We start from the raw sequence: 72,089 nt of genomic DNA, 5'->3' as shown, positions 1-72,089 counted from the left end.
CATGGCAGTCTTGCATGCTCACTACAGGAGATCGCTATCATGAATTCAAAATGAGTGAATGCCTCGTAAAGAACAAGTGATATCTACAGTGAAGTGAAGCATCAAAGGGGGTCTAGACTCCAGACAGTCAAGGGTTGCGTGGACATTTTTTTATTTCGGTCAATTCCCCCTGTATGAAGTGTAATGACAGGAGCTCAGTGACTAACAGTGGTATGGGAGGAAGTAGAGGAGCGTTCTTAAGGCAGGGGATGCAGCCAGTGTTGATGAGGACTAGAGGAAACAGACAACAACCTGTAAGCACTAACCGGCATCTGTAGACGGACAGCAGACTGACTAATTACAGGCTGCACAGGAAAGAGAGAGAGGGGGACAGAGAGAGAGAAGACGGACAGAGAGAGAAAGGGGGTAAAGAGAGAAATGAAAAGAGGGAATAGAGAAAGAAAGAGGCTACTTTACTACTTCCTGCAGGCAGACAGCTGAAGCTGAGAAGATGCTCCTCTCTCCTTTTAATTAGGCCCAATTACAAGGCTGGCCCGCCAGGCCTCATAACACGCTAAGCACCAGCCCCCTTGTGTATGTTTGTGGCTCTGAACCAACTGCTTATTATGGTGCTGGAGTGTTGAGCAACCCAAGGGCCTAGGCTCCAAGAGGGCTTCATGGTTGTCTTTGTGGCTTTCATGAGAACTGAAAGCATGAAAACGGCAAAGAAAAGAACCCTGTTCTCAGCAGTAAACCTCACTGGTTCTCACAGTCAGTCAGCTAGCAAGGGACAACCTCTATTTGTATTTGTATTTGTATTTATTATGGATCCCAATTAGCTGCTGCCAACGCTACTCTTCCTGAGGTCCAGCAAAATTAAGACAGTTATTACAATACATTACAATACATTCATAACAGATTTCACAATGTGCCCTCAGGCCCCTACTCCACTACCACATATCTACAACACAAAATCCATGTTTATGTGTGTGTATAGTGCGTATGTTATCATGTTTGTGTATGCATGTGTCTGTGTCTATGTTTGTGTTGCTTCACAGGCCCCGTCGATCCATAAGGTGTATTTTTTCTGTTTTTTAAATGTAATTTTACTGCTTGCATCAGTTACTTGATGTGAAATAGAGTTCCATGTAGTCATGGCTCTATTTAATACTGTGCGCCTCCCATAGTCTGTTCTGGACTTGGGGACTGCGAAGAGACCTCTGGTGACATATCTTGTGGGGTATGCATGGGTGTCCGAGCTGTGTGCCAGTAGTTCAAACATACAGCTCGGTGCATTCAACATGTCAATACCTCTCACAAATACAAGTAGTGATGAAGTCAATCTCTCCTCCACTTTGAGCCAGGAGAGATTGACATGCATGTCATTAATGTTAGCTCTCTGTGTACTCTTAAGGGCCAGCCGTGCTGCCCTGTTCTGAGCCAATTGCAATTTTCCCAAGTCCCTCTTTGTGGCACCTGACCACTTGACTGAACAGTAATCCAGGTGCGACAAAACTACGGCCTGTAGGACCTGCCTTGTTGATAGTGCTTTTAAGAAGGCAGAGCAGTGCTTTATTATGGACAGACTTCTCCCCATCTTAGCTACTGTTGTATCAATATGTTTTGACCATGACAGTTTACAATTCAGGGTTACTCCAAGCAGTATTTTGTTGAGCTGTAGGGTTTAGTGAATGATTTGTCCCAAATACATTGCTTTTAGTTTTTGAAATATTTAGGACTAACTTATTCCTTGCCACCCATTCTGAAACTAACTGTAGCTTTTTGTTAAGTGTTGCAGTCATTTCAGTCGCTGTAGTAGCTGACGTCTATTGTGTTGAGTCATCCGCATACATAGACACACTCGCTTTGCTCAAAGCATGTCTTTTGTAAAGATTGAAAAAAGTAAGGGGCCTAGACAGCTGCCCTGGGGAATTCCTGATTCTACCTGGATTATGTTGGAGAGGCTTCCATTAAAGAACACCTTATGTGTTCTGTTAGACAGGTAACTCTTTAGCCACAGTATAGCAGGGGGTGTAAAGCCATAACGCATATGTTTTTCCAGCAGCAGACTGATCGATAATGTCAAAAGCCATACTGAAGTTCAACAAAATACCCCCATAATCTTTTTATCATCAATTTCTCTCAGCCAATCATCAGTCATTTGTGTAAGTGCTGTGCTTGTTGAATGTCCTTCCCTATAAGCATGCTGAAAGTATGTTGTCAATTTGTTTACTGTAACTTGTATCTAGTCAAACACAATTTTTTCCCAAAACTTTACTAAGGGTTGGTAACAGGCTGATTGGTTGGCTATTTGAGCCAGGCTTTACTATTCTTAAGTAGCAGAATTACTTTTGCTTCCCTCTAGGCCCGAGGGCACACACTTTCTAGTAGGCTTAAATTTAAGATGTAGCAATCTCGTCCTCTATAATCCTCAGTACTTTTCAATCCAAGGTGTCAGACCCCGGTGGCTTGTCATTGTCGATAGACAACAATAATTCTTTCACCTCTTCCACCCTCACTTTATGGAATTCAAAATTATAATGCTTGTCTTTTATAATTTGGTCAGATACACTTGGATGTGTAGTGTCATACCTAAGTTTGCTAATCTTGCCAATTAAAAAAATACATTTACATTTAAGTCATTTAGCAGACGCTCTTATCCAGAGCGACTTAAAAATTGGAAAGTTCATACATATTCATCCTGGTCCCCCCGTGGGAATTGAACCCTGGTCCCCCCGTGGGAATTGAACCCACAACCCTGGCGTTGCAAGCGCCATGCTCTACCAACTGAGCCACACGGGACCGTAATTAAAGTATTTGGCAATATCAGTCAGTTTTGTGATGAATGAGCCATCTGATTCAATGAATGATGGCTTTTTTCAAAAGATTTCATTTAAGGTGCTCCAAAGCTTTTTACTATACTTTTTTTATGTAATTTATCTTTGTTTCATAGTGTAGTTTCTTCTTCTTTTTATTCAGTTTAGTCACATAATTTCTCCATTTGCAATACGTTTGCCAATTGGTTGTGCAGACAGACTTATTTACCATTCCCTTTGCCTCATCCCTCTCAACCATACCATTTTTCAATACCTCATCAATCCACAGGGATTTAACAGTTTTTAGAGTCATTTTCTTAATGGGTGCATGCTTATTAGTAACTGGGATAAGCAATTTCATAAATGTGTCAAGTGCAGCATCTGTTTACTCCTCATTACACCCCATGGACGGACAAACATTCTTTACATCAACAACATAGGAATCACTACAAAACTTATTATATGACCTCTTATACACTATATTAGGCCCATCCTTTGGAACTTTGGTTTTCCTAGATATGGCTACTATATTGTGATCACTACATCCGATGGATCTGGATCCTGCTTTCAAGCTAATTTCTGCAGCAATAATCAATACATGTTGACCAATAATCAATACATGTTGATGATGGTTGACTGATAACCTAAACCAGGTTGCAGGCACTGGTTACAGTTTAAAGCTTTTTCTTGAGTGGGCAGCTTGATGAAAGCCAGTCAATATTTAAATCACCCAGAAAATATACCTCTCTGTTGATATCACATACATTGTCAAGCATTTCACACATGTTATCCAGATACTGACTGTTAGCACTTGGTTGTCTATAGCAGCTTCACGAATGGGCTTTAGGTGAGGCAGATGACCTTGTAGCCATATTATTTCAACAGTATTTATTTAAGCTTTACAGGAATGTTGTCATGTCTGCTCCCGCTCTTCCCCCCCCTGGCGCTTGAGGGCGCCAGGCTGCACTGCATCACGCACTCCTGCCATCTATTACGCACACCTGCCTTCCCTCATCACGCGCATCAGCGATATTGGACTCACCTGGACTCAGTCATCACCTGTTTATTTCCTCCCCTATATTGTCAGTTCCCAGCTCTGTTCCCTGCTGCTGCACTGATTGTTTTTTGTTTGTGTTATTAGTTTGCCTACGCTGTTCCTGTCTCGTTCCATGTCCGTTCGACTCCCCATACCTGCTTCGTCTCTCCAGCGTCATTCCATGTGACAAATCTGGTTCTGATAATAACAGCAACGACTCCACCATTGGCATTTCTGTATTTTCTGTAAATGTTATAACCTTGTATTGCTACCACTGTATCATCTAAGTGTTTCAGAGATCAGTCAGAATATGGATGCAGTTTTCTTCTCCTTCCATTTATAACAGGATATGTAGGCATATCACATTACATATCATATCACATATCACATATCACATTACACATAACCATTCCACAATAGTGAAGTGAGAGCTCATGGTTCATGGTTCCCCAAACTACACTCCATACTTCCTCCAGAACACCCTTCCCTCTTCACCCCACTAGCCCAGTGTGGTGGACCCACAAAAGCAAACAAACAAGGGGAAAAAATCACACCCACACACAAACATTTACACTAACAAACTACAAAAGGACATAAACATAAATGACATAGAAGAAAAGACAAAACAACAACAATAAATACATTAACTCAACAAAACAAAAAACTAGAATCGTCATATGACGGCCAATCAGAGCAAGTTTGACTTCAACCTTTTTGTTGTCTATGTAGTCAGACCCATCCCTCTTGAGTCTTCATGTATATCATTTGGTCCCACTTGTCAGTTAAATCTTTAGACCTCCCATTTCCCTTTGCAATCAACCCTTCTAGTGTATAATAGTGGTTGACAGTTATTTTGAACGAATCCAATACTAACATATTTGTTTTTTGAGTTTTAAAAATGAAAACCTTCCCCAGCATAATCAAGAGATCGTATACCGTGTTACATCTGTACCTTACATCACCCATATAACTGTTTGTGGATTTGTGTAAAACAGGGAGTTACCATACTTGTACTTTTGTCCAAAAGTGAACCACTATGGGGTAATGCCAGAACATATGTAACACATGTCTTAGAGGCTTTATATAAGGATGCATGGAGGACGATTAGAAGCTTGAGAGAATGACCAAAATGCCTGATTATGTTATGGCTCTTGATGGGTTCATTTCTCTCACTCCCAACACTCACATGGTGTACACACTCTCTCTCACACACACACACGCATGCACACGCACACACACACACACACACACACAGACACTCTCTCTGCTGATGTAACAGTAGTATGTGTGACCTGTCATCTGTGATGGATGTGTCCCCCTGCAGCAGGAACATGTTGTACTTTCAGATCACGTTATGCTGTTCACTCTACTTTGTTATTCACAAACTCCTCTTGCTGGTGTTCCTATTTTGTTTTATATTGTCATAATAGTCTATTAACTGTGTTGTGTTTGTGTTCATGCGTACTACAATGATTCATTGATAAACCCCAGTTCACAAAAGAAAAATGTCCACACCAGTAGATGCTATGACTGGCTCAGCTCTTAGTAACAGTTCTGGGATCAGAGGACTGGTTTGGCCTCAGCTCATACAGCAGCCCCATGCCTAATCTGCTCCCAGTCCCCCTGAATACAAGCCACAGTATATGGAAAGCATTGATCATCTTACTAACACTCAAGGCTAGTAGGGAAAGTAGATGCTTTGGTATAGGCAGACTTATGTCTGCCACTCATCATTGTTCTATGCTATTCAGTCTTTTTCTCAACAAGATGGCGCCGATGGACATGGTAGCTCTGTTTCTTGCTCCTATCCAATTTTGCAGTATATATATATATATATAAAGTTGAAGTCGGAAGTTTACATACACTTATATTGGAGTCATTAAAACTCGTTTTTCAACCACTCCACAAATGTCTTGTTAACAAACTATAGTTTTGGCAAGTCGGTTAGGACGTTTACTTTGTGCATGACACAAGTCATTTTTCCAACAATTGTTTACAGAGATTATTTCACATATAATTCACTGTATCACAATTCCAGTGGGTCAGAAGTTTACATACACTAAGTTCACTGTGCCTTTAAACAGCTTGGAAAATTCCAGAAAATGATGTCGTGGCTTTAGAAGCTTCTGATAGGCTAATTGACATCAGTTGAGTCAGTTGGAGGTGTACCTGTGGATGTATTTCAAGGCCTACCTTCAAACTCTGTGCCTCATTGCTTGACATCATGGGAAAATCAAAAGAAATCAGCCAAGACCTCAAAAAAAGAAATTTGACCTTGGGAGCAATTTCCAAATGCCTGAAGGTACCACGTTCATCTGTACAAACAATATTACGGAAGTATAAACACCATGGGACCACACAGCTGTCATACCTCTCAGGAAGGAGACACTTTCTGTCTCCTAGAGATGAACGTACTTTGTGCAAAAAGTGCAAATCAATCCCAGAACAACAGCAAAGGACCTTGTAAAGATGCTGGAGGAAACAGGTACAAAAGTATCTATATCCACAGTAAAAACGAGTCCTGTATCGACATAACCAGAAAGGCCGCTCAGCAAGGAAGAAGCCACTGCTCCAAAACCTCCATAAAAACGGCAAACTACCGTTTGCAACTGCACATGGGGACGAAGATCGTACTTTTTGGAGAAATGTCCTCTGGTCTGATGAAACAAAAATACAACTGTTTGCCCATAATGACCATTGTTATGTTTGGAGGAAAAAGGGGGAGGCATGTGAGTCGAAGAACACCATCCCAACCGTGAAGCATGGGGGTGGCAGCATCATGTTGTGGGGGTGCTTTGCTGCAGGATGGACTGGTATACTTCACAAAATAGATGGCGTCATGACGAAATTATGTGGATATATTGAAGTAACATCTCAAGACATCAGTCAGGAAGTTAAAGCTTGGTCGCAAATGGGTCATCCAAATGGACAATGACCCCAAGCATACTTCCAAAGTTGTGGCAAAATGGCTTAAGGACAACATATTCAAGGTATTGGAGTGGCCATCACAAAGCCCTGACTGCAATCCTACAGAACATTTGTGGGCAGAACTGAAAAAGTATGTGTGAGCAAGGAGGCCTACAAACCTGACTCAGTTACACCAGCTCTGTCAGGAGAAATGGGCCAAAATTCATCCAACTTATTGTGGGAAGCTTGTGGAAGGCTACCTGAAACGTTTGACCCACGTTTAACAATTTAAAGGCAATGCTACCAAATACTAATTGAGTGTATTCTGACCCACTGGGAATGTGATGAAAGAAATAAAAGCTGAAATAAATCATTCTCTCTACTATTATTCCGACATTTAACATTCTTAAAATTAAGTGGTGATCCTAATTGACCTAAAACAGGGAATTTCTACTTGGATTAAATGTCAGGAATTGTGAAAAACTGAGTTTAAATGTATTTGGCTAAGGTGTATGTAAACTTCTGACTTCAGCTGTATATATATGCAGTACCAGTCAAAAGTTTGGACACACCTACTCATTCAAGGGTTTTTCTTTATTTGACTATTTTCTACATTGTAGAATAATAGTGAAGACGTCAAAACTATGAAATACCACATATGGAATCATGTAGTAACCAAAAAAGTGTTAAACAAATCCAAATAGATTTTAGATTTTAGATTCTTCAAAGTAGCCACCATTTGCCTTGATGACTGCTTTGCACACTCGTGGCATTCTCTCAACTAGCTTTCTGAGGTAGTCACCTGGAATACTTTTCCAACAGTCTTGAAGGTGTTCTCACATATGATGAGCACTTGTTGACTGCTTTGCCTTCACTCTGCGGTCTAACTCATCCCAAACCATCTCAATTGGGTTGAGGTCGGGTGATTCTGGAGGCCAGGTCATCTGATGCAGCACTCCATCACTCTCCTTCTTGGTCAAATAGCCCTTACACAGCCTGGAGGTGTGTTTTTGGGTCACTATGTATACAAAAGTATGTGGACACCCCTTCAAATGAATGGATTTGGCCATGCAATCTCCGTAGACAAACATTGGCTGTAGAATGGCCTTACTGAAGAGCTCAGTGACTTTCAACGTGGCACCGTCGTAGGATGCCACCTTTCCAACAAGTCAGTTCTTCAAATTGCTGCCCTGCTAGAGCTGCCTCAGTCAACTGTAAGTGATGTTATTGTGAAGTGGAAACGTTAAGGAGGAACAACGGCTCAGCCACGGAGTGGTAGGCCACACAAGCTCACAGAACCGGACCGCCGAGTGCTGAAGCACGTAGCACGTAAATATCGTCTTTCCTCGGTTGCAACACTCACTACCGAGTTTCAAACTGCCTCTGGATGCAACGTCAGCACAAGAACTGTTCGTTGGGAGCTTCATGAAATGGGTTTCCATGGCCAAGCAGCCGCACACAAGCCTGCGCAATGCCAAGCGTCAGATGTAGTGGTGTCAAGCTCGCCGCCATTGGACTCTGGAGCAGTGAAAATGGGTTTGGCGGATACCAGGAGAACGCTACTTGTCCGAATGCATACTCAACTGTGAAGTTTGGTGGAATAATGGTCTGGAGCTGTTTTCCATGGTTCGGGCTAGGCCTCTTAGTTCCAGTGAACGGAAATCTTAACGCTACAGCATACAAGGACATTCTAGATGATTCTGTGCTTTCAACTTTGTGGCAAGTTTGGGGAAGGCCCTTTCCTGTTTCAGCATGGCAAAGCCCCGTGCACAAAGCGAGGTCGATATAGAAATGGTTTATCGAGAATGGTGTGGAAGAACTTGACTGGCTTGCACAGAGCCCTGACCTCAACCCCAACGAACATATTTGGGATGAATTGGAACACCAACTGCTAGCCAGGCCTAATTGCCCAACATCATCGCCCGACCTCACTAATGCTCTTGTGGTTGAATGGATCAAGACCCCGCAGCAATGTTCCAACATCTAGTGGAAAGCCTTCCCAGATAAGTGGAGGCTTATGTAGCAGCAAAGGGGGGACCAACACCATATTAATGCTCGTGATTTTGGAATGAGATGTTTGACAAGCAGGTGTCCACATACTTTTGGACATGTTGTGTATGTATTGTTTTTTATTGCTGGGTATTACTGCACTGTTGGAGCTAAAAACACAAGCATTTCGCTGCACCTGCGATAACATCTGGAAATATGTGTACGTGACTAATAAACATTGATTTGATTTGATTTAAATGTTACATGGGAAGTTGCATTGACAAGGGCAACAGACTGTCTGTCCCCTTAGGTATTGCAGATACTGTACATATAGTGTGACCACGGCATTTCTAGAATGGAAACCTCTAAGCCTCTACAATGTCTTTTAGTCCTTTACTCTGATGTGGAGTGCATACTCTTGGCATGACGTATAGGCATCTGGTTGGCATGGTTTAAATGGAAATGGTTTAGCCCCTCTCTGGCATTGAGGGTTGGAGAGAACGTGTACCGGGCAGGGCATCTCTTTGGCATAAGGTCTCGGGGCATGGCATAGCATGCACCCTGCTGTCGCCAAGTGTTGCTCATGGTGGGTGTGGGTACATGGTGAAGTATGGGTTTACTTGGAGGGGAAGGGTGGCATCTGTGTGGCATTGAGTGACTGGTTGACATCGTCACAGAGAGGTCATGCCATTCTGTCACTCCCTTACGTACTGTGGTCACTTGCTCCATACTGTAACTTCATAGTGTCCTTAGTGACATTACAAATACAAAATACATCATCCAAAAACACTGATCTAACTAGCTCATGTGTTTTCCACCCATTTCTGCTCACTGCTATGTAGCTGCTTGTAGGCCTAGGAAGTCTTGCCCTTGTGACTGGCAGTGGACACACACGGTCTAGCTTTCACCGTCAGAAGTGGACAAAATGCATTGTAGATAATGCCTCCACACCTCTGTACTCAGTTGTGCCCCCTCCACTCCTCCATCCCTTTACCTCTACACCCCTCTCCCCTGCACCCCTTCGCCTCTCTCCCCTGCCCCCCTCCACTTCTCTCCCCACCCCACCTCTCCCTGCCGCGCCTGGCTCTATCCAGCTGTGGGCTGGAGTTAGCATTAGCGGTTAGCGTCAGGATGGAGGGCATTGAGGGAGCTGTCAGTGACAAAGCACACTACAAAGCACCCTGTGATATTAAATCACCTCATCTCCAGCTCATTGGCCAGGGGAAAGAATGCCGGAGGCATCAGAGCTCGTGATTTATGTCCCAGCGCAGCATAAAACAGATGAATGGTTTACAATAAGAGGGACGTTGTTAAAGTCCACAGGGAAGGAGAGAGAGAGAGAGGCAGAGAGAGAGAGAGAAAGGGAAGGAATGAAGAAGAGAGGGAGGGAGGGAGGGAGAGAAAGGGAAGTGAAGGAGAGAGGGAGGGAGGGAGGGAGGGAGGGAGGGAGGGAGGGAGGGAGGGAGGGAGGGAGGGAGGGAGGGAGGGAGGGAGGGAGGGAGGGAGGGAGGGAAGGAAGGAAGGAATGAAGTGAAGGAATGAAGTGAAGGGAGGTAGGGAGGGAGGGAAAGAGAGAGGGAGAGAGAGAGAAAAAGCAGGTCAGAAGAAGTGTGGAGGGCTTTTAGGGTTGTTGCTTGAGAGATGACTCAGGCAGAATATGTTCTACTTTTTAACAATTGTCTTACCAATTGATGATCTTTGACAAAGTTTAAGCACAGGAATTTGACCAAAATATAAGGTCGGTAGAAAAAAGCAAACTGTTTGAAATGGGTATTTAAAATCCCCAACTTGTTTTATTATCTATGAAATGTAATTTGATGAATGTTCTTAGTTCAAGCCACTAATCTCAAAGCTGTCCTCTGATGCTATGTGTGTGAGAGAGGCTATTCTCTTCCCTCCCACTGTACACAGACGTCAATTCAACGTCTATTCCACGTTGGTTCAACATCATTTCATTGAAATTATGTGGAAACAATGTGATTCAACCAGTGTCTGCCCAGTGGGCTGTTTCTAACAAACAATGAGAAATGACTCCCCCCATATTGTGGAAACCAACAGACCAGGAAACTCACACCAAACATTAATGGTGTGCTGACGTCAGTCGCCTGTCCTTTTGGTGACCAAACTTCAAGCCCCCGCACTTTTAGTCGTCTCTCTCTCTCTCTCTCTCTCTCTCTCTCTCTCTCTCTCTCTCTCTCTCTCTCTCTCTCTCTCTCTCTCTCTCTCACACTCTCACTCTCTCTCTCTCTCTCTCTCTCTCTCTCTCACACTCTCTCACACTCTCTCACACTCTCTCATACACACACACAGCAGAATGAGCTCATCTCATCGGCATCTTATCATCTTAGATGAGCATGCCATTGTTTTGATAGGAACTGGTCTATTTCTAGAGGTCAGATCCATAAATGGATGTTTTCAGACACATTCAAAGAATTGCTCAAATATTTTACAAAGAATGTCACATTGGAAAATAACTTAACCTCTGCAAGTGGAAATTACTTTGGTGAACTTTTGAGTCTTTAAGCCCAGAGGAACACCGGTGCCACTACTTACACCTTGAGCAGACAGCTAAAAAGCAACAGAATACATACCACACTGTTATATGAACAATCCTCTTTATCACAATCTTAAGTCCTTTTGACTTTTCAGTGTTGAGCAGGAAGTTTTCTATATTACAGCAATTTTTCTCTACACAATAGTATCAAATGGACAGAATGTGTGAATACTGCATTATCCCAGTCGTGTTGTTCCAGTTGATGCTGCTCAGGTAGTAGAATAGAGAGGCCTGTATTGTGGGACAAAACTTATTTTCTTTCCTGATAGAGAAAAGGGAGAGCTGTTTCCCTCCTCCTCCTTTGTGACTGACTGTCAGTGGCCCACCAGTAAGCCGAGGCGCGCTCCTCTGCTTTTCTTTCTTCCCTCTGTTTCTCATTCTCAGTTGCTGAACTTTGTGTAACTGCACGTCCTGAACGTTTGACCTCACACACACACTCCTGCCCCTGTCTGCTAACGAGAGAAAAACAATGAGGATGGAGAGGGCCTATAGTGTTCCTCCAGCCTGCGCTGTGGGGCCTTTTGATGCTGAAGCCAGGAGCCAGCTGGGCGGGTGAGAGGAGAAACTGAACTGGACACTGACTGGAGGAGAACCTGGGGCACTGACATGACGTTACCCCACACCCTGCAACCCCACCCTGGGTTAGAATCAGGAGCCACGTGCCACAGGAGCGTGGAGGGCCAGAGGGCGGCTGTTGGTTTTGGCGGGCGAAGGCGCTGCTGTGGGCTGAGATGAGATCCATCCAGGGATATGAGCGAGGCCATGGTCCAGGGGTGGTGTAGTGCTGAAACTCTCCACCTCTCTCCCTTCCCATGCAGGGAGATTTGCACAGCTGCCTGTGAGAGAGAAGAATCTCTCCCCTGTGTTAACATACCAGCGTGCTCCTGTGAAGCCCTCTCCAACACACATAGATGAAGAAAGACACTGGGAGTCAGTCAGAGGCACTCTGCCCACTAGGCAGCCCAGAACAAATAAAGTTCAAGGGCCTGGACTTCTCTTTTATTGTATTTATTTAATTCAGCTCACATAAATGTTATTTATATGAATAAGGAATGTGAGATGTGTGTTAAGTTCCAGCTATTACTCTTTTCCCCCCTTCAACAATTGTCCTTCTTTTCTCCGCTTTAGAGGAGTGTGCGGGGTGGGGTGTAGCTGGCGCGGTGTTTGCCAAGGGTGTGTGACTTATATTTGGTGCCTGAGGATCAATCATATCTGTAATTAGGTCTGCAGTGCGCTTCGAGTGTATTTTCTGCATGTGGACAGGTAATCAGATCCAACACATGAATCGAGTGGAAATTTCCTGGCTTTTGGAAATGAGCGGTATCTGGGAAATGATTTGTCATCAAGACTGCAGCTGCACTTTCTGCTTAAACTGGAAGCCGCTTTCGCTCTCTTTCTCTCGCCTCTTTACTCTTGTTCTCTTTCTGCCTCGCTCTCTTTCTCTCTCCTCTTTACTCTTGTTCTCTTTCTGCATCGCTCTCTTTCTCTCTCCTCTTTACTCTTGTTCTCTTTCTGCCTCGCTCTCTTTCTCTCTCCTCTTTACTCTTGTTCTCTTTCTGCCTCGCTCTCTTTCTCTCTCCTCTTTACTCTTGTTCTCTTTCTGCCTCGCTCTCTTTCTCTCTCCTCTTTACTCTTGTTCTCTTTCTGCCTCGCTCTCTTTCTCTCGCCTCTTTACTCTTGTTCTCTTTCTGCCTCGCTCTCTTTCTCTCTCCTCTTTACTCTTGTTCTCTTTCTGCCTCGCTCTCTTTCTCTCTCCTCTTTACTCTTGTTCTCTTTCTGCCTCGCTCTCTTTCTCTCTCCTCTTTACTCTTGTTCTCTTTCTGCCTCGCTCTCTTTCTCTCTCCTCTTTACTCTTGTTCTCTTTCTGCCTCGCTCTCTTTCTCTCTCCTCTTTACTCTTGTTCTCTTTCTGCCTCGCTCTCTTTCTCTCTCCTCTTTACTCTTGTTCTCTTTCTGCCTCGCTCTCTTTCTCTCTCCTCTTTACTCTTATTCTCTTTCTGCCTCGCTCTCTTTCTCTCTCCTCTTTACTCTTGTTCTCTTTCTGCCTCGCTCTCTTCTGTTCTGTTGCCCTCGACGTCTGTCTTTTGCACTCTTTCTCTTTCCGTATGACTGTTTCTCTTCTTTCGTTCTCTCTCCTTCTCCCTCTGTCTGTTTCACTCTCTCTTTCCCTCCCTCTCTCTGCTGCTTCGCCCACCAGCTCGCTCCAGATGTGCAGAGAGAGACAGAGGAGGAAAGTGAAAGACCACCTGTCTGCTGCATGTGTTTCAAAAGCCAGCCACAACCCAGCCTCTGGCCCTCAATGATGCCTTCCCAAGCTGCAGCCAGACAGAGGCTGGAGGGTTGAGAGAGAGGGGAGAAGGAGAGGCCCCAAGGGGACCAGAACAGCACACTCCTGCTGCCTTCAGCCTCTTGGGGCCCTGGTCTGTCTGTCTGCCTACAACAAGCCTCAATGACAGATATTTAACACTGTCTTCTTTATGGGCCAAAGGGATGAGGGCTAAATGTGATACACAGGCCTCTTAACATGCACATAAAGTCAGCATATCGCTCAGGTTGTGAAAGCAGTACATTAATATGTTAGTCATTTAGCAGACACGCTGATCCACAGCAACGGAAAGTAGTGAGTGCACGCGTTTGTAAATGTTTTCACACTGGCCCCGGTGAGAATCAAACCCACAACCCTAACGTTGCAAGCGCCAAGCTCTACCAACTGAGCCTCATGGGACCAAACTCTACGCTCTACTCCACAGACCTAGCTGTGCACGGAAATACTATAGGCATTTTATTCAAGTGCCTGGTTGGTGAACTTAGCACACTGATCTCCAAAAATAGTGTATATCCAATATATTTAGTCTGAAATGAATTCAATGTGATACCCAGGGGTCCTATAGGGCCATGAGGGCACCCCGACTGACTGACACAGTGCATGAAAGTGCATTGTAATAACATCACTGATGTTTATTGACAGCTGGGAAATCATGTTGGGAAAATCCCCCAATGAAATACAGAGAGAACGGTTCCCAACAAACACAAGGATGCTGTTATTTGCTGTTAGTTCATGTTTTCCATTAACTATACTGTAATCCTTTGCCAAACGGCCCCAGGCGCTTAGCATAATGCTAGCCCATAAACTTGAAGGATGAAGAAAGGTTTCTGTTTTTCATTTGACGTCTTTCTTAGTGTTGAAAAATGTATTAAATGATCAGAATTGTGAAATAAGTTCTCCTAGCACCTTTTGCTGTACAACTTCATGTACTTCTACTTACTTCCCATTGTGTGTGGTACAGGTGTAGTAGTTATACCTGTGGTAATTCCCTACTAAATAATTGACATAGACTTGTGATACTGTATCATAATTACTCCTGAGGTACTTAGGCTGTTTCTCACTCTCCCTCCTGTCTCCACTAAGGGCTGCTACCTCGGTCTTGCTGCTTTGTGACTTCATGAGTCCTAGGCTGGGCCTGTATTCACAAAGCGTCTCAGTGGGAGTGTCCAGGTAATCTTAAAGGTCAAACTGATCCTAGATCAGCACTCCTGCTCTAAGACTCATTGTGAATACGGCCCTGGCGTTGCCATGACAAAGCTGGGGTCAGAAGGGCAGCCTTCTGTCTGTTTTTGTTTGGATTATATTTTCTCCGGAAAGCCGATCCTGTGTTCCTTCCTGAAGTGTTCGTTTGCACCCCCCCCACCCCCCACCCCCCACCCCCCACCTTGTTTTTATTTTATTTTCAGAATTAATAGCCATTTTTAGTAACGTCTTATTTTGACAAGAGTTTTCACCCCAGGGTTATAAATATAGTGGAAGGAGGCACATTCTGCAGACAAGACAGACATGGGGATAGACAGACAGGCAGACGGACAGGTGGACTGGCAGACAGACAGACAGGCAGAGAAGCAGACAGACAGACATGCAGGTGGATAGGCTGACAGAGAGTCAGGCAGGTGGACATCCTTTCCCACCAGAGGCTGACTAGTGATCCTACTGGGATATTGGCCCTGACAGCCTGTCTCTTTATTAGCATTATAACTACATTACTGTGGAGGCCCTGTGTTTTCACGTCTGGCCTCATTGGCCATTGTCTGAAGAAGGAGAGTAGGAGAAGAGGAGTGTAGAGGAGGTCATTTCACAGTCCTTATTGCTCTCTTTGAATCAGCAGCCAGGCTAAGGCACGGTTAAGTTTAACCCCACACAGGAGTACTGATTCACATGCTGGAAGCACAGATTAATTCTGCAGGTGCTAGCACTTTTGAGTTGATACACATACAGTGCATTCGTAAAGTATTCAGACCCCTTGACTTTTTCCACATTTTGTTACGTTACAGCCTTATTCTAAAATGGATTAAATAGTTTTTTCCCCTCATGAATCTACACACAATACCCCATAATGACAAAGCAAAAACAGTTTTTTAGAAATGTTTGCAAATGTATAATAAATAAAAAAATGGAAATATCACATTTACATAAGTATTCAGACCCTTTACTCAGCACTTTGTTGAAGCACCTTTGGGGAGTGTTGCTGGACAGCTATTTTCAGGTCTCTCCAGAGATGTTCGATCGGGTTCCAGTCCAGGCTCTGTCTGGGCCACTCAAGGACATTCAGAGACTTGTCCAGAAGCCACTCCTGCGTTATCTTGGCTGTGTGCTTAGGGTCATTGTCCTGTTGGAAGGTGGACCTTCGCCCCAGTCTGAGGTCCTGAGCGCTCTGGAGTAGGTTTTCATCAAGGATCTCACTGTACTTAGCTCCGTTCATCTTGTCGTGACTTGACATTAACATTAATTTGAAGACTGTTATTTCTCTAATTAACTAACTATGTTTAATTGTCACCCGATTAAATTAATCATGTAACAATTAACTCTTTAGGATCTGGTGCACCACGAGAGCGGTTCTTTAAAGAGTTACCATCTTCCAAATTAAACTCTAAAGGTATTTACCTATCACATCTATAAACAGTCAACTTATTAATCATAACTTCGTGTCATATCATCATTCTAAACAGTTGTACCAATTGTGCTATTATGTGTTTTTTTTTTGTGTTATTTGTAACTTATTTTGTACATAATGTTTCTGCCACCGTATCTTACGGCATAAAAGAGCTTCTGGATATCAGGACAGCGATAATCACCTCGGATTAGACAAAGATTTTTTCTTCAACAAGCAGGACGCACAGGATGTACTCCGAACACCTGACAAGGCCAACATCCCAGTTATTAGCAAGAGGAAGAGACACAGGTACAGAGGACACAGGGCGGGGTGCCTCGTAAGAATCCGCAGAAGGTGAGTGTAAAATCTGGCGTTACCGTCAATATTACTCGCCAACGTGCGATCATTGGACAATAAATTAGACGAGGTACAATCATGAATATCCTACCAACGGGACATCAAAAACTGTAACATCTTATGTTTCACGGAATCGTGGCTGAATGATGACATGGATATTCAGCTATCGGGATTTACGCTGCACTGGCAAGATAGAACAGCACACTCCGGAATACGAGGGGGGGGGGGGGGGGGGGGGGGGGTCTGTGCATATTTGTAAACAACAGCTGGTGCACGAAATCTAAGGAACTCTAGATTTTGCTCGCCTGAAGTAGAGTATCTTATGATAAACTGCAGACCACACTATTTGTCAAGACAGTTCTCATCGATACTTTTCATGGCTGTTTATTTACCACCACAGACAGATGCTGGCACTCAGACCGCACTCAGTCAACTGTATAAGGAAATACGCTAACAGGAAACCGCTCACACAGAGGCGGCGCTCCTTTTGGCCGGAGACTTCAATGCAGGGAAACTTAAATCAGTTTTACCTAATTTCTATCAACATGTTAAATGTGCAACCAGAGGGAAAAAATTCTAGATCACCTGTACTCCACACACACACGTACAAAACTCTCCCTCGCCCTCCATTGGGTAAATCTGACCACAATTATATCCTCCTGATTCCTGCTTACAAGCAAAAAAATAAATAAGGAAGCACCAGTGACACGGTCTCTAAAAAGTGTTCAGATGAAGCAGATGCTAAACTACAGGACTTTTGCTATCACAGACTGGAACGTGTTTCGGGATTCTTCCGATGGCATTGAGGAGTACACCACATCAGTCACTGGCTTTGTCAGTAAGTGCAACGAGGAAGTCGTCCCCACAGTGACTGTACGAACATATCCCAACCAGAAGCCATGGATTACAGGCAACATTCGCACTGAGCTAAATGGTAGAGCTGCCGCTTTCAAGGTACGGGACTCTAACCCGGAAGCTTATAAGAAATCCTTCTATGCCCTCCGATGAACCATCAAATAGGCAAAGCGTCAATACAGGGCTAAGATTGAATCGTACTACACTGGCTCCGACACTCGTCTTATGTGTGTGGCAGGGCTTGCAAACTATTACAGACTACAAAGGGAAGCACAGCCGTGAGCTGCCCAGTGACACGAGCCTACCAGACAAGCTATATCACTTCTATGCTCGCTTCGAGGCAAGCAACACTGAGGCATGCATGAGAGCATCAGCTGTTCTGGACGACAGTGTGATCACGCTCTCCGTAGCCAACGTGAGTAAGACCTTTAAACAGGTCAACATTCAGGCTGTGGGGCTAGACGGATTACCAGGGTGTTTGCTCCGGGCATGTGCTGACCAACTGGCAGGTGTCTTCACTGACATTTTCAACATGTCCCTGATTGAGTGTGTAATACCAACATGTTTCAAGCAGACTCCCATAGTCCCTGTGCCCAAGAACACTAAGGCAACTGGCCTAAATGACTACAGACCTGTAGCACTCACGTCCGTAGCCATGAAGTGCTTGAAAGGCTGGTAATGGCTCACATAAACACCATTATCCCAGAAACCCTAGACCCACTCCAATTTGCATACCGCCCAAACAGATCCACAGATGATGCAATCTCTATTGCGCTCCACACTGCCCTTTCCCCACCTGGACAAACGGAACACCTACGTGAGAATGCTATTCATTGACCACAGCTCAGCGTTCAACACATAGTACCCTCAAAGCTCATCACTAAGCTAATGATCCTGGGACTAAACACCTCCCTCTGCAACTGGATCCTGGACTTCCTGACGGGCCGCCACCAGGTGGTGAGGGTAGGTAGCAACACATCTCCAATGCTGATCCTCAACACTGGAGCCCTTCAGCGGTGCGTGCTCATTCTCCTCCTGTACTTCCTGTACTCCCTGTTCACCCACGACTGCGTGGCCAGGCATGACTCCAACACCATCATTAAGTTTGCAGACAACACAACAGTGGTAGGTAGGCCTGATCGCCAACAATGACGAGACAGCCTATAGGGAGGAGGTCAGAGACCTGGCCAGGTGGTGCCGGAATAACAACCTATCCCTCAACGTAACCAAGTTTAAGGAGATGATTGTGGACTACAGGAAAAGGAGGACCGAGCACGCCCCCATTCTCATCAACGGGGCTGTAGTGGAGCAGTTTGAGAGCTTCAAGTTCCTTGGTGTCCACTTCACCAACAAACTAGAATGGTCCAAACACACCAAGACAGTCGTGAAGAGGGCACGACAAAGCCTATTCCAGGAAACTAAAAAGATTTGGCATGGGTCCTCAGATCCTCAAAGGTTCTACAGCTGAACCATCGAGAGCATCCTGACTGGTACGGCAACTGCTCGGCCTCTGACCACAAGGCACTACAGAGGGTAGTGCGTATGGCCCAGTACATCACTGGGGCTAAGCTGCCTGCCAACCAGGATCTCTATACCAGGCGGTGTCTAAGGAAGGCCCTAAAAATTGTCAAAGACCCCAGCCACCCCACTGATAGACTGTTCTCTCTACTACCGCATGGCAAGCGGTACCCGAGTGCCAAGTCTAGGACCAAAAGGCTTCTCAGCCGTTTTTACCCCCAAGCCATAAGACTCCTGAACAGGTAATCAAATGGCTACCCGGACTATTTGCATTGTGTGCGCCCCCCAACCCCACTTTTACGCTGCTGCTACTCGCTGTTTATCATATATGCATAGTCACTTTAACTATACATTCATGTACATACTACCTCAATTAGCCCGACTAACCGGTGCCTCCGCACAGTGGCTACCCGGACTATCTGCATTGTGTCCCGTCACCCACCACCAGCCAACCCCTCTTTTATGCTACTGCTGCTCTCTGTTTATCATATATGCATAGTCACTTTAACCAAACCTACATGTACATACTACCTCAATCAGCCCGACTAACCGGTGCCTGTATATAGCCTCGCTACTGTTGTAGCCTCGCTACTGTATATAGCCTCGCTACTGTTATTTGTCTTTTTTACTGTTTTTTTTATTTCTTTACTCATCTATTCTTCACCTAATACCTTTTTTTTTACTTGAAAATAGCACTGTTGGTTAGAGCCTGTAAGTAAGTATTTCACTGTAAGGTCTATTACACCTGTTGTATTCGGCGCACGTGACAAATAAACTTGATTTGATTTGATTTGTAACCTCCTTGCATCTGCAAAAACCAGAGCCTTACTTATGATTCAGTACTACACAAATTGGTTTCATTATTTATTTACTAGCTAATGAAATGGTAACACAGATAAACATACCCACTTAATACATTAAAAACAGGTCCCTAGCGGACTAACACCAATATGGCTGCTTGTTACAAAAGACATGGAGAGGGCAATAGAGAGGGACAGAGACACTTAACGTTGATACATTTAGAAACTACTCTCACGTATAGTACTCTTATAGTTTCCACACGAACCGCTGCCCACTTGGAGTAAGAAATCTTGAATGTATTTACGTGAAATTCCTCAGTTCGCCATGTCTCTCTCGGAGCCGGCCGCCTTGGAAAGGGGGTTGGGCCTTTTTGCGGTACGCTTGTAAGGCTCTGATTGTCCAAAGGGGTTCCAACAAGTGTTCTACTGTTGTTCTCCTCTGCAGTCGTCCGGTATCCGGTGACTTGTCGTGTAGTCCTGAACAGAACTACAGAGTTTAATTAATTCTTAACCCATCATTTCATACAGTTTGTTCAAAAGGACAGTTACGTCAGGCTGACATGCTCACTGACCTCACTCAAGGGCGTGACTTGTCACTGTGCAAAGTTTATGTAAAACAATTATCTCGTATGGTTCCTAAAATCATGTCCCTCTCTTAACAAAAACACTTTCATAATTTGTCATATTTCATGCACAACGCAACGTAGAGGATGGAAACTTCGTATGTGTAGTGTGTATACTTTCCAAGCTACAGTATTTCCTTCATAACATTTTTAATGACATCACAAAATAACAAACAAAACAACGTTAGGTTTCTTTAGATCGCCTCTGACCATTCCCCATGTTCTATGTTAGTAATATTGTTCCAGTAGTTGCTTTGGAACGTGTTAGAGTTTCTGCGGGAAAACGTATTCTTCAAACAAAGCACAGTCCTTGGGTGAATTTAGCAAGGGAAACCTGAATCTTCTCCATTTGATTTACAACAGGGCCTGAGTTGTTAACCCCCACCAGTTCTCTCCTCCCCCCTCTGCAGGTGAGAGGGGGTGAGGGGGTCTGTTTGAAGTCATTCATTGCAAACCTGATCTGACCTATTTGGATCCTCACAGGACAGTCATGACAATCTTTCCCTCGATCCTGACTAGTCTCCCTGCCGCTGAAAAAACATCCCCACAGCATGATGCTGCTACTACCATGCTTCACCGTAGGGATTGTGTCAGATTTTCTCCAGAGGCTTGGTATTCAGGCCAAAGAGTTCGATCTTGGTTTCATCAGACCAGAGAATTTTGTTTCTCATGGTCTGAGAGTCCTTTAGGTGCTTTTGGCAAACTCCAAGTGGGCTGTCATGTGCCTGTTACTGAGGAGTGGCTTCCGTCTGGCCCCTCTACCATAAAGGCCTGATTGGTGGGGTGCTTCAGAGATGGTTGTCCTTCTGGAAGGTTCTCCCATCACCACAGAGGAACTCTGGAGCTCTGTCAGAGTGACCATCGGGTTTTTGGTCACCTCCCTGATCAAGGCCCTTCTCCCCCGATTGCTCTGTTTGGCAGGGTGACCAGCTCTATGAAGAGTCTTGCTGGTTCCAAACTTCTTCCATTTAAGAATGATGGAGGCCACTGTGTTCTTAGATTTAGGTTGGGCTTTGGTTCTCTTGTTTCAAGTACAGCTGTTTTGTTGTAGTAAAACAGCATTGGTGTGTCATGGCCTCACTAAGAAAGCTCAGTTGTGTTGTAGTCAGTTGTGTGACAGTGTACACAGCTGTTGAGGCTACAGTCAGACCAGGATGGGAGAACCATCCTCAGTGAATTTCCTTAAAAAATAAATATATTTTTTAAATATTTAAAAACAACATTGCTGTGTTAGACATGTCTGCAGTGCAGTGAGTGGTTTACCATGGCATTGTGTACTACACACAGTTATCGAGTTATAAAAATGTTTTTACCATAAACAACAAGCACTAATGGGCATAATGAAACATAATTATGAGCAGGGTTGGGGTCAATTTCCTTCAGTGAAGGCTCCTCCTCAGAGGAAGAGGAGGACCATCCTCCTCAGTGAATTTAATAGAAATACAAATAGTGAAACACTTAAAAAGTTATCCTTTTTGGATAAAACTATGCTAAATATAATCACATGACACCAAATAATTGATTAAAACACATTATTTTGTAAAGAATGTCTACAGTAGCCTCCACAGCACTCTGTAGGGTAGCACCACGGTGTAGCCGGAGGACAGCTAGCTTCTGTCCTCCTCTGTGTACATTGACTTCAATACAAAACCTAGGAGGCTGATGGTTCTCACCCCCTTCGATAGACTTACACAGTAAATATGACAACTTCCAGAGGATGTCCTCCAACCTATCAGCTCTTGCAGCATGAACTGACATGTTGTCCACTCAATCAAAGGATCAGAGAATTAATCTAGTACTGAAAGCATAAGCTACAGCTAGCTAGCACTGCAGTGCATAAAATGTGTTGAATAGTTGACTCAAAGAGAGAGAAAGACAATAGTTGAACAGTTTCGAACAAATTCATTCCTTCCAAAATGAAGGAGAAGCAAGAGAGAAACAGAGAGAGAGATTGTCATTTTTTTCACTTTTAGTTTCACTTTCTTCGCTAGCAAATGCAGCTATGTTAGCTAGCTGGCTATGACTATCCAACACAACACTGGAACTCTTCCAAGTCAAAATAAGCTTCTGGTTTCACTAGTTTATTGCCACCGGGGCCCGCAGGTGTAACTGCTTACTGACTGTACACTAACTTTACTGTATGATTGTAGCGAGTTTAGTAACGTGTTAGTTCTATTATCTATGCTGACTATGACGTTACTTTAGCAAATATGGTGACAACGATGTAGGCTGTGTATAGCGGTTTGGCTTGGAAAGGTTTTTTCGCCTGGTCACATATAGCTGATGTGTTGTGAAGTCCACAAGCGAAAGGAAGAGGTGAGAGGAAGTAGAGCGCATGCGAGAAGGAATAAAACGTGGCTGCTATGAAAGTGAACTGTGTTTACGTGTGGTCAGGGATGTATTCATTCCGCTGATTCTGTTGAAAAACATTTCTTAAGCGGAAGCAAACGGAACAAAATAGGGATAAACATACCTGAATTTGTCCAATAGAATCTCTCGTTTGCAACTGTTGGACTAATGATTACACCCTACATCAGCTAGATGTAGGCAAGAGTGTGCAAGGCGGTATTGAATGTCACCTCAATTTTGTCTCTCGACCTGTGTAGCAACCCCATGATGGGTTTAGGGAAAATGTTAGTATCATGTAGTAGCCTAAACCTATCGCTGTTACATTGAACTGGGTGAATGGAATGTGAATGACAGTCATCCAATATGCTGTAATAGAAATAAGGCCATGCTCATGAAAAAAAATCTTCCTCCCTCGTCTATATGTTCACTATCATTACACTTAAACACACTTATTAAAAGTGTACTTCAATGTCATATGCTATAATTGTAATTTAGTATATCCATTCAAAATACACTTGGATTGTTTTTAAATTGCAAATTTTTTTTAGATAAGAGGCAATCCATAATTTAGATTAAGATATGAATGAGCGAGCTAGGATGGACGTATTCAATATAACTGTGTTTTCAGCACTTTTGACAGAATTCAGAGCATGGACCATTCTTACAGTATTCTCCCTCTACACCAAGTCAGAACCATATGATAAATAAAGGGGGTATATAAGCAGACAATGAAAGCTCTTACAATATTCAATGATTGCATTTCTCAAAAACAGGCTATAGGCTACATGTGCACCACCAAGTCAATACAGTAGGCTAAGTTATGAGGGGGAAAGGGACCAAATTATTAGTGTGAGGCACTAACAGCTTACAACACAATATACACTTAGTATTACTTCCTTAGCTACAGTATACATATCTCCCTGGCATATTACATCATATATGCAGCAGCATACAAGACATTTTTGGACTTACCTTGTTGTGCTGTGCTCACTTGAAAAAGGTGGTGTGGCAGTCCTTGTGGGCAAATTTTGTCAGGAAACTTTGTCATCCAAGTCTGGCATTTTATGAATTTATGGTGCTTTCAAGACAACTGGGAACTCGTAAAAAAAACAATGTTGAATCATGACGTCAGTGATCTTCAGGTCAGAGCTCTGGAAAGAGACCTGTGTTCCCGACTTGGAATTCTGAGTTGGATGACCGTTCAAAACGTATTTTCCCAGTCGTTAAGAGTTAAGCAGTTTTATTGAACTCATACTGAAGTCTGTGAATTCCCAGTTCTGAGTTTCCAGTTGCTTTGAACGCAGCAGATGTCATGCTGGACTGACAGCATGGCCAATGTATTCAAACTTTTCTGGCCCATGTGAATGTTTATCCTTTTAAGCTTGGAAAAGAGACCCTTAAACCCAGACTAGGACCACACACCCACTCCACTGAATAGCAGGCTAGTGATTGCTTTGCAAAGCTTGCAGTTAGCCACTGATTCCTTCCAAACCACTCATTGTTGAATTTGCGATTTCCAACTTGTTGTGTAATGTTTATGTCCAATGTCCAATGAGCACCGATTCGTTTTATCTGTAATTTCTCTTCATATGACGAGAATTGAAAATGATTTGCCAGTAGATTGTCGACTTGATTCATGATGATGGCTGCTTGTCTAGCTTGCTAGCTAAGAATTTGAAAGTATGATCAGTTCAGTCAAAGCTATGGTAGATATAACATGATTTGACGTAATTTTATCTGTGGCCAATGATCTTGAGCCTTCTTGGATGGGCACTTCTAATGTAAATCTATGGCAGCACCCAAGGGACTTGAATTTTCAAGCTCTCCCCGTAGATTTTGCGGTGACGTAGTGTCCCCATGAGTGACAGAACACTGAGCCACTAGAGAACTTTACCAACCCCTACGCTCCGTATTTTCCGATGGCTGCCCCACCACCACAGAAAGCACTGAGCTAGGCTGAAACACCTGCATTTTGGAGCTGCCTTACTCAAGAAAACAAAAAAGAGGCCATGTTTGTATACGGCTTTATTAACTCAATATTTGTTTTTACATTGTTTGTAAGCTGATATGTGACACGTATAATTTTTTTTTAGCTAAACAGGTGGGACTCAAAAGAGCCCCACCTACCCTGAATGATGGGTCGCCACTGCGTATGGGGGTGTAGTGAGATACCCAATGGGCTAGATGATTCTCTTTTCATCTTAAAAAAACTTATATTGGAAATCAAACAATCCGCTGTCATTAACACAATGGAAAAATATAAAGATGTATTATTGAAATATTGTAAATATCATGGGCGACCGAGAAAAACAAATTGATCAAATTTAAGGCCAAGTGTCAAACAATAATGCAGGCACTACAGATGGGGGTCTGAGCATGAGGGTCTGGGCAGATGAGACGTAGTCATTGTGTGCATCTGTAAGTTGTTGTTCGTATGTATACGATTGTATATGGAGTGGAAAAAATACAAAATAAATTATTCAAAATAAAATTATATTTAAGTATACTTTCAAAAAAACATTTGCATATTACCTTGCTTCCTTTTCTGCAGCTGAAGTTTTTATTTAGAATATTATGTTTTTCCTCATATTTCTCTTATTCAAATGTTTTGATGTTAATTTTCCAACTGGGTAATGTTGTACTTTTTTTTTTTTAATGTTAATTTATCACCGTAATGTGAATAACTAAAAAGTGATGCAAACTGGTGCAAAGTTATCGAATATGTTACTTGTAAATTGCTGCTCCAGCCTCAACTGTTTTGTAAATAGCCTGGTGTAACATTGGCTGAGATGATGCCTTGGCTTATCAAGGTAACCTTTAAATGGCTCAAAACAATAGCCAATGTGATAATTGAGTAGGTCTATTTGTAAAAGTATACTTGAAGCATATAAATACGCTTTATTTGTAAATAAAATACAGAGATTCTAATTCAAATACCATTTAACTGCTCATGCTAGTATACTAATAATACAATGATGTTGATTGGTCAACTACATCAAACGTTCATTAACACTGAATTAGAATGTTTGTATACAGTACTTCTAATTCATGAGAAATATAAAGAAAATGTACTTAAGGTATATTTGTTTAGCTCTTTATCCAATATACTTAAAATACTGAAGGACAAAAAAGTGTCCCAGTTTAGATCATTTGAAATGCATTTAATATACTTCAATGCTAATAAAATTGAAATGAAATGCATAAAAAAATATAGAATTTAGATCATTTTAAATATACTAAAGTATATCATGGACATACTTCTATTTAATTCAATGTATTAATGGAATATGATTTACGTATATACAGTACCAGTCCAAAGTTTGGACACACCTACTCATTCCAGGGTTTTTCTTTATTGATATTATTTCCACATTGTAGAATAATAGTGAAGAGGTCAGAACTTTTGACAATAAGGTTCTATCTTCCTGACCACAATCTGTCCTGTTAAAGCACAGAGCCCTGGTCAAAATTAGTGCACTATATAAGGAATATGGTTTCCATTTGGGATGCAGACTATGTGTAGCTGCGTTCTTAAGAAATCATGCAACAATGTCTCCCTGCCCTTGTCTGAAACGTGCCTGGAGTCATCATGTCTCACTTGCTCAATCCAAGGTTGAATAAATGATTAACACTCACGATGTGGCAACCTGTGGATGATTAGTTTCCTCTTACTTCATACAAATTTTCCTAATTACCAATAAGTATTTTTATAACTTTATAGTTTACTCACTGAGCCCAAGGAGAGCCCAGAAAATATAATTAAACTATAATATAATGTAACTTGTGAGGTGTGGAAACACTTTGTTGCTTTTATGAATTTTGTCTTGCTGCTTTTTGTTCTATGTTGCTCTGCCTGTATGCTACGTCTTGCTTGTCCTATGTTGCTATGTCTGTATGCTATGTCTTGTTCTATGTTGCTATTGTCTATATTGTAATTGTTTTTAATAACCTGCCCAGGGACTGCGGTTGAAAATTAGCCGGCTGGCTAAAACCGGCACTTTTACTGAAACGTTGATTAATGTGCACTGTCCCTGTAAAAATAAAATAAACTCAAACTCAAATAGATTTTTATTTACACCAGATTTACAGAGGGTTGTGAATATAATTTACAGTCATTCCAATCTGTTTTAAAACACTCTTTGTTTCTCATCATCTCTCAACAGACCAGGAGACGTTCCACATGATAATAAATATGAGGCAATGTTATTATACACAACTCTTATAAAACTATACAGGAACCTGTTAATAGAAAATACATACAACTAATCTTCAACCACGGCAAAATAATAAAATATATACTAGTAGTGGAGAGTCTCTCTCTCTCTCTCTCTCTCTCTCTCTCTCTGTCTCTCTCTCTCGCTCTCTCTCGCTCTCTATCTCTGTCTCTCTCCCTTTCTTTCTTTCTTTCTTTCTTTCTTTCTTTCTTTCTTTCTTTCTTTCTTTCTTTCTTTCTTTCTTTCTTTCTTTCTTTTAGTAACCCTGGCTGCCATCAGAGAGGAACCATCTCATTCAGTGAGACAGTGGCATAGTGTGCCAATGTCATGTTAAAAATAGAAAGGCCTAATTCAGTACGGAGGAACTTTAAAAGAGCTACCTGCAGTAATTTCCTGAGTGGGCCTGGCCCCCGCCCTTTAAATCAACAGGCTGCCTAAATGAGGACTGTGATCTTTCCTGACTGCTTCCTTGCAGGGGGACGTGGGGGGATGCAGGGAGAGAGGCATGGGGCTGTGTTTGATGGGTGCAGGCCGCCCGCTCCCCTTTTTACTACAGGCAAAAAATATCAGCCTGACTCTGGCGCTCTGGCTCTCTCTGTCCTCCCAGCCCAGCCCTGCTCACACACATACTGCACTTCCACCTGTTGCTCCCCCGATAACGGTGTGGGACAGGTACCACTCTATCTCCCCCTGGGCTGGACCCTCAGCTGTCGGGCTGGGCTGAGGGGACAAAGAGAGCCAGAGGGCCAGAGTCAGGCTGATATTTTGAGTGTATGTGTGCGTGCACATGTGTGTGTGTTGCTACAGCCTGTGCCCTGTGAAAGCCCAGTATCACACAGTCTGTGTCCACAGCTAAATACAGAGCTGAATTCTCTCATTCATGCTTTAGAAACTATAACAGTCCACAGAGTTTAATACATCTTTAGTGTGATGAATTCTTGGCCCTTTGGCATTAAGGGAGCTGTTGTTGGTGTGCAGGCTCTATGTGAGTACAGTATTTGCCATTCAGAACAGCAGCTAAGTGACTAAGGCTCTATTTTTGCATGTGTGTTTTTTTTCTTCTCCAACCCGCTTTTACCATCATACGGACAAGAGGCAATTGGCCTTTTCCAATGACGGGCCGCAGACTGAGTAGGTACTGTGAGGTCGATTGTGCCCGGGCAGCTGTGCATCTCTCTCTCTCGTTCTCTCTACCCCCCCCCCCTCTCTCTCTCTCCCCCCCTCTCTCGCTCTCCCTCCCTCCCTCTCTCCCCCTCTCTCCTGTATCTCAGTGTATGAGAGAAAGAGAGGCCTCTGAGATGGAACTAGTTACTGATGTTCTGATTAAATACCTTCCTGTTTGTGTCTGAAGGATCTGATGATGATTAGCATCTAGGGAATGCTGGGGGTGAACGCACAGACCAGACAACAAAAACAGAGCCCAGACTGATTAGACAAATACCTGGGATGCCGAACAGAACAGTCACTTTTATTGAAAGAAAAAAAACATTGTATATTTTCATGTTGATATTACTGCGGTGCCGGTGGGCTTGGAGGCACAGAATGTTACTGGCCAGCGTAGCCAAGTGGCTGGAATAGTTTCATTTAGCCTTATCAAGAGCTTGTTTTGACTACAGTAGCTGCCATGGTGGTTGTTGGTCTTGCGGGAAGAATGTTGGGTTGTGATAGAGGTGACAGAGTTAGAAATAACATCTTGGACTTATAATATAGTAAATAGACATTTTAATATTTCACCTTAGAGCCTTGTTAAAGTTGTGTAACAAATTGGTCTGTCATTCAGTTCTGCAAAAATGTTTTTTTTGGGAGGTGGGGTTGTGACGAAGGGGAGTCCAAAGTCATGTTCGTTCCCCAGTCAAATCTAAGTGCATTCCGCCAAGCTCTAGACCAACACACAGACTAGCCAAACAGACGACTTCAGACTACTGTCACCGTCCAACCAGACGACTTCAGCATCTGTCACACTGTCGCTAGCCAACTAGACGACTCCATCATATATAATTACCTTCCTCTTTCCCTTCACCATCTGAGACGCCACCATCACCCGATGGAAGCCAAACAAACGTCTCTACAAAAGCAATACTCCAAACGTAAATGTTTTTCTCATGTCTGCGTCTTCAATGAAGGACAAAAGCCACAATAACAAAAACAGAGAGTGAGTGGGAGACACGGACTATATTTGGAAACAGACGAGGGGACGACATAGCTCTCTCTCTCTTTCTGTCTATCTCTCTCTCTTTCTGCTCTCTCTCTCTCTCTCTCTCTCTGAGCCAGCTGTTCCTGGGAGGCCATATAGCATAAAACTGGCTTTATCTGATTTAATGCTGCTTATGGGGGTCTCCAGTGGTGATGGGGGGCTGGATCAGCTGGCATGCTGGCTGGCCTTGTCACTGACCCGAGCGCCAGGCAGGGCCACAGTCTGGGCACTGCTTTGCCTGGAGTCACTGGGAGACAGCTGATGGTCAGGCACACGTTTTGACCCAGACCCAGACCCCACTCTGTCTGGAGGGTCCACTTCACCACGGTGCACCGTCCCCCATTCCTTCAACCCCAAACAACTGGCTCTCTCTCTGACTCTGTTTACATTGCACTGACTGGCTCTGACTGGATTGTTTACTTCACTGTGTTTGTCTTGTGATTCGCTTCAGATCAGTCAGGGTTTGGGTGTTGGTTGGACCACCGGCCAGGCAGGCGTTATCTGTGCCTGATATCATGTCTGACAAGAGGCTGCCTTTGTTGCTAATGACACCCAAACAGATGTAGGAGTTAGTATCTCATTAACCTTTGACCTGTAGCTAAGTGATGCCATTTATTTCATGAGATTTAACATAATAGGCCAACGCTCTAATTAGTACCAAGACAAAGACTAGCAGGGGAAGACTAGCCTTGTCCCAGATCCGTTTGTGCTGTCTAGAGTTGGATAGACAGCAATAACGGATCTGGGACCAGGCTAGAGGAAGACAAACATTATTTGGTTTAAAACAGCCACTTCCCTTGCCTGGTATGCAACCATGAGGCTAGCTACCATGACTGGTTGTGGAGGCAATGTGTGGTAGCAGCTGGTCCAGGGGCCACCTCTCCCCCATAAAGCCTCTCCTGTTGGCCACACAGGGGAGCTCAGGACTAGCCCGGGGACGCTGTGGACCCCGAGCCCCCAGTCAAACAGCCCCCAGGCACCCCAGCCCCATGTGTCCCTGTCCTTTGACATTTAAACCACACTTGTAAACCTCCCTTGTTGGGGCACCGTGCATGGTTGGTTGGTAACAGTGTTTTAGCTACCAGCTGCCAACAGGCCTGGTGATTCAGGCGACAGACAGACAGCCAGACAGCCAGAGGGAATCACAGACAGACCTAGCAACAGGTTGCCAGGGTAGGGCAGGGTTTGAAGACCAGGCTGGTGAACAGATGATGCCATGTTTGTCCCATTGAGTCATTGGCATGTTGATGAAGGTGGGGAGAGATGTCAGGAGTCATTGTTACGTTAGTTGAACAAGTTGTTTCCTCGCAACACAATACTAATGGAGTTAGATGAATGTTACGGTTGAAATGCTTATTGTCAATTTCACAGGGAGGTTGACTTTTCTAAGGTTTCATTTCAGATGCAAATTCGCATTGAAGTGTAGTAGTATTGTTAAGGCTCTTTGGAGAAATCATGGTCCTGGAGGAACAGCCGTGTGCGTGTGTCTGGGTGGGTATGCGTGTGTGCTCGTGTGTGTGTCCTTGCATGCGCCTGTGTGTGTGTTTGGTGTGTTTGTTGCCACTCTCGTCCCCTGGGCCACCATGCTGGGGACCAGTAAAGAGGGGAGGACTTCCAGCTGTCGCCAAGGACATTTGCTGAAAAAGGCAACTGGCCCAATATTTTACAGGACCTCACTCCCAGATCCCTAGTTTTATTCCACATCCACAAGGCTTTACTGGCAGATTTGTGAAATAAAATGATTATGATATGTTTTTATGACAGCCAGACTGGAGTGGCATCCTCATGTGTGGTGACAGCTTGATGGAGCCGACTAAATGGGGGGTTGACTCGGTCTGCGAGGACTCATGGAGTTACAATGCAATAGATGTTCTATTTAATTCTGTGGCTGATAGTAATGTGGTATGCTGTAAGATGCTCCCATTTTCCACACCACGGTGATGATAATAACAAGAGGTACCTATATAGATATATTTATTCACTAACTCACAGGCTCTCATTCAGCGAAAGACTTCCACGCATCCACATTGCTGTGAGAACAACAGCAACAACAACATGAAAGCTAATCCACTGCTGCCTCAGCAGTCTGACAGGTAACTCATCAGTCAGAACAAGTCTCATAATTCACCTCTTTACCCTGCTACTAGCCTGTTTATCCACCGCGTGTATTTGGTGTTCAGTAACATTTTGCCGACTCCCACATTGCTCAATGTGAAAAACGCTAATGGCCCACCACCGTGATTTCAAAGCCATCGCACGTCTCTCTCCGTCTGAATTGATGTCGAGGTGTTTTTTTTCTCCCTCTACATGAAAGCCGTCACTGTTCCCACACATTCCCTCTCACAGCTCCTCAGTCATGTCCAAACAGGGTGATCAGTAAATCAAATAAACCCCCCCGTCCCTCCAGCTGTCATTCTGTCCGTCTGCTGCACTGTATGTGGGCCCTGAAGGCCCGGGTCAGGGGACTAGGAAAATGGCACTCCCAACAACAGTGCTAAGGAGGGTGGAGTGAGAGAGATGGATGAGGGGCTGAGGGGTGGGGTGTAGAGAGAAAGAGGCCACTCGCCCCATACGGACGCGGATTGTACCTCCTTGTGAAAGTAGCTCTGAAACAAAAGCAGCTTTGAGAGCACGCCTACTCAGTGAAGGAGATTAGGCGGTGGCGAGCGCCTGTCCCTGCCCCCCCTGGAAAGGCTTTGGCACGTGGCAAAGGCCTTGATACTTATCATGTGCGTCAGGTGCTCTCGCTTGGTTTCCTGTTCTTTAAAAAAAACAAAATCCTCCTCCTCCCTCCACCCCACCACCAAATCCCTCTGCTCAAAACCCACACCACCCTCCCTCCCCTTCTCCTCCCTTTTCTCCTTTTTACAAATACAAAGAACATATTGTATCTGCCAATGTTAAACTGAATCCATTCGTCTTGGCAGGGGCTGGAGGGGCTCTGTGTATCTGAGCTGTGCTCCGTGTGCTTCCAGTTGGCCGTAGTTACTGGTTGGTTGGTCCGATCATTGGTTGGTTGTTGGTGAATTTGATCTGTGCACACACCCATTTTTTGGGATTATTTCTCTCCTGCACTGGATTCAAAATCAACACACAAAACACCTAGATGCACGGTTCAAATGAACACACAAAACACCTAGATGCATGGTTCAAATCAACACACAAAACACCTAGATGCACGGTTCAAATGAACACACAAAACACCTAGATGCATGGTTCAAATCAACACACAAAACACCTAGATGCACGGTTCAAATCAACACACAAAACACCTAGATGCACGGTTCAAATCAACACACAAAACACCTAGATGCACGGTTCAAATCAACACACAAAACACCTAGATGCATGGTTCAAATCAACACACAAAACACCTAGATGCATGGTTCAAATCAACACACAAAACACCTAGATGCACGGTTCAAATCAACACACAACCCTTGAGTCTACACACACATACAATACACACACACACTTTACCCAGATTGTACCAGCTATGTAGCAAAACACACCACACCCTCAGTGTCATGTTTGTCCTGAGGTAATGACAATAACACACACACACATACACTACCCTCTGTATTTATTTGGACAGTGACGCTAGAAAAATGTATTTGGCTCTGTACTCCAATGCTGCAACCTGGACACAGGAGTAGACGTAACAATGCATGTGAAATGCAAAACGTATGATATGTTACGAATTCCAATGTCTGTGGCTAACGTTAGCTAGGTGGCTAACATTAGCTAGGCAAGGGGTTAGGTTTATGGTTAGGGTTAGGGTTAGGAGTTACAGTTAGGGGTTATACACAAAAACTATGTTTCAAGGGAGAATTATGCAGGTCTGATGCCGAAAAATAAAATAAATTATTGCCTACTTCAGCCATATTTTTCTTTTCATTTTGCAAAAATAGTAGTGTGTAGTTCCAGTAGTTATCTACACCACTACATGGCAAAACAGTAATTCACTTCTGAAAACACTACCAAGATAAGAATTGAGTTAAACTACCACCAAGATACTGTAAAATGTAGCTTAATTATTAGTTAACTACATGTAGCTCCCCAACATTACTTCTAGTGTATTAAGTACTCAAACGTTTTGTATTTGGTCCCATATTCCTAGCGCGCAAGCCAGGACTACATCAAGCTGTGACTCTACAAACTTGTTTTGTTTTGGTTGTGTTTCAGGTTATGTTATGCCTAACAGGAACTGAATGGTGGATACTCTATTGTGTCATTTTGAAGTCACTTTTATTGTAAATAAGAATAGAAGATGTTTTGGAACACTTCTACATTAATGTGGATGCTACCATGATAACAGATATGAACATACCCCAAAAATCACGAATAAAGATCATGTCCCCACAAAAATGCTAACCTCCCCTGTTATTGGTAATGGTGAGATGTTAGAATGTTTTGTTGTAGCCTATGAATGGCATGTCACTCATCATTATTTATGATTCATTCAAGATTTTTCTTGATCATGGAATTATCAAGATTCATTTTGAAATGTTCAGAAACATCTTATCTACTCACTTAGAAAGAAAATTACTCTAGTCATCATTCACCATTCAGTGGGCAAAACATTACTCAAAACACAACCAAAGCAAACTGCAAACCCATCCAACGAGGTTGTAGAGTCACAAGCTTGATGTAGTCATTGTGTGCTCAAAATATGGGACCAAATACTAAACTTTTGACTCCTTTGATACACTAAGTGAATATGTCCAAATACTTATGACTTCTTCACATAAGGGGACTAGATACTCAAATCCCAAATTCTGGAGTATAGAGCCAAATGTAAAATATAAGCCTCACTGTCCAAATACATATGGAGTGTACATTCACACACATCAATATACACAAGCGATGAGATATGAGTATCGCATTCCTTTGTCATAACAAATCTCATGACAAACAATCTCTCTCGCAAATAGGAAAGAGACGAGTTGACAAGAGTTAACACACAGAAAGCAGGAAAAACAACGCTCGAAATGACACTGTCTTCTTTGAAGTGAATCTGTCTGTTCTCCCCTCTCCCTCTTCCCTCTCCCTCCTCTCTCCTCCCTCCATTCCTCCCTCTTCCCTCTCCCTCCTCTCTCCTCCCTCCATTCCTCCCACTCCCTCCTCAGGACCTTTCTGTCCCACGCTCCCAGAGAGGAACGGACATCATAAAACATCTCTCTCGCTTTTTCTCTCCCTCTTTTTCTTTCTCTCTCTGTCTTCTCTCTCTCTCTTTGTCTTTCTCTCTCTGTATCTCTCTCTGTCTTCTCTCTCTCTCTTTTTCTTTCTCTCTCTGTATCTCTCTCTGTCTTCTCTCTCTCTTTTTCTTTCTCTCTCTGTATCTCTCTCTCTCTGTCTTCTCTCTCTCTCTTTGTCTTTCTCTCTCTGTATCTCTCTCTGTCTTCTCTCTCTCTCTTTTTCTTTCTCTCTGTATCTCTCTCTCTCTGTCTTCTCTCTCTCTCTTTGTCTTTCTCTCTCTGTATCTCTCTCTGTCTTCTCTCTCTCTCTTTTTCTTTCTCTCTCTGTATTTCTCTGTCTTCTCTCTCTCTCTTTTTCTTTCTCTCTCTGTCTCTCTCTCTGTCTTCTCTCTCTCTGTGACTTCTCTCTCTCTCTCTGTCTTCTCTCTGTCTTCTCTCTTTGTCTTCTCTCTCTCTCTTTCTGCTCTCTCTATCTCGCTCTCTCTTCCTTTCTCTCTCTCAGTCTCTCTGTATACTGAGGGAGAAGGCAGATGGCTAGGAAGTTATATGGTACACTAGATCCCATAGGTCATCTGAAGCTTCATCTGCGCTCAGCCTCTCTCCTCGCTCCATTACTCTTCTCAAGGCCTAACCCTGGGAGTCTGGGAGGGCGGCTGCATCTCTCCTCCATTTAAAATGTACAAACATGGCTGGAGACAAAAGCCAACCCCCCTCTGTCCCTCTGTTCCTCCTTCCCTCTATCCACCCTCCCCTCCTTCTAACCCCCCCCCCCCCCCCTTATGATGACCACAGTGCAGCTTGTTAGTCACACACATAAACATATACACACACACATACACACAGCGAGCCCAGTGTGTGCTCCTGCTGTACATTGTCCATTGTGTGAGATCTCTCTGCTTCTGCTCCAGGAGATGGGGGGAGGTAAGGCTGGGTCAGGGGCCATAGGAGGGGGGATTTCACACAATGAGAATGCAGCCAGGCAGGGCAGCGTAGGCCTGGGCAGAGGGCCCCGAGTAACCCCTCGGCCGAGCCAGGCTCACCTGAACTGACCCCGTGTTGTTATTCCTGTGCAGGGGAAAAGGAAGCTCTACTGACATGCCCTCGGCTTCAGACCCAAGGCCCAGAGACAGTGAGGGAGGGAGAGAGAGAGAGAGCCCCAGCTGAGGTTGGATGGGGCTGGCTGGGCTGATATGCAGGGGCTCCAGTCCAGGGTCACCAGAGGGAAAATAAATGTCACACATATCACGATGGGCACCGATCGTGACTTGTGGAATTGTTTTCTTTTGCCAATTGTCGCTCCATTATTTTCCTACTCTCTCCCAATTTTCAAGGGTGATGGAGAGCTACGGCAGTTCAATGACGGAAATCTATTTCTTGTAATAGGGCTAACTCCTCTTAGATGCCAGCCCAGTAATAACCTAAAATGAACACAACTTCAATGTCTGAAGAAAATATAATAATAATCTGGATGTTGAAAAGTTGAAATCAGTTTCATTTTCAGTTCTGAATGAAAGCTGAAAAGACATTTACAGATATTGAAAATACTTATTTTTTGGTCATTGATTTCATGTCAAAATTTCAACTGCACACACATTCTCAATGAAATAACCATTTTATCATGATAATAATTGTTCTGTCTATTATAATAGGAAAGAGGAGCCTCAGTAACGGTTACATAGAGTTTTTTTTCTTGCTATGACTGTGATATGTTGTTATTTATCTACCTCAGCTGAATACACTGACTGTAAGTCACTCTGGATAAGAGTGTCTGCTGAATGACTCAAAATGTAAATGTTTAAACAAACACTTACAAAGCATGCTGGGTATTACTCTAATGAGCTCTGCCCCAAAACAGGTAAAAATGTGGTTGGTCCGGACGAGACCAAATCTGAACACTTTACTGTTCTCTACTGTGCTCTACTGTATTGTACTGTACTTTACTGTACTGTACTATACTCCACTTTTCTTTACTGTACTGTAATGTACTGTACACTGCTGTGCTCTGCAGTACTGTACTGTGCTGTCCAAACTTGTGAAACATAAATGTCTATGATTGGGCCAAATCAAGGCCAGTCTGTGGACATTGAAATCAAGGCCAGTCCAGACCAGATCAAATCTGAACCAAACATCAATGTCTACAGTATGTTTGGGCCAAATCATGGCCAGACCGGACCGGACCAAATCTGAACCAAACAGATGTCTATGATTGGTTCAGATTTGGTCCGGTCCCCCCAAAAAAAGACATCGGTCCGTGTTTATTAAGAAGACATTCCTGGAGATGTTGCCGTTCAAACCTGTGTTTAACTCCTGAATAACAGCCTACTTCATAATACCACCGAATAATAGTTCTACATTATAGGTCTAGGATATAAAGCAATTCTCAGCCTAATACTTTCTCATGGATTTGTTGCAATAGAACGTCTCTATGTCTTAGTATCCATGCTATTACTGTATGTTAGTAACATTCATATACTGTAATACCTCAACAGCAGCAAGCCGAGCTCCAACAGATGGCAGTATGAATCACATGATTACACGTGTCAGAGAGTTTCCCTGAAGTTCTCCTTCCAGAAACCTTGTTTAGATTAACCTACTGTGTTTGTTCCACTCCGATGGTCAAGCTAGAACAGTTTTCCCTCGAAGCAGCTTCAACACAGAGTAATTATCCATAGTAATTATGCTATTACCCCTCTGGAAAAAAAGAAGCTAAATTTAGACCTGCAGTATTAAATTCTACCTCGACCCAGCCCAGCCCAGAAACGGACTGCGTCCGAAATGGGAACTTATTTGCTATATAGTGCACTACTTTTTGACCAGGGCCTATAGACTCTGGTCAAAAGTAGTGCACTATATTGGTACTAGGGTGCCATTTCAGATGCAGACATGGCCTTTATTTGGACTCAAAATGAACCATGCAATTAGACCAGGCAGTCCAGTCTTTTAGTCCAGTCTTTTAGTCCAGTCTTTTAGTCCAGTCTTTTAGTCCAGTCTTTTAGTCCTAGTCCAGTCTTTTAGTCCAGTCTTTTAGTCCAGTCTTTTAGTCCAGTCTTTTAGTCCAGTCTTTTAGTCCAGTCTTTTAGTCCAGTCTTTTAGTCCCGTCTGTGAGCAGGAGGAGATATGCTAGATGTGCTATATAACTGTGACAAGAACTACTATCATTTTAGGCAGGTTTTTATTTATTTTGTTTATTTTTGCTGTGTGATAACTGGTGTTTAGTAGGCTGACTAGGGTCACACATGAGTATGAATTGGACAGACCTAGTCCCAAACTGTGACAAGCCTGAGCTCTGGACTGAACTGACTGCTTTGCTGTTGTTGTTGTCGTCAAACAAACTCAAACGAACAAAGAACGGGGCATTTGGCGTTCAGCAGTGTTTAGCGGCTGGGTGAGGCTGCTCTGCAGATAATACAGCTGGCCCCAGGGAAGGGGCAGAAGGTAAGCCAGGAACGGAAGGGTGTTCCTCCGTCAACACAGCCATTGGGTTCTGGTCCCCTGTCCCCAGTTGGTCCCCACTAAGTCCACGTTCCCCCCACTGCTGTCCCCCTGTGAAGAGACACTTTGGGACAGACAGGGTTGCAGAGAGAGGGTTGGGCCTCTATAGGTCTCAGAACAGTGTTTCCCCTACTATTGGTTAGGCTTGATAGGGTGGGGTCCCAGCCTAGCTTTGTTGTCCCCCTCCTAAACAAATTTGGCCCATGTAGTTTCAGTTAAACATTCAATTGAAAATGTTTGTGTTTTTCAGGCTGCTGTGTTATCCTAAGGGCTTTGGTGCCCCGCCCTATATATAAAACAGATTGTGCCACATAGTATGAGTGGGGCGGGGAGGCTGTCTGGTGGTTTGTACCATGTGTTGTTTAGGAGGGTGGGGTGGGTGGGTTGGGGACAGCTGAAGCATCACCTGTCCGTGTATCACATGTCCTTTGACACAGTGAGGCAGACAGCGTTGTCACCAGCCATCCCTGCCCCTCCACAGTGACACAATCCCAGCAGCGGTCAGTCTGTCACACACCCTTCTATGTTGCCTGCCATTGCCTACCCTGGGTTGAAGTTGCCAGCAGGCATAGATCTAGGATCAGTGTAATGGAGGTGGTTTGATAAGCAACTTGCCTGAGACCAGACGACTTGTGTAAGCTCCCTGAGCTAACACCTATTATGCAAGGGTAAGAGTTGACTAGGATGTGGACACGAAGCTAGGGTTAGGATTAGGGTTGTAGTTGAGGCTAGGGTGAGGGTTGACTGGGATGTGGACACGAAGCTAGGGTTAGGATTAGGGTTGTAGTTGAGGCTAGGGTGAGGGTTGACTGGAATGTGGATACGAAGCTAGGGTTAGGATTAGGGTTGTAGTTGAGGCTAGGGTGAGGGTTGACTGGGATGTGGACACAAAGCTAGGGTTAGGATTAGGGTTGTAGTTGAGGCTAGGGTGAGGGTTGACTGGGATGTGGACACAAAGCTAGGGTTAGGATTAGGGTTGTAGTTGAGGCTAGGGTGAGGGTTGACTAGGATGTGGACACGAAGCTAGGGTTAGGATTAGGGTTGTAGTTGAGGCTAGGGTGAGGGTTGACTGGGATGTGGACACAAAGCTAGGGTTAGGATTAGGGTTGTAGTTGAGGCTAGGGTGAGGGTTGACTGGGATGTGGACACAAAGCTAGGGTTAGGATTAGGGTTGTAGTTGAGGCTAGGGTGAGGGTTGACTAGGATGTGGACACGAAGCTAGGGTTAGGATTAGGGTTGTAGTTGAGGCTAGGGTGAGGGTTGACTGGGATGTTGACATAAAGCTACACTGAAAAAAATGAAGGTTCTTAAACTGTTCTTCCTCAGAGCTTAAGCGGTTAGTGTTGGTGTTCAAAATTAGAGTTGAACCAAAACCACACCTGTCGTTATCATCTTTCCCAGCATGCTCTATTGCAGGTAGATTTTTTTTTATTGTTTGTTTCAATATCTACGTTTTTGCATATACATTGATTGAGTAATTCATCTTATGCTACTCAAATATAAATAACATACATGTTTCTAAACTATTCCAATCTGTTACTTGGACTTATTTCAACCATTAGTGATACTGAAATGTTTTTTCCAGTTTAGATGTTTAAGATAGTCTCATATCTTACGCTTCCCATACCTGGCAGTCATTCTGAATGTAAATTGCGGGTGAATAGAAATTCAAAATGTTGAATATCCCCACTCTGGCTGGATTCTAATAGGAAGTACACATCACTTTGCAAACCTGTGACTTGCAGGCCTGATGTGGCCTGCAAGCTATGAGTTTCAGGTCACTGCATTATGGTAAAACAAGGTCCTTAAAATAAGTCCTTACGAAATATGTATTGTCTTAAATAATTACATTTTAAAGACAACATATTATTCACTTAGGCCTCACTTGGTGAAGGCCACAGGACAGAGCATGAATGAATGCAACAACCATGTCTCTGTCTCTAGCAAACACAGTCGTGGCTGGTACTGGTAACTCTTAAATTCACTCAAGGCACCCTGGGAAATATACAAACAAGGCAACCCTACAGCAGGACTATTCAATTACGGTCCTGGAAGGCCGAAACATTTCTGGTTTTGGATTTTAGTACGGTTCTTCAAAGAACCATCCTATTTATGGTTCTTCAGAAACCTTAAAATATTTCCCCTATTGCATCGCTCTCCAGAACCTTATTTGGTTCCAACTCACACCTTTATTTTTTAGAGTGTAGAATTAGGGTTAGGGTTGTTATTGAGGCTAGAGTTAGGGTTGAACCAGAATGTGGACATGAAGCTAGGGTTAAGGTTAGGGTTGGATTTAAGGCCCCGGAAAAGGAGGAAAAACACAGTAACAAGAAAAGCTTGTCCATAAACCTAACCATAACCCTAGCTTCAACCCTAACCCTGTTCAGAACTCTAGCTCCAGCTCTAACCCTAACCCTGTTCAGGATTTTAACCCTAACCCAGTTTAGCCCAGATATATGCTAAAAACCATAGGCGTGTTGAGAAGTATAAATGACTGCCGACATGTTTATGATACTGTTGTATGTTCTGCCCACAGACTAGGGAGCATGTGGTCTATCTTCTTAACACGGCTATTTAGGTCATGATAAACATTGTAGTCTAATCCAAGGCTTGTTCTAACCTTTTGTTATTTTGCTTCCTTCCTACTTTGATGATTATATGATGCCTGACTGAATCATCGCTGTGGGGGGATCTTATTGTATGTGATTTAATATGCTTCATCCATGGTTTCATATCCCAATAACAATGAGTGATACCCAATGTCCTGGTCTACTATAAAAGTGTCATGGCTGTCAAGCACACACACTCAAAGATGGATAAGAGGAGCCTAATCCTCAACACAAAAAAATACCAGTGAAGTCTGCAATGTGAATTTCAGACAAAATACTGCATGGTTCCTCACTATCAGTTATGACTGGAATGAGAGTCTACAAATTCCTGTCTGTCTGTTGTATGAGATGCCATGGCCCCTTCATGTACTTTGATGTACTTTTCTCTTCCCTTCAACTTCATCAGGATCCATTACCAGGTGCCTCAATGACTATAGAGTTTGCCAGCTTGTAGTCCTAAAAAACGGAAATTACTTACCTCTGGTAAGTAAAAATGAATGGGGAAAGACTAGGGTTTTGGGATAAACGGCGAAAATAAGGTCTGAGGTTAACACAGGCTTAGGAGATCGTATACGTTTTGTTCTATAAGATAATAGCAGTCAGTTTACATGAACTTTATGAATTATGAAGCCTTTATGTGCTTTTTCTGATTACATAAATGCTTCAAAATTCACAAAATGTGACGTTAGCTGAGGAAGATGATGTCATGGAACAAAACGTATCAGATCTCCTAAGCCTGTGTTTACCTCAGACCTTATTTTCTGCACTTATCCAAAAACCTTACAAAAACTCCATTCATTTCCCCATAGGCTTTGTCCAATGAACGTAACTCATGTATATAACACGAGTTAGTTCCTACAAAAAGACGCCATTACTATTGGTCTCTATTGCATTTATCAGGTTAACAAGTAGTGTTGAGTGAAGCCTAAGATAGTGCCTTCCTGAAAAGATAACTGGATAACTCAGATATAAAGACACAAAGCATTGCAGTAAAGATCTGTAAAAACTCATTGATGTTCAGAAAGGTGTGTGCACACGAGTGTGTGTCTGTGTGTCGGCAGACAGTCTGGGTTAGTAATAGAAAGAAGTCACCTGGTGGAGATGCAATGTCCCTATCTATTGGGTGACAGACACACCCCTGTTTACAGTTGAAACACCATGTCAACAGTAGCCATGCAGCCACAGCTCCGTGTGTGTGTGTGCGTGTGCGTGGGTGCGTGCGTGCGCGCGCTAAGAGCCCTCCCACTCCTGGATCACTGAACCGGCCCAGCTGCTTTAATGAGTGGTTTTAGTAGGTAGACCGTGACAGATAGACAAACATGTCATTATACGCCACTGGTCTGTCATTGGGATGGGGTCATATTAGAGACCTGGCATCGCGGACAAAAGAAAGGCACAAACTCAGGGACACTCCTCAACTGCTGCACCCATTTAAATGCCCTCACTGATTGACTCTAGTCACGCACATATAATTACTAGATTTCCACTAGATGGGCCAGCTGCAAAGTCAAAATTGGCTATATACCGTAAAAATTCATAAAAAATGTAAGGTTAGGGCTAGGCATAAGTTTAGAAGTGTGGTTAAGTTTAGGGTTCAAGTTTTATTGTCACATGCACAATTACAGTGAAATACTTCACTTGCAAGCTCTACCCAATAGTGCAATAATCAATATCAAAATAGTGTAACTAAAACTATAAAAATGTATACTGTACAGTGCCTTCGGAAAGTATTCAGACCCCTCTACTTTTCCCACATTTTGTTACACTACAGCCTTATTCTAAAATGGATTACATAAAAATAAGTCCTCAGCAATTTACAAACAATACCCCATAAGGACAAAGTGAAAACAGGTATTTAGAATTTTGTGCAAATTGAAAAAAATAATAAGCAGAAACACCTGATTTACATAAGTATTCAGAACCTTTGCTATGAGATTTGAAATTGAGCTCAGGTGCATCCTGTTTCCATTGATCATCCTTGAGATGTTTCTACAACTTGATTGTAATTCACCTGTGGTAAATTCAATTGTTTGGACAATCGCAGTTGACAGTGCATGTCAGAGCAAAATCAAGCCATGCGGTTGAAGGTTGTCCGTAGAGCTCCGAAACAGCATTGTGTCGAGGCACAGATCTGGGGAAGGGTACCAAAACCTTTCTGCAGCATTTCATGTCCCCAAGAACACAGTGGCCTCAATCATTCTTAAATGGAAGAGGTTTGGAACCGCCAAGACTCTTCTTAGATCTGAGCAATCGGGGGAAAAGGGCCTCGGTCAGGCGACTCCCGCAAAACACCAGTCTCAACGTCAACAGTTAAGAGGCGACTCCGAGATGCTGGCCTTCAAGGCAGAGTTCCTCTGTCCAGTGTCTGTGTTCTTTTGCCCATCTTAATCTTTTATTTTTATTGGCCAGTCTGAGATATGGCTTTTTCTTTGCAACTCTGCCTAGAAGGCCAGCATCCCGGAGTCGCCTCTTCACTGTTGACGTTGACACTGGTGTTTTGCGTGTACTATTTAACGAAGCTGCTAGTTGAGGACTTGTGAGGCGTCTGTTTCTCAAACTAGACACTCTAATGTACTTGTCCTCTTGCTCAGTTGTGCACCAGGGCCTCCCACTCCTCTTTCTATTCTGGTTAGAGCCAGTTTGCTCTGTTCTGTGAAGGGTGTAGTACACAGCGTTGTACGAGATCTTCAGTTTCTTTCTTGGATTAGCTAACACAATGTGCCATTGGAACACAGGAGTGACGGTTGCTGATAATGGGCTTCTGTACGCCTATGTAGATATTCCATTAAAAATCTGCCGTTTCCAGCCTAAATAGTCATTACAACATTAACAATGTCTACACTGTATTTCAGATCAATTTGATGTTATTTTAATGGACAAAAAAAATGTGCTTCTCTTTCAAAAACAAGGACATTTCTAAGTGACCCCAAACTTTTGAATGGTGGTGTGTATAATAAAGAAAACACGAGAAATAAGAGAGAGAGCTATATACAGGGTCAGCGCTAATACCAAATGTACAATGTGCAGGGATACTGGAGTATTTGAAGTAGATATGTACATATAGGCGGGATTAGGAAAAAGTGATTGATAGCAGAATAAATCATATTAATAGTAAACTAGCAGCATAAGCAGCAGCATAAGTGGTGGGTGGGAGTGTGGTGGTGGTGAGTGTGTATCTAAGTGTAACGGTGTGAGTGAGGGTGTGTGTGTGCAAGAGTTACAGTATAGGTGTGATAGGTAGATATACATGTAGACAGGGCTGGAAAGTGACTGGTAGCAGGAATATATAAATACTTGTGGTAATAAGGCTAGGGTTCGGTTTAAAATCAGATTGTATGACTAGTAACTACCCTGCAGAGCTGCCTCCAGTACATGAGTTATCTCAATAAATGCCAACCTGCCAGTCAAGCATGTGTATAATATGGCCGTCTCTGTTGTTTGTTAAATGTCCTCCCTGTAGTCACCCATCCTACAACATGTGCCCTTCTGTTGTTTATTTTGTGTGTTGTATAAATAGATATACCAGATGGACCATAAGATGGAGGCAGTGCTGAAGATCTTGGTGGACCAGTACAAGCCCAAGGCAGAGCTGCTCCTGAGGGCCCCGGCCCCTCCACCCCCAGCCCCCTACAGCTCCCGCATCAGCATCGTGAGACGTCAGAGCATCGGCGTCAGCTTGGACGAGGGGCGGTGATGTCACAGTGGACAGACAGGCGCCAGTGATGGAACCACCAGGGGCTAGGACCAGGCATGAGATATTAGCTGCTTGGCCAAGAGGGCACAGACTCGAATAAAGAAAAAGGGAGTACTCCTCTTACTTCATTAGGAAGGTGGTGTAGTTTGGCTACTCATACATGTAGTACCCCATGCTACACTTTGTCTCATAACCCCCAAAACGTTTATGTCACTGTCTTTGACCTCTGACCTTAGAGAGAGAATGTGAACAAGTCAACTCCTGCTTCTGTTCCCCTCTGGTGAAGAGGTGGGCTTGTCTGAAAGTTACGGGAGGTAGAGAACGTTGAGAGGTAACATGGCAGCAGTATACTGACAGCCACAGGCATACAGTCATGCCGTCCATCCTCCGTCCCCCACATCATGGTGAACGGGCATATGGGGTTCTCCTCTTCTTCAGAAGTTTTTTCTCTCTATCTCCCATAGCAACACTATGAAAACCTGCTACTGAAACTTCCACAGCATAGAGTGTAGGGAAAGCACACATCATTTCCTTTTAGTTACATAAGATTAGCCTGCCACTTTCACTCCCCTGTAAATAGTCACATAAGCTATGCTAATGTATTCAACTGTATTCATTCAGTGAGGCACATCAGAGCACTGATTATTATTATCATTTCCAAGCAAACCAACACATTAATGACATTATTAGGAGCATTCACTAAAGACCACAGCAGACCAGAAGTCTCACAGAGGAATTCTTCAAATCCCACTGATGATCTTGGCACCATAAAAACCTAAATACAGCACCACTATTTCCATATAGCCACCAATTCATCTCAGCTTACTGTATTTAGGCCTGGCGTATGTTTGTAGGTAGTTATCAAGTGACATAGAGAAGGACCAGGAGATTATCTGTTGACTTTGCCCGGAGTGTGTGTCTGTTAGTGGCTGGGCCTGTGCTGCTGGAGCAGAGGGGAGAAAAAGGTCTGCAGGAACTAATCTGGCGCTGATTTACGGCTACGGTTAAGCTAATAAAAATAGCAAAACAGCCGTGACAAGGCAGAGTGCAGTATTACAGAAATACAGTGATAGAAAGAACAGTATAGGGAGTTATGGTACGGCCTTTTGCAGTTGACTCAACACCCCGTGCCAAGATTTTCACTCGGATATTCCTATGAACCACTTCACCCCCCACCCTTCTTCATGCTAAAACATTTTTATTTTCCTTCTTTGGACTCCAACTGCTGTATGCAATTTGAAATGAATTTGCCCCATTAGAGAGCTGATTATTTTTCATTCTCTTTCTAATTAAGTGCTGAATTCCTGGTAAGGGGAGAATACTCTGTGTGTGAGTTGACTAATGAAAATAAATACTGGAAAAATGTGTATAATTTAAACAGTAGGCTTACATAATTTTGTGTGAAGGCCCTGAAATATTAGGCTACCATTAAGACAGAGAGATGTACCAGGCTTCGATTTCAAAGCCATTTAAAGCATTTGAATAGAAAGAATGCTTCTCTTTTAGTTTCTCACATATTTCTCGACGGCCGGGACCCAGCTGGGTTTAGCCAGTAGAAAATATTTTTTTAAATAACCAAGCTATGAATGCAAGCCCTTCCATTATTATAGTATGCACATTCTTCAAATGAGAGAGAGAGAGCGAGAGAGAGAGAGAGAGAGAGACTCTCCACTACTAGTATATATTTTATTATTTTGCTGTGGTTGAAGATTAGTTGTATGTATTTTCTATTAACAGGTTGCTTTTTAAAGCAAGTTTCTTTGAGATAACTGCGCCACATACATCTGGCTGTCCTGTATAGTTTTATAAGAGTTGTGTATAATAACATTGCCTCATATTTATTATCGTGTGGAACGATCAACCTGGGAAGTCTCCTGGTCTGTTGAGAGATGATGAGAAACAAAGAGTATTTTAAAACGGATTGGAATGACTGTAAATTATATTCACAACCCTCTGTAAATCTGGTGTAAATAAAAATCTATTTCATTATATTTTCTGGGCTCTCCTTGGGCTCAGTGTTTCTTGATTACCAGCTCATCTTGTCTATAATTTGCTTTCCTTGGACTCAACCCTTCGTTCTTGGCTGCATCTGTTTGATTTGCAGGCCACGTCAGGTCAAGGTAACCCATGGCTTCTCAATCCCACAAAGTTTTTAAAAATAGTTAAATTCTGTGTTTTTTCTTCACACTGCAATCAGGGGAGAAAAAAGAAGTTCACTGTGCCTACTTTGAACTTCAATATTCCATAACCATTCAGGAGTGAGGGAGGCATGTGGGCAGGGGAGTGAGAGAGTGAGAGAGAAAGAGAATACATCTCAAATTACCACTCAATTATATTTCCCTTCAAAGGCCAATAAATACTGGGGATAGCCCAAGAACAGCACGGCCAGAGCGGGGAGAGAGAGGTCTCTGGGGAGGGGTGGATGGAGGGGAGGAAGGCAGGAGAAGGACATTGGGAGGTGAGGGGAATAGAGGAGTAGACCAAAGCCCTTTTCAATTACCCAGAGAGCCATAGTCTCCACAGCCCAGCCGAGGTGTTATGCTGCCATTGTCCTCCCCTGGTTTATGTCAGTGGTGGGGGACCTTGATAGCCCCTGCCCCCTGGTCTCCCCCTGGTCTAGCTGCTGTTTACTGAGCCAGCTCAGCTCTTCCTTGTCCCTGCTACTCCACTTTCATCTCCGACTCCCCACTTCAAACGAGGTTTTGGTGTCAGAAGAACACAAGAGCAGGATCACAAGCTAAAGCATGGAACACACCGAGAATCTGACTGCCGATAGACTGCCGATAGGTACTTATCACAGTAAGGGGCCGTTCCTTCACTTGCTAGAACAAAAGAAGCACCTGCTGTGTACCGACGAATCTGACGTCTCTACTTGTAGAATCGCAATGCTCGGCAGTGGCCGACAACTTGACTTTGAGCTAACCAGAGAGCACGAACCTCCATGTGGCGGAGCTGACAGGATTGATAAGAAAAAGAAAAAAATAGGGCACCTTTCTCGGTATAATCCTCCCCCTTTTCATCAGAATTTTTTTAACTAAAACATTAAAGCTGCATAATACATTTTATTTTCTAGAGGAAGGAGTTTTGTGCTTGAAGAAGGATTTACTTGTTAGGTTTGATAATATCCACTAGCTTATTAGTTAGCTAGCTAGACACACTTCATATGAAATGAATGGGGTGGTAAGTGCAGCACAATGCACACAACACTAAATGCTTTCCCAAGCTAGCTATCTCGCCACTGTAGCTAGTAACATTATAATTAAATCACAATGGATTTGTTTCCATGAAGCAGCTGCCTGCAGCTGGCAGCCGAGAGTCAATGCAGTGTCTTTACTTTACCTAGCTAGCACAACAGCTAGCTAGCGAATCATGCTAACCATTTAGCTAACGTTAGCCAGCTAACTAAAAATGTATATATGGGGCTCTATACGATTATGGAGAGTGAATTAAATTGTTTCATTGTTATCTTGTAGCTAGTTATCTAGCTGTGGCCATCTGGCTAGTATCAAGGGCTTTCTACAACAATAGCAACATTAGCACTAACATTGACTATACCATAAAGCGACACATACGGACATGCATTGCCAAACAACGCCACTGCCACCTTCTGGTTTGGAGTAGTTTAACAAGGCTCAGTGGCTGATGACTTCAAGGTCTTTGCTGTGTGAGCACAAAAGAGATTGACTGCCGACACTGTTCAGAGGTGCTAAGTACTATCGGCAGGCAAACTGAGCATCAAGAGATGCTCGGTGTGTCTGAGCATCAGGAGAGAGCCAGCAAGAAAGTGGAATATAATGTAGCTCTGCGTGGGATGTAGTAGCCTAATCCCTCATAACTTGTGTTCACGATAGCATGTTACGGCATCTGAGAAAGTTATATATAAATAGTAGCAGTGAGAAGTTTGGACACACCTACTCTATCAAGGGTTTTTCTTATTTTTTACATTGTAGAATAATAGTGAAGACATCAAAACTATGAAATAACACATATGGAACCATGTAGAAACCAAAAAAGTGTTAAACAAATCAAAATATATTTTATATTTGAGATTCTTCAAAGTAGTCATCCTTTGCCTTGATAACAGCTTTGCACACTCTTGGCATTCTCTCAACCAGCTTCATCAGGTAGTCACCTGGAATGCATTTCAATTTACAGGTGTGTCTTGTTAAATTTGGACTGTATTGTTAAATTTGGTCTTGTCAAATTTGGACTAATCAGACCAGAGGACAGATTACCACCGTGTTTCTTGGCCCAAGCAAGTCTCTTCTTCTTATTGGTGACCTTTAGTAGTGGTTTATTTGCAGCAATTCGAACATGAAGTCCTCATTCAGGCAATCTCCTCTGAAAAGTTTATGTTGATGTGTGTATTACTTGAACTCTGTGAAGCATTTATTTGTGCTGCATTTTTTTTAAATTTCTGCTGAGGCTGGTAAATCTAATGAACTTATCCTCTGCAGCAACGGTACCTCTGGGACTTCCTTTCCTGTGGCAGTCCTCATGAGAGCCAGTTTTATCATAGCGCTTGATGGTTTTTGCGGCTGCAGTTGAAACTTTCAAAGTTCTTGAAATTTTCCATATTTACTGAACTTCATGTCTTAAAGTAATGATTGACTGTCGTTTTGCTTATTTGACCTGCTTTTGCCATAATATGGACTTGGTCTTTTATCAAATAGGGCTATCTTCTGTATACCACCCCTACCTTGTGACAACACAACTGATTGGCTCAAACACATTAAGAAGGAAAGAAATTCCGCAAATTATCTTTTAACAAGACACACCTGTAAATTGAAATGCATTCCAGGTGACTACCTGATGAAGCTGGTTGAGAGAATGCCAAGAGTGTGCAAAGCTGTTATCAAGGCAAAGGATGACTACTTTGAAGAATCTCAAATATAAAATATATTTTGATTTGTTTAACACTTTTTTGGTTTCTACATGGTTCCATATGTGTTATTTCATAGTTTTGATGTCTTCACTATTATTCTACAATGTAGAAAATAGTACAAATAAAGAAAAATCCATGATTAAGTAGGTGTGTCCAAACTTTTGACTGGTACTGTACATCTCGATGGGTTATCAGGTGAAGTATACTGTGGCGATGAACCAGTTTTAATTTAATTCCCATGCATTCCTTTCTAATTGTCTTTCCTGTGTAGTCATGTAGTCTTCACTAACCTTATATTGTAGGGGAGATCTCCTTATGCTTATTAGGCTGGACTGAGAACAGTGGAGACCTGGAATATGGTATTTAAGACTGGGCACCTTGAGGGGCCTTGCAGAAGCCTGATGGCCCCATGCAGGCCCAACAACGCAGAAAGCAGATACCGGTGAACAGGTGTGTGTTTTTTGTGTGTGGGTGAGATATGTGTGTGTGTGTGTGTGTGTATGTGTGCATGCGTGTGTGCATACGTGTGCATATGTGTGTGTCAGAGAGGGACATAAACAGTGTCAGCAGCAGCTGATGCTAGCCACTCCATCGAGAGTCCCTAAATAGCGAAGGGCAATAGTTGGGTTCAAGACAGTTGTTGTTGCTGCTACTGTGGCTCCTCAGCCACTGTCAGTTAGTGTTCAAGCATAATTCAAATCCCCATTCAAAATCCCCTCACCCACTTTTTGCAAAGGGCTCCATCAAATATATATAAATGTCATTCAAAGCCAGTGGAGTACAATTTCATTAATTCTAAAAAAAATCAATCACAGTGGAATAAAAATAGCATATACCATTCAAAGTAGTACTGTGTCGTCAAGCAGACAGCAGTAAGTACTGTCCTTAGGGACCCTGGCCTTTGACCCACTGCAACTTCCAGAGGCCTACCTCACCCTAGCCCCCTTCCGTAGAGCACCGGATATTGTCTTTGAATGTAACCATTTAAAAGAAGAGACAATACAGTGCACGACCTCTGACCTCTGGTGTGGTTGGTATAGGTAGTTGCTACATCACCCCTGGGAGAGGAATCACCAAGAGGTTACAGGGTTAGTTTGACCATCGGTGACCTTTGCCCTCTGAGATTTCCCTTGGACCATATGTCTGGTGTGGTTGTTTCAACCTATCCACTGACCAGTGACCAGGGTAAGTAAGTTCAACAGCCAACAACAACTAGATCTCAAGATCCCTCTAGTCTACGCTCCTCTGGAATGCCCCACGCTGCTCTGCTTCATGTCCATGCCAGGGCAAGCCGGCCGTCCGCAACAACCCCACCCAAGACTGGCCAAGTAAGCCAACAGCAGCAGCAGCTGCTGAGGATCAGGAGGAGAAGGACGAGGAAAGGAAGTAAGGGGTGGTGCACACATGTTATGTAAAGAGGCCAGAGGACAGAGAGGCTGTCCATTGCTTATGTAGGTCACAGTATTGGGGACTTTTCCCCCAGACAGGCTGAGATTCCTGGCTGGAACTGGAAGGACTTCAGTGGTGCGGTGGGGTTTGGCCAGCCAGAGCAGTACGTGAGGCATGGAGTACAGCTGCAGCTAAGGGCTACTGTGGAGACAGAGGCCGAGTAGGGCCGCAGAGGAGAGGAGGGGAGAGAACATGGCTTGGAAAGGGCATGGTGTTATGTCACACCACACATTGTCATACAATAGCCAAGAAAAATACAAGGGTTATTCTGCAAGCACTACCTTCATGTTTGACGTACCTTCTCATGTTAACATTACTTTAAAAAGTCTATATACACATTGCTGCCAACACATAACAGAGTAAATATTGGAGTCCCTGTGTGTCCGTTGGTCATATCTCTAAGTCTCTGCATGGCTGGCCCTGACAAAGAGCCTGACAAGAGGAGAGAGGACTGTTTTCCTCCTCATGCTGTGTACTTGAGAACATGCTCATTCCTCACTACAGCAGCCATCTCTTCTGAGCCCCACTGAGCCACGGTTCAGGCCTGCTGAGGCTCCTAGGGACATGAAGAAGCAAGAGACCTGCATGGAGAAAAGAAAAACCTCCCTCTGAGTTCTGCAGCTGTGTGAGAGAAAGCTCTAGTATCTTCTGACGTGCTGCCTCGGTGAGAGCCCGAATCAGCTGGAGTTATGGGCTGCTTGATTGATCAAAGGAAAACTCAACTGTGTTTTGTTGCAGTTTCAAGAAATTCCACAAAACAGATTGGCAGTGGTTTTTAGGGGAGAGAGAGTGGCTGTTTAGTGTGATATTTCCCTCTGTGCATATGCCAGATGTGAGGTAATTTATTTATTGGTGTATCAGTTTCGTTATGACTAATATTAAACGCTTCCTGGATGTTTCTTCTCATCATATCATTTCATTTGAATCCTGCTTGTTCATGTATTTATGTATTCAACATCTCAATATTCTTAACATTTTCTTGCTTATGTTAAAATGTTAAAACTACGCTACAGATCAATTTCCTATCTGGAACATGTTGACAGCAACTACTGCTACTACTACTACTACTACTGTGTAATAGCATTATGTTGTAACATGTAATTTGACTGACAGGAATGATTGCCACATCCACTTTTTTGTTGTTGCATAATCATAGTGAAATGACGTGACACACACCACCACACCCTGTGTCATCATCATTCTCGGTAAACAAAAGATTAGCTAAGCAAGATTAATATTTATCTTCAACAACAAAATGATACAGCATAGTAATAAAGTAGTTGAGCATCTTACTGCTTCTGCTCTATTCGCTGTGTGGAACATCTCCATTGTGACCATTACACTCCCCATCCCACCCCATTTCCTGCTGTACAAGTAATTCCTCTGACTGCAATCTGTTGAAACATCTCATATCTGTAGCTGTAGAACAGCTGGTTGTATCAGTGTGGTCCTCCTCTCTAGCAGCCATCTGCAGGTCATCACACCTGATCACATCCATGAGTATGGCACTTCTTTAGCTCTCAGCTCCCTCCAATCCCTGTCTGTCAGCACTCTGTTGTCTATCTACACTGCACAGATGTTTGAGGCCCTGTTTTCATGCCAAAAGCATCTGAATGCATCCGTAAGACATTCCTGACTAGATTGGGCTAGGTAGGGGAGAGTGGGGTAAGAGGAGCCAAAGGGGTAAATTGAGCCACGCTTGTTTCTAGGAAACCATATAAAAAAATCATAATTTGACAAAATATTCATTTCAGGGAGTCTGTGAAGGAAGAAACCACATGGAAAAAGTGGTAAGTTGGGTCCAAAAAATGTCTTTTCACCAAGTCAAATGAAATGGTTGTGTTAAAGGTTTAATGATACTTGAATCTAAACCAAAGTAGATACTTTTAAGATTGTTCTATACATCAGTTGGGGTCTCTATACGCTTCAATATGTTGTCCTAAACCTAGCATGAAAGTGCATCCTTGTAGCTGTGTGGGCTAATATAGCAAAATGCTTGCCTTGGGGTAAGTTGAGCTAATAACCATGAGGTAAGTTGAGCCAATGTTTGCGCCCATGGCAAGTTGCAAGGCATTATCGCTGGGATATGAGTTAACAACAGGGCCTGGACTATGTTAAAAGTTTTTTTAAACTACATAGTGTTGTTAGGCGTTTAAGCCTGTGATAAAAGATACTTAAAATGATTAAAATACAAAAAGGTGATTGTGATTGTGTTGAATTGTGTTTGGGAAATAAAGATAGACATGGTTTTAAAAAAGTAGTGGTAATATTTCATTCAGTACAGAAATGTGTAGGCGACTTAACTTACCCTGTCCCGCGGCTCAACTCACACCCTTACCGGGGGTAAGTTATGCCAAGAGGCCACTTTTTTTTTGTCCTTTGCCTTCAGAACATCCTGGATTCTTTGGGGCATTCTACAAGGTGTCGGAAATGTTCCACAGGGATGTTGGTCCATGCTGACGCAATAGCATCACGCAGTTGCTGCAGATTGGACGGCGGTACACTCATGCTGCGAACAACCCGTTCCATCTATTCCCAAAGATGCTCTATTGGGTTGAGGTCTGGGGACTGACCAGGCCACTCAAGTAAACTGAACTCGCTGTCATGTTCCAGGCAATATTTTTCCACTCCTCAATTGTCCAGTGTTGGTGATCATGTGCTTATTGGAGCTGCTTCTTCTTGTTTTTAGCAGATAGGAGTGGAACCCGTTGTGGTCGTATGCTGCAATAGCCCATCTGTGACAAGGATCGACAAGTTGGGTGTTCTGAGATAAGTTGTGTGTAAAAAGTGGAGGGTGGAAGTTTCTGAGATACCGGATCTGACTCGCCTGGCACCGACGATCGTACCACGCTCAAAGTCGATTAGGTCACAAATTTTGCCCATTCTAACGTTCAATCCAACAGTAACTGAATGCCTCGATGACTGTCTGCCTGTTTTATATAGCAAGACACAGCCACGTGACTCATCTGTACGTCGGAGCGGGGTGGTGTACCTAATAAACTGGTCGGTGAGTGTATACTGTATGTAGATATCTTTGTTGGAAAGAATTCTATATTTCCCTTGATGGAGTGATGCTGAATGTATAAAATGGCTCAACTTACCCTACTCTCCCCTACCACAGACATACTGATCATGGGGTAGGAGGTACTTAGGAGAGGGACAGAGTGTGCCTTGCCTCGCTTGATTTCGCGGTTCTATCTGCGTACTTGAGCAGATTTGCGCCGATAACAGATAAAGGCTCTTTGATAGGCTGCAGGTGCGCTCGTTTAATGAGCATTAGGGCCTAACCATTAGCTCCCCCACAAAAACTAAACATGCCATAGACACATCTGTACATCTATCATTTGATGCTACGCAGCATCACATCTCTCATCTCTACACAGAATTCACCCCTCTCTCTCCACCCTCTCCAATCATTCATCTCCAACTATTCATTGGCCATCATTGTGCTGTATTTGTCAGAGAAGAGGGAACACAGGCAGGTGTTTGTTTGTGGGCGCTCTTCCCCCGTAGGAGATGGTGCCAGGGGATTGGGTTATGACGTTGGTTGTGGCCAATTCAGGAAACATGGGGAGGAACTAGTGGTTTTATATTAAGTACTGATGCGGTTAACAGGAAAAGATAACCTGTTGCTGTTGATATAACTAGGAAGTGTGAATTCAGTCTCTGTCTGGCTTGGCACATATAAAACTGAGACAAAGAAATGTTCTGGAATATTCTCAACTTCATAGCGGTTTTCTTTATGGTGGTCAGAGTGAATAAGGATAAAGTAGAGAAACATGCGTTGTTTTATGTTTGCATTTGAAACACTTCAAGGAGATAGCAAAGGGCCTTTGCTGAAAGTTGGGACTTAAAAATTATGGACTATATTCTTTGGCCTCCATAGTCTTGTCTATGGCTCATTGGATTACTGTCTTTGTCAAAACTGAGATGTTGCTGGTAAAAGCACAAACAACAGGGGAGCAGCTTTGGTTTGAGAAGTGGGGGGGACATAAACATTTTTTTTATCCTGTCGGATAAACACTCCCAACAGCCTACCCGACCGCTCGGAGGCATCCGCATGGTCCTAAAGCACACAGTTGCCTTGTTTTGTATCATATTCCAATGATAAAACTGGGGGGGGCAACAATGTCCCATCCCCATCCCCAGTGAAAGTTGTGCCCGTGGATAATAACAATGTAATAACAGTGTAGGCTACTTTCACGTTGAACATTTCCAGTCCAACTGTTGGTTGGGCCTCTGGAGAATAACCAGGATTGCCTGTGTGGTCAAACTTACCATTTAGTTATAGAGAAATTAATTATACAGAAAAAAAACAGCATTGCCTGACAGAATTCCTGGTGAGCATTATAAAAACAGAGGGGCTCCTGTTTTGAATGAACCAACAAATTAGTGTACTCAATGTTTGGCACGAATAACCTAACATTGACCTTGACCTCTGTCCATGCCATTATGACTTAATGACACAAATCATCCCTCCGTGCCCCAGTGATACTCTTAGTGTGGTATTCTCAGACTGCAGATAGCACTTCCTCCTCCTCCTCCTCCTCTCCAGTATTTCAGGCCGGCAGGGCGGAGCACTGCGGAGGCTCCTAGACGGGCCCTTTTGTCTGACTGGGAGCCCCAGACACAACAGTGCCAAGCGCCCACCCCTCACAATGGCCTTCCGCACAAAGCCACACACACATGGACAATGGACCCAGCTCTGAGTGGGGGTGAACAGCAGAGCTAAGGTTACCCACCTGCACACTTCAGAATGAATCAGGAACCCACTAAGAGCTGCTGCTGCCGCAGGTGTCTTCCTGATGCATCCTGCTTTCTGGTGCTCTCAGGCTATAGTAGGGTAAGGAGAGGAAGGAGCTCTTTACCAACTCAACACTCAATATCCTCTTTAAAAATAAACCTTTTTAGAATTGTAGTGGATGGTTGGTACATGCGCGTGTGTGAATCAGACTAATGGATTGAATTGACCACTCCACAAGGTCAAGGTCTTAAATTGCCATGGAACTGATCAGATGGAATTTGGTGAGAAATGGCACAGGTGTGCATCTTGACAAATGCATGACAAATTATGCAATAGATTTTCAAATATCACTGTGAACATGTTTTTATTGCTTTGCTGCTAATCTTTACAATGTCACTGATGATTTCCAAAATAGATTCTTTAAAAAATAGAAAATATTAAAAGGATTTGGGAACCAGATATATTTTCAAAATTGATTCTATAAAATGTTTCTATGCTATTTGTGTAGGCGAATATATTGTTTGAAAATGTAGGCTACATTTTATAGTTGTAAAATATAGTAGGCCTATAAATTGTTGCAAACAACTCTCCAAATAGGGCTGAAATTGTATTTCAAGTAGCCCAGTAAAACATCTAGGACAAAACATAATTCTGGTGTAAAAAGTGAAAATAAATATATGCCATTGTCCCTTCATGACAAAACAGAGGAAACTCATATTTTTCATTTAAACTAATTACCTAATAGGCTACAAAATAAGGCAAATGAACAATCTACATCAAAATATTGTTTGTATAGCTTTAATATATAAAGACATCAGTAACATGATATATATATAGACATCATATAGGGTTGTTGCTTTATTCAACGGATATTTCTACATACTTTTTTCTACATGCATTTTTCTATAATTCATTCAAAGTCAAACTACAGTTAAAACATCTGTATGAATACATTTAAAGTACTAATTGGTTATCGGCTATACTTATGCACTCTGAGATTAAATATAACAAAAAACGCGTGCACTAAGACTAACTTGCGTATTTCAAATGTGGACCCGTGTAGACGGCATAAAAGTGAATCGTTTCAAACATGCCATTAGACAAATGTAACTGGATGCAACAGCGGTGTGTTTTCCTTAGACATAACCGGATTGGAGGACCCAAACGTCAATCACCAGGCTTTTTTTTTTTAAATACTACACGATTTCATCATATTGGGAGTGTCACTGCGCAGACGGCGGCAGCCGTGGCACAGTTGATTTTGAACACATGCTAAAATAATTCGAAATAGCCTGTATTTGTAACCGTAGTAGTAGCAAGAACATCGTTTGTATTTACCGGATCCTATTACGTGCTACATCAAGCTTCAAACATGCAAACGTAATGTGCCAAATGGTACTCAATACGCACAGTTTGGTTCCAGTTTGTCCTCGAGCCGAAGAGAATACACCAATTGATAAAAACGCTAATTTAATTTACTGAAATACTGTATCTAATCATAAATCCTATGAAAATCACTAGAACCACAAAAATACGTTTTTATCGAGTTAAATCTTTGCATGCCTTTGACTTAATTCCAAAATTGTAAATGGTCTAAAATCCTACTAAAAGCAGTGAATATGGAGAGAACTGAGGTATAACAATCACAGCAATCGGTTCTTTTCTTATGCCTAAAAGCAGGGCCCTGAGGCATTTTTACTTGTGATTCACAAATAGGCTATATGAAACAAGTTATGAAGCAAAGGAATATAGATATGAGTGTAATCTAAATAGAATAACATTTGTATACTACTGGCTGAGAGAGACCGTGTGAGTAGGCTGGAGAGCATTCCTATCAACAGTGCAAACATGACCAACAAATCAGATAGATGTAATTTCTCAGTTTTAATTGATTGCAACATATCTTATAACCACACAATACAAAATGCACATCAAATATTTTTTTATCAGGCTCAGGTTGCAACCTTATTTGATAAAATAAAAACTAGCAAAAATACGCTTTTACAAAAAAAAAAAAAAGTATAATGTAAATGCCACTTTGGATAACCGTAATCAAAACCCCATTTTATTCTACATTTAAAAAAGCCTGACATAAATAAGTTAGTATAATTTCTCAGTGTTTTTACACAGTTATGTACACTTCAAAGATTTACACGAAATAAACAGGCAGTGACTGCTTTTTTGTGTGACAATTCTTAGCCTCTGAACAAAGGCTGATTGTAACTGGGTGAAATAAGTTATTTTCGAAGCTACATTTGCATGGTCAGCAGTCTAACAATGTCATGGAGAAGAGGGGGGTGAACAAATTCTATTACCTTTCTTAATCACGCAGGAGTACAATGTCAAGGCAACCTGGTGGTAGGTGAAAGCGTCGACAGCCATATTGAAGCAACCAGGTATTTGGTATTGTAGGGCATTATTCCACCCATATGGAAACGCCTCATTAAAAGTAACATAACCGTTAAACTAACGAAGACATATTTGAGCATGTCAGGGAGAGGATACAGTCGATTCATACAACCAGTACAGTTAACATAGACTATCCTTCAGCAAATGATAACCTCCCACAACTTCAAATACAATTGGCTACACTTTCAAAAACGGTGAGTAGGAAAAATGTGATATTCCGGAATCTCTCAAAATACAAAAAATATTGGCTGACTTCAGATCTCTTTTTTTGTCATAACAGAAATAGTTTGTGGGGTGGATGAGAACCCAGGTTGAGTGACACTTAAATGACCTTAAAAAAACAACAAGGCCACACATTAAGTACCGTCCTTCTCTCCTTACATACAGGGATGACCTATGAAGATCTATATTGATGAGGAACAATTATTTAAACCATAATAATTTTCTCAATGGAGCAGATTTATTATACTTCAACAGGTTACACTCACTGCCTTAAGATACACAGCATTTTGAAAACAAAACTACACTGCAATTCTTCAAGTCAAATCAAATTCACGCCTTTTACATAAAGGATTTTTTAAAAAAACAATACGTTTTATGTGCTACATATGAAGAGAAATATATACACAGGTAGTAAAAAAAAAAATGAGCAAAAAAGTTAAACCTAATTGCACACTGCTACATTGACTGCTTTTAGAGGCAGTAACTTTATGAGTGCCAGAACTTTAGTGTTTATATTCAGTGCTTGCACAGCGTCCCCATCCTTCAGGAGAATTGATATGTTTCGTTTTCTTTGTAGTTCCTCTTCAAAAATCAACCAACACTGAGGCTTTTGATGACAAAAGGGGAAATACGGCTTCAGCTCTGCAGAGAAAAAAAAAGAAAAAAAAAAGTTGTGAGATCAGCTCTAATGTACAACCGTGAACATGATTACATACAAATGCATAAAAAACTTGTAGTTTTGACATGACAATACATTTCTAAGAAACCTAAAGAGAAATATTGAAGTCAAAAAGACACCCTACAGACTCATTCAAAGCACCAAGACTCACCAGAATACTTTCACTTTCCAAATTATAATTTGTTCTCTCCAACACACACTTTATTTAAAGTTTCATTAAAACTTTAGGCCTATTAAAAAACGTTGATAGGCTACTGTGCTTTCATTCACTAGAATGGACAGATGTTTTGAGAGGGGCCTAGCGTGCATAAGGCACTATGAGGAGACCAGCCTCTTCTCCCTCTCGTGAGGGCAGTGGTTGCTGACGTTTTACTATAGTGTTGTTCTGAGACTTGTTTACAGTTTCGTCGGAAGCTCAACCTCACCGTGGCAATGGTTGTAGTAAACGTTGCCTATGTGTAGCCTCTTGGACTTTAACCCTTTACTAGACCGCATTGAACGTCACGATATAGTTCATTATGCATTTCGAGCTTCATTAAAGCGTATAGTCACTTGGCAATTGCGCATAACGTGGGAAATTCCCAACTGCTTAACATATTATTTAGACAGCAGGTCTTAAAAGCTTACAGGAATACACGTCAAGTGATGTCTCTCTTCACAAAACCCAACTTGAACAGCTTTACACACCCTGCAAAAAAATTGCCAATATATTGGGTGAGTTCCAGAACAGTATAGTCCATCTCACTAAAGCCAGACAATATCTAACGGGCTATGAAACTAGTCGCCTGAGCTAGAAATAAAAGAAACTCCAGCATATTGCAAGCTCCAAGAGACCATAGTCCTTCTGTCCTGTTGTATCAGACAAGTTACTCACCTTTGTCATCTTCACGTTTGAGTCCTGGGACTGGTTTTCCTGGGTGTATTTTCTACAGAATGCGCCAAGGCTGGGCAACGAGGAACTTCATCCGAACTGTTGTGTGACCTTTTATTTTGGGACGAGGGGTCTGGAAGAGAAATAATAAAAGTTAGGTCAAAATGATATTCTCGAAAATGAAGTATTGCGAATAGCGTAGGGCGTTACTTTATTATTATCTTTAGTGATTTGCTTATCAGATTCCATGTCTTCACAATTTGACAGTCATGTGCTACCGGTAAAGCCTAGTGAAAACGATGCTAATAAATTGCAGTAACGCTTTTATTTAGAATAACTAACAGTGGGCCATCTAACTGGTAACTTTCGACCATGTAGCAAACAAACAGTCTACTATAAGGTTACGTCGAGCCTGGCTGATACAAAATTACATCAGCGAATGAGCCAGCACCGGAAAAGTAGCCAGAAGGCAGAAAGACAAAGCAGCCAGACTGACATCATGATTAGAATTTATCATCATTATTCATAAACGCGTACCATGGCAGGCTGGTCTTTTTCTCTGCCCGGTGCACTGCTCTTTGCTCTCCGACCTTTCTGTGTTTTCAGAGGGCTGCGGTGGAGTCGCACAACTATTCCCATTAAGATCCACATTATTATTCCCAGAGGGGCAAAGGCCCTTTGCCGATCGTTGAGTTCTGCTGTAGAAACGTGGAATGTCTTTACTATCCACTAATTCCCATTCGAATCTCCCGTTTAATAGGGGTGTTTGACTTGAAAAATCGAAGTTCCATTTCGCTGAGGACGTCTCTTCAATCTCTTGCAAATGTCCCTTTAAATCCCTCCTTAACTCTTCGTGATCCACCGGGCCGAAAAGGTTTCTGCAGGCTGACGGTTTGGGGTGATCCGAAAACCGAGCATCGGTCCTTTCAAATGTAGGGCTCCCATTTGAAACACGAACATTTGACATTTTCCGAGAATCAAAGAACGTCCAAATAGAACACTTAAAAATGCGTATTTCCTCCTTGCTCACCGCGATCCAAAACAAGAGTAAATCGGCTGATCAACACAAACGCATGCATAGGTCTGTAAAGAAACGCTAACTTCCAATATGGCAATGTGAGCTAAAGTAGTCTCGACAGACCATCAAAACAAAGTGCCGTAACTGAAGCCACTCCTGTCAATTTCGTCTCGTAGTAAGAGAGAAGAAACAACAGACAAACCTTTTCAGCACCCAATATGGCGATTGAGGGAGGCTGACTGGGCTAGAAATGATTGACACAGAGAGCAATTTAAAACGAAGAAGGGCATTCATTGGTTAAAGAGTATAGACCCGCCCATTTCCCTTACGGTTATCTACACGCTACAAAGGCTTTCTTCAATACGTTACTTAAACTTCATGAAACCTGCTGTAATCACAATAGGCATCTGTAACATTGTAGCAGTGGATGTAACGAAATAAAGGGCATAATAATGAAACGTAAACAGTATACAGTATACAGTAAACAGTATAGTAAACAAACCGTCGTGTTGAGAGAATATTTGAATGGCAATGTGGTCTATCTCTGTGTCAGAGTTTTTCAGCACCAAAATGTAACAATAAATATACAGGGGAAATCTAATTTTATTTGTGAATTATAGAATTCTAATTGTTTTTCAATACATGTGGAGATTGTAATACAACCTTAATGATTTGAAACGTTTGAAAATACACAAGTCAGTGTGAAGCAACTTGTTGCATGAGGTAGGTACACTTCCATTGTCATATGTCAAGCATTCTACAAATCTGAACATTTTAATTATTTTACACGGCGATGACTTATTTCTCTCCACGATTTAGATGAGAATATTTACTTATCTGGGCTAAGTCAAAGTCACCAGTGGTCACCTCAGCAAAAGGGATGGGTATCACAGTAGTGGCAAGCATCTCTCATTGGGAAAACAATCTTATCTGCAATATATCGAAACCAGACAATTTTGAAAAAATAATCAAACCATCAATAACTTCTTTGCCATCTGCAATAGAGACAGACTTGGCAGTACAATGTGACAAATGTACACTTATTTTTAATTAGTGTGCATGCTGAAGGCAGGACACTGGATTTCTTACATACTTCTACTCATTACATGTATTCCGCCCTCTTTAGAGCTGAAACAATTTAAGATATTAACAAGAAACCAACTTTCAAATGTGCAGACAGCCCCAACTTACATTGCTTGAAAAAAATCTTTCATGGAAATCAAAGGGCCATAGACTTCAATGTTAAAAATGATACAATTTGGCTGCGCATCTCTTCTTGAACCGTTTAATCTATTAACACCAAAAACAACATTCAGACTGACCTTACTTAGATTGGTTGTCAAAGGCTTTTTGATACCATTTACACCTTTTGAACTATTCTGATTTAAAATGTGCAATATTAACATGAGAGTCAACGGTGACCATAAGAGGTAGACAGTATTCACAGTGCCACTGCTTTCTAACCACTCAATATGTAGTGAGGTATATTATACGTAGTGAGGTATATAAACGGTGACCATAAGAGGTAGACAGTATTCACAGTGCCACTGCTTTCTAACCACTCAATATGTAGTGAGGTATATTATACGTAGTGAGGTATATAAACGGTGACCATAAGAGGTAGACAGTATTCACAGTGCCACTGCTTTCTAACCACTCAATATGTAGTGAGGTATATTATACGTAGTGAGGTATATTATACGTAGTGAGGTATATAAACGGTGACCATAAGAGGTAGACAGTATTCACAGTGCCACTGCTTTCTAACCACTCAATACCTAGTGAGGTATATTATACGTAGTGAGGTATATTATACGTAGTGAGGTATATAAACGGTGACCATAAGAGGTAGACAGTATTCACAGTGCCACTGCTTTCTAACCACTCAAGCTAGAAACTCCAAACCAACTTCAGGATGATGGAAACACTTCATACATTCATTATTTAATTCCTCTATCCTTTAATCAGCTTAGATGTGTGTAAATTCTGTTACCGTATAAGCTATAAACACAAACCAACTTTCAAACGTGCAGACCACCCCAACTTTCCTTGAGAAAATTCAAAAATATTTTTTACAGCATCTATACTTTTTTGTACTACAACAATATTTAAATGAGCTCCCAATGCACTTCAATGGCAATAAAAGGGCTATAGACTTACATGGGGAAAATTTGGCAACTCAACTCCTCTTGAACCATTTAACACTAGAACTGCTGGGTCTAGAGGGACCCCCCCTTCAAGCTAATAAGCAGTCATTCTGACTGCAACATTCTAACAGTGTAATTAATACATGTCATATATGCTATTGCAAAAATAATAATTTGGTTGTGTTTATAAGAGCTTAGGTAACATTAGAATAAGATTTTTTTTTAATGTATAACAATAGCATTTTCATTAGTTTATGTTACTGTAAAACTAAAAACACCAAAATTCAAGTGTTCAATCAATTTTATTTGTGGAGTGCCTTTGTTACAACTATATAAACAGAAAGCATGTGTTGAAACACATTAACAGCTTATTTTAATAACAACCAAATAAACCCCCCCCTTGCCACTGAAAGGCATCCTAGGTGAAACGCTGAGTAAATATTGAACCGTTCAAGCTAGACACCATGTTCAGGCTATCCATTCAATCAATCTTTCCATATACATACTTTTCCAACTATAACCAGTCACCACCATTACTACTGGAGTCACAACTAGTGATGGGCGGGTTGACTCATAATCCGCATGGCGGACGGGTTTGGGTCACTAAATATTGTGTGGCTGAAGGGTGGGTGCGTGGCGGGCGGGTTGAACAAAGAGAAACAATACCTTAAAAAATCCATAAAATGTATAATTCTTGTGCAATTTATATAGGCTACATTGAGGTTTTCTGTCATTATTTTAGGCTATCTGGTATTAGTGCATAAACCTAAGCTTTAGGACTTAACTGTATGCGCCAAATAGCCTACACAGCCAATCGCCAAATAATGCTTTTGGGAACGGGCAGAAAAAGTTCATGTCAATCCACGGAGGCAGAAATGACATTGTTGAAGTTTAATTCAATAAGACCAAAGCTGTGAAAGGAGAGTTGAAAATAAAGAGAAGGGAGGGCCAGAAAAGTCATGTTTGGAAAAGATCTAGTGAAGTGGTAAAAGAGGATGATGTGTGTGATGATTGTGAGGCGCTGTACAAATCCGACAGTCACAAGACGGGACTTCAAATAGGCCTATGGCAGGTCAAGGGAACTGTAGTCTCCTGTTCAGATGGGTTAAATGGAAACTGAAATCTGGACACTGACTCTAAGTCTTTAACCTCTCACATATCCTTAATAATAATGCCGGCAGAATGAAGCATTTCTTGCAGTAAAATTATACACCAAATGTAGGCAAAATTTGGACTTAGGAACAGGAGTGGAGAAATATGATTTCTTTCTTTCTGCATTTTGATAGAATGCATTGCTCAGTTAGATAGATCTGTAGAGGTGCTGTCTTCATCATAAGAGCAACATAAAAGCTGATAGTATTTCAAACACATAAAATATGCATCGAAGCCAAACTGAAATATTATCAGAAACACTTTGGGTCATTTTCACAGCTTTCTTTTTCCTTACAACCGGTCAAACTGATGTCATTTGGACATTTTGCACAGATTATATATATTTTTTGCGTTATTGAATTTTCTCCCCAGTCCCTAAACGTATTTGCTCTGAGAAAGAAGACAGAGAAAATATTACTGATGTCAACTAGATTGAAGCATTCACTCTAGGGATCTATGACATTATTCTGGTGAGCAAGGCTTTATGTAGTCTTTTAGGGAAACATATAATGACAGAAGCGAAGCTACATGCATCTAATTATTGGCAAGTTGACTAACAAACAGCCTACAAATATGTTGGAAATTATAAGCAGAATCATGACTAACAAATAAACTACCAATATGTCGGAAATTATAAGCAGAAACATATCAAAATCAGCCCCCCAAAAATTCTGCACCCATTGTCAAAAATCGTTCTGCTGCCTTTAGCGCATTTTCTACATCTTATTTCATCACATATAGTCGGGCGGTTGCAGATGGGTTATTAGCAATTGCGGGCGGGTGCAGGTGAACAAACAGCTGACCCACGCACCATTAGTCAGTACCACTACTATAACTTATTTCAAAACCATAAATACTTCAAAACAAGCTAGCAAGCACATTTTCTTCAGGAAATATACTTCCCATGTTTCCTATTCCTATTGTCATTTTTTTATTTAGAATTATCATTTATTTTAGCTGTAAGATATTTCTCCCATTGAATTTTAATTCCTGGATGTAACTAGGGTCTTACAACCGAGCTTTGCTTCAGGCTTGCTAAAGGAGGCTTTTCCCGGTCCTCATTGAAAGAGAAGACGATACTGACACCTAGTGGTGAAATTCAATAGTAGGCAAATCTGCTATCTAATATCTAATGATCACAAAAATAAAACAGTTTACGGACACAGTATGTAACATACAACTAACAAGACAAAAGCCTTCTAACAAATATATTTAATACCACATCTTACAGCATCATTCAATCCACACATATAGAGTGCACTACATCCCCTCAGACACCAACAGGGATGTATTGAAACAATACAGGTCCATTTCCAATATCCATCTCCCTTCACCTAAGCCTCCCAGCTTGCGGTCCTACCTCCAGTCCACAAACAGTCCATAGGAGTTTTAAGGTCCCAGTGCCACTCACAGATTGAGCCACTTGATGATGTGGAAGTTCTTCTTGCCCACTCTGAGGAGAGAAAGTCCGTTGGCCAAGAGGTGCTGTCCAGGGATCAGTACCTGCTCTGGGCTGTCTGTCTTACTGTGGTTGATCCATACGGCTCCTTCTGATACCATGCGATACCTGCAGCACATCACAACACATTACAGCACAGAAATAGTCAGTTAACACTGTTTGAAAGTCAGACAGACAAAAAAAGGAAGATTTTGAGAGAGAAATAGAGGGAGTGAGAGGAACAAGCAAAGAAATTAAAACCGGCCCAAAAAATAGCAATGTCCTGCTCTTTCCCTGACTTTTCTGCTCATTTGTCTGAACTTTTAAATCACAAACAGAAAATTATTTAGAGCTTAAAAAATAAAAAATCCCCCCACACCTATTCCCAACGTAACCCACCAAGACAATGCATTGTAAGACATTGGTACCCAGCCAGGCGCTAATGTGTCTCTGCTCTCCTTCCTGAACGAATGACAAATGGGCAATAATTGCACGCGTTACTTTAACATTTTAATTAGGACTAACTGAATGGTAAGGAGGTTGAAGAGGTTGATTTCATTTAAAACAATAGTGTAATGATGACTTTGTATTATGCCTATTTATCAGCGTTGGCGCTCATGTTTATAGCAAATAACTTGACCGTGATACTCGTGGGCTAATATTCTCTTTTACGTTTTACTTTGTAAACTTATCACATTTATTGTAAGGGAAACAAAAACATGCTATGTGTTGCAGTAGACCTTTAGAATAATACAAAACATACACTATATATAGAAAAGTATGTGGAATCCCCTTCAAATGAGTGGATTCAGCTATTTCAGCCACACCCATTGCTGACAGGTGTATAGCCATGCAATCTCCATAGACAAACATTGTTAGTAGAATGGCCTTACTGAAGAGCTCAGTAACCTTCAATGTGGCACCGTCCTTCAATAAGTCAAATTTCTACCCTGCTAGAGCTGCCCCGGTCAACTGTAAGCGCTGTTATTATGAAGTGGAAATGTCTAGGAGCAACAACGGCTCAGCCGTGAAGTGGTAGGCCACACAAGCTCACTGAACGGGACCGCAGACCGCTGCGGCACGTAGGCCTCTTAGTTCCAGTGAAGGGAGATCTTAACGCTACAGCATACAATGACATCCTAGACAATTCTGGGCCTCCAACTTTGTGGCAACAGTTTGGGGAAGGCCCTTTCCTGTTTCAGCATGCACAAAGCGAGGTCCATACACAAATGGTTTGTCGAGATCAGTGTGGAAGAACTTGACTGGCCTGCACAGAGCCCAGACTTCAACCCCATCGAACACCTTTGGGATGAATTGGAACGCCGACTGCGAGCCAGGCCTAATCGCCCAACATCAATGCCCGATCTCACTAATGCTCTTGTGGCTGAATGGAAGCAAGTCCCCACAGCAATGTTCCAACATCTAGTGGAAAGCCTTCCCAGAAGAGTGGAGGCTTATGTAGCAGCAAAAGGGGGGACCAACTCCATATTAATGCCCATGATTTTGGAATGAGATGTTTGACGAGCAGGTGTCCATATACTTTTGGTCATGTAGTTTCTTTAGACCTGCATAAAATAAATAATATATTTATTTTGATGGTGTATATCAAATGGATTTATTTGACTTTTTAAATGCAGATGTTCCAAAGGCACACATCAGCATCTTGTATGCAGAGGCCTGGAGATGCTAAACATGTTTACGTTCATTGATGGTCAATGACAGAATCTTGAGACTACCACAGCTCTATGCACGTTACCTCACAATCGAATCACAATCGAATTTCAATGAGGCCTAACTGAATGATAAGGAGGGTGAAGAGGTTGATTTCATTTAGAACAACAATAGTATAATGAGCTTGTGTTATGCCTATTTATCAGGGTTGGGTTCTCCTTTGCCAAGATAATCCATCCACCTGACAGGTGTGGCATATCAAGAAACGGATTAATCATTATGATCATTACACAGGTGCACCTTGTGCTGGGGACAATAAAAGGCCACTAAAATTTGCAGTTTTGTCACACAACACAATGCCACAGATGTCTCAAGTTTTGAGGGAGCGTGCAATTCGCATGCTGACTGCAGGAATGTCAACCAGAGCTGTTACCAGATAATTGAATGTTCATTTCTTTACCATAAGCCACCTCCAACATTGTTTTAGAGAATTTGGCAGTACGTCCAATCGGCCTCAACCGCAGACCAAGTGTAACCACGCCAGCCTAGGACCTCCACATCCGGCTTCTTCACCTGCGGGAACATCTGAGACCAGCCACCCGGACAGCTGATGAAACTGAGAAGTATTTCTGTCTGTAATAAAGCCCTTTTGTGGGGAAATACTCTTTCTGATTAGCTGGCCCTCCCACGCCCACCTTTGGCTGCTCCCCTGTCCAGTCATGTGAAATCCAAATATGAACTGTAACTCAGTAAAATCGTTGAAATTGTTGCATGTTGCATTTATATTTTTGTTCAGTATATATAGTATCAGAAAGAGCATATTCTACAGTTTCTATGACACTTACCTTTGTCAAATAACTTAAAATTCAAGAAGTGCAACTCTATTTCCAAGAATAGCTCCGCTGTCCATGCCTTCAGCACATGACCACTCCGCTGTCCATGCCTTCAGCACATGACCACTCCGCTGTCCATGCCTTCAGCACATGACCACTCCGCTGTCCATGCCTTCAGCACATGACCACTCCGCTGTCCATGCCTTCAGCACATGACCACTCCGCTGTCCATGCCTTCAGCACATGACCACTCCGCTGTCCATGCCTTCAGCACATGACCACTCCGCTGTCCATGCCTTCAGCACATGACCACTCCGCTGTCCATGCCTTCAGCACATGACCACGCCGCTGTCCATGCCTTCAGCACATGACCACTCCCACGGCAGAATTGCTCTGGCTACTAAGCGAAGACTAGTAACACAATCTACTTAAAATATGCTATTCTGTATTTGTTAAAATACATTTTCTTATTTCCACAATGTTTCTTTAGACCTGCCAAAACGAAATTATACTGAAATTCTTTGTGATGGACTTGAACTAGTTGTTTTTTGTTTTAACTTATAGCCCAGAGTTACATAGTATCATTTTTAGGAGTTTATTTTCTTTGAAATAAGTTTTTTTAGTATTCTAATGTTACCTTCATAAACACAACCAAATGATTATTCTTCCGACAGCATATATGAATTGTATTTATTAGACTGTTAGAATGTTGATGCGTCATTGGCTGGAAGTGTCGAAATATGGCTTTAGGCGTACGTTCTTCACTCAGATTTTGTAGAACTATACAAAACATATCCTTGACTCTATCTAAACAAATATCTATTCTTACATTTTTACATGGATATAATTCCACAAATATGTCTTTATACAATTCATCATTTACAATAGTTTATGCCATATTTATGGTGCTTATGTTTGCGCACCTTGAGGGTTGATATGCATATGATGCGTATGCTAAAGGTGCGAGTAGTGAAATAGAGAGTGAGCGACCCTCCGTGTGAGGTAGTCGGGTCAGGTATAAGGAACAGAGGAACGTAAAGGTGGAGCCCTACCCTTTGGCCCCCTGGGGGATGGCCTCTGCCCTGCGGCAGGCATCCAGTACTGTGGTCCCTGGCTCCAGCAGCAGCTCATGGAAAGGGGCCTCTCTGAAGAGCTCCTGCAGCTCAGCATCGCTCATCTGCTCCAGGGCCTGTAGGTTACTGTGGTACAGGGCATTGGTGCACCTGGAGGGAGAGAAACAAACAAACAAACAAACAAACAAACAAACAAACAAACACACACACACACACACACACACACACACACACACACACACACACACACACACACACACACACACACACACACACACACACACACACACACACAGCATTACTAATAGTGCCAAGCGAGACCTCATGAATGACACACAAATTACCTATGCACTCACACAACACACACGGACACACTCCTCACCTTTTGGCACTCTCCAGACCCTCCTTGCCGTGGACCAGTTTGGTGATTTCGGCGGCGAGGCGTTTGTGTGCAGGCCGTTTGCCTGGCTCCTGTCTCTGCTGCTCCATCACCCTCTCCACCTCGGCCAGGGGTAGGAAGGTGAACAGCTTCAGATACCTGCAGGTAGCACAACCAACCCCGACCCAGTCTCCAACATCATCATACATAGGCTGCACTCAGATGCTAATACCACCAGGTCCCATGTTCACAAAGCGTCTCGGAGTAGGGGTGCTGATCTAGTTGCGCCTTTTAAATCATAGAGGGGGGACCTTGTCCTAGATCAACACTCATCATCTGAGACGCTTCAATACGGGCCCAAGGCCGGTTTCACAGACTCGGGTTAAGCCTAGTGGTCCTAGTCTATACAAACAAACCATCAAATTATACCAGAATCAATATAAGCCTAAATAGAAGGCTCTGATAAGTGGGCCAGTTCTATTGCGGTCTCAGTCTCCAGCCACCTACCATTCCACACTGTTGTCAGGCTGCCTGAGGAAGAACTGATAGAGGTCAAACGGAGATGTCTTGTCCCTGTTCAGCCACACTGCATTGCCTGCTGTCTTCCCCAGCTTGTCCCCCGCAGAGCTGGTCACCAGTGGGATGGTCAGCCCATACACGTCCTGTCCAGTCACCCTGTTACAGAGAAATTGATACAATGGTTATTAAAGAGGCCATCACTGGTCAGTTAATGTTGAGGCAAGTGTGTGTTATTGCATGTTTACTACTGTGGGCTATTTATGGCCTTGAAGCATCGCTCTGGTGTCTGATGCACCATGCAGATGTTAGGCTACAATATCTGGAATTGATGTGATAATTGGTCAGTACATTTGCAAATGTCTCTGTGTGTGTCCAATGAATCTGATGTAACATTACTTGTGTATGAACTCGTGCCCAGACATCAGGTTGCCCAGCTGGTCTCTCCCTCCCAGCTGGATCTTACAGTTATGATTCTGGTTCAGGTGGTAGAAGTCATAAGCTTGAAACAGCTGGTAAGAGAACTCAGTTAGGCTCATGCCCTCTGCACTCTTCAGCCTGGACTGGACACTGTGCCTACTGAGCAGGGTCCCCATTCGGAAACGTCTGCCAACTTCTGACAGAAAAGCAACCACATTCCAGTCTTTGTACCAAGCTAAATTGTTCAATAGGGTTACAGTGCCAAGCTTTTTAGAGTCGTTGTGGAAATTCAGTTCATGGTTGGTGAAGATTCGCTGCAAGCTCTCCCTGATAGCCCTTGTATTGTCCTCCACTACACCAGACGGTAGCTGCTCTCTCTCGCTCGTTTTCCCGCTTGGGTCCCCTATCTGTGCTGTTGCACCACCGATTAGAGCGATGACATTGTGTCCTGCGCTTCGAAAATGCAATAGCCCGACGATAGCGAGTAAATTACCCACGTGAAGGCTGTCCGCCGTGGGGTCGAATCCGCAGTACACGGTCTGGCACCCAGACTGCAGCAGTTGAGGAAGTTGATCTTGGGCTGCGTTTTCGGGGAAAGCATCCTTCAAAATGCCCCGTTTATTTAGCGAAAAAAGAATTCCACTTTGGGTTGTTGCAGAGCGATGAAACATGTACCTTAACGTTATACATGGGAGTGTGTTTTTAAAAATAATACAAGAACCATGCCACGATACATGTGAAAAAAACCTGGCTATGGATGCCGCCATATTGGAAACTGTGACACACTGGACAGGAAGATGAAAGGGACTAAAGTATGACCGAAAAAATATAGCGCCATCTGGTGTATTGTGTAACTATACCACATCCTGCCTGTTCCTCCTGACCTGTGGCCTTTTTATTGAAAGGAGCATCACCCACATCACTGTGCACTTTCACCACCCTGTGAAGTTCCTCATAATTTATTTCATCTGTAGTAAACTGCATGCTTTCCCGACGAGTGGTAGTGGGAGGACCACACAACATGTCATCACGTGACTTCAAGTTTACTTCGGCATGATGGTTATTACAGTATATCATTCCAAGCGATTCCACCAACATTTCTCACATAATTCATTTTACCAACACAACAAGATTCCACCTTGTCTAGCATATTTTGTTTTGTCAACATTTGGAAAGTTTAGCCTACCTGTTTCCATCAGGCCTGTCATGACATGTTTTATCCGACATGTGGGCTACTGTAGTAGCATAAAGAAATTGGATGGAAATCTGATTCTTTCCCAGATTCTTTTCTGCCCGTTCCCAAAAGCATTTGGCGATTGACGTGTAGGCTATTTGGCGTGTGTACAGTTAGACCCTAAAGTGTAGATTTACACACTAATGCCAGATATCCCCAAAATTCTGAAAGAAAAATCTCAATGTACCCTATAGATATAAATTGCACAAGAATTATGAATGTGTGTATTTTTAATTGTGTTCTCTTTATTCAGCGATTTTGCAAGGGGAGTGGAGGGGACACCTGGCCCATAGACTTGCATTAAATTGCATAGGGGGGGTTAAACTTCCACTTGTTCTAGTACCTTTTCTAACACATCTGCCCCCAGAAACTCGAGCATCTGATGCAACTGCGCAAGATTTTAGTTCTGGGTTTCCGAGATTATACATTGTGTGACATTGTTCGTACATAGTTTCAATATTGAAATTCGATCTCTAATAGAATGAACGTGTCAGGAGGACACTGACATTTTATATCAGCCAGTCGAAATCATGAATCAACATACATTGTATGGAAATATACAAAGACATATCAAAATCAGGTCAAACTTTGCTGTTATTCACCCCAAAATAAATGCACTACTAAGCAGGTGGGGGGGTTGCTTTGGTTTTACTCTACTTGGCTTTTGTCATTGACATAGAGGGGTAAGAAAACATGGTCAATTGTAACATTATTCCCATTTTCCAAATGATCTAGATTTAAATTCGTGAGATTTGAATGGGATATCCACACAACAGGCAAACACACAACCCAAACAAATACTTTTTTTCATTATCAATCTGAGAGGATAATAAGACACATTATG

The 72,089-nt window shown here is 42.6% G+C and overlaps 2 protein-coding genes across 2 annotated transcripts; both read right to left on the bottom strand.

The window, feature by feature from the left end:
• Positions 1-57,048: 57,048 nt before the first annotated feature.
• On the bottom strand, positions 57,049-60,605 carry LOC120066154 (cyclin-dependent kinase inhibitor 1B-like). The gene is made up of 3 exons (XM_039017314.1): positions 59,902-60,605; positions 59,368-59,497; positions 57,049-58,456 (listed from the first exon to the last, which is right to left on the bottom strand). The coding sequence occupies exons 1-2, from the start codon at positions 60,329-60,331 to the stop codon at positions 59,379-59,381; spliced, it is 549 nt and encodes a 182-aa protein (XP_038873242.1). The 5' UTR covers positions 60,332-60,605; the 3' UTR covers positions 57,049-58,456; positions 59,368-59,378.
• A 4,273-nt stretch (positions 60,606-64,878) lies between these two features.
• On the bottom strand, positions 64,879-70,779 carry yars2 (tyrosyl-tRNA synthetase 2, mitochondrial). The gene is made up of 5 exons (XM_039017313.1): positions 69,991-70,779; positions 69,583-69,750; positions 69,079-69,234; positions 68,676-68,846; positions 64,879-65,248 (listed from the first exon to the last, which is right to left on the bottom strand). The coding sequence occupies exons 1-5, from the start codon at positions 70,776-70,778 to the stop codon at positions 65,089-65,091; spliced, it is 1,443 nt and encodes a 480-aa protein (XP_038873241.1). The 5' UTR covers position 70,779; the 3' UTR covers positions 64,879-65,088.
• Positions 70,780-72,089: the final 1,310 nt, after the last annotated feature.

This window comes from Salvelinus namaycush, chromosome 21 (genome assembly GCF_016432855.1).
Source record: "Salvelinus namaycush isolate Seneca chromosome 21, SaNama_1.0, whole genome shotgun sequence".
NCBI classification, from domain to species: domain Eukaryota; kingdom Metazoa; phylum Chordata; class Actinopteri; order Salmoniformes; family Salmonidae; genus Salvelinus; species Salvelinus namaycush.
The sequence above is the reverse complement of the archived record's forward strand: the minus strand, read 5'-3'. Positions and strand labels throughout refer to the sequence as shown.

Excerpts from the sequence above, each read along its gene's own strand:
- LOC120066154 (XM_039017314.1), bottom strand. The coding sequence starts at position 60,331 with ATGTCAAATGTTCGTGTTTCAAATGGGAGCCCTACATTTGAAAGGACC. Across the intron at positions 59,498-59,901 it reads AAAAAGACCAGCCTGCCATG|ACCCCTCGTCCCAAAATAAA; the intron begins GTACGCGTTTAT and ends TTTCTCTTCCAG.
- yars2 (XM_039017313.1), bottom strand. The coding sequence starts at position 70,778 with ATGGCGGCATCCATAGCCAGGTTTTTTTCACATGTATCGTGGCATGGT. Across the intron at positions 68,847-69,078 it reads GGTCTGGAGAGTGCCAAAAG|GTGCACCAATGCCCTGTACC; the intron begins GTGAGGAGTGTG and ends CTCTCCCTCCAG. Across the intron at positions 65,249-68,675 it reads ATCCCCCAGGGGGCCAAAGG|GTATCGCATGGTATCAGAAG; the intron begins GTAGGGCTCCAC and ends GATGTGCTGCAG.